This window comes from Globicephala melas, chromosome 12 (assembly GCF_963455315.2).
Source record: "Globicephala melas chromosome 12, mGloMel1.2, whole genome shotgun sequence".
Lineage (NCBI taxonomy): Eukaryota > Metazoa > Chordata > Mammalia > Artiodactyla > Delphinidae > Globicephala > Globicephala melas.
Window position 1 is genome coordinate 30,512,662 of NC_083325.1, and position 60,948 is coordinate 30,573,609.

Consider the following 60,948-nt stretch of genomic DNA (forward strand, 5'->3'; position numbering starts at 1 on the left):
TGTGTGCTGGATACATGGTAAGCAAAACACACATGGTCCCTGCCCCCATGAAGCTTACTTAGAGTCTAGTAGAGAACACAGATATTAATCAGATAATCACATAATGAATGTAAAAGTACAACCACAGCAGGTGCGAGGAAGAAAAGGCTTACAATACTCAATGTGTGATCCATGGACCAGCAGCAAGGGCTTTACCTAGGAGCTTGTTAGAAACACAGAATCTCCAGTCCTTCCACGCCTCCCCAGTCAGAATCTGTATTTTAACAGAATCTCAAACCCTACAGTTTGAAAAGCGCAGGAGTAAGGAGGATTTGACTGATTAGAGAGGTAAGAAAGATTTCTTGAGGATTCTTGAGGAAGCAATGAGTTAACTTAGATCTGAGAGGCATTAAATAAGTCTAAAAGGGAGGGAAGAATGATGTGAGTGGAGGGAACAGCATGTGCAAATGTGATGTGATAGACGTGTGGTGCATATGAAGAATGAAACAGGCCAGCAGGGCTGGAACACAGCACTCCAGGGAGAGGCGGGGTGGGGGCGGGATGAGCCTGCAGAGAGAGGAGAGGACCTTGTGTACTGAGGAGTTTCTGTCTTCACACTAAACGTGTTAGGAAGCTATGGCTGTGTTTCAAACATGAGCATAACTTGATTATATTTGAACTATGAAGTTAATATTTTTGCATTCATGTTCACTCATTATTCTATAGGGGGTTTTTTTGTTTGTTCATTGGCCTGTTTGGGGGATCTTTTGTTCTATTTTTGTCTCAGGATTATGCTAGTTTTGTAAAATAAAATAAAATTTTCTGCTATCCAACAGTGTATATATGATGGGAATTCTTTTCTTCAAAGATTTGAAAGAACTCACCTATGCATGAAGCTTCTTGAACATATATTGATAATTTATATTAGCCTAAAAAGGAATTTCATCAAGGTTTTAAAATACATTAGCACAGCACTATGCATAATATTCTAATAATTCTTGTTCTCCACAATATCTATAGTTAGGTCCCTTTTTTGATTACTTATTTTAGTTATCTTTATTGGACTAGCTGTGGTGTGTATATTATTGCTTTGTTTTTAATAACAGTGTGTTGAATTTGTATGTCTATTTATGTTAGTGGTTATTTTTTAAAACTCTATCCAGCAACCCCTCCCCCACCCCTTTTCTGGTGAGAGACCCTGCAGCCTTGACCACCAGGGACACATGTGTGAAGCTAAGCCTATCCTAGGGCCTCAGTCACCTCATGATGGCAACTGGACCAGGGTTTACTCGGTACCCAAACCAAGCCCATCAGAGTTCCTTCCCAGGATTTTTCTTATAAGAGCTAGCAGGTCTGCCTCCCTTTCTTTTCTGGTCACATCTGGAAGGATATAACCCTCCCACGTTCTCCTCCATGCAGCAAACAAAATAGAGCCAACATACAGAGAGACGCAGAAGCAAGAAACAGAATGCGCTTGGACTTCTCGGGAGTCCTTAGATTCAGGTGAAGCCAGCTGTGTCTCTGTTCTTTCTTTGATTTGATGACATAAACTGAGAAATTCCTTTGTTAACTTCAGCTGAGTTGGGCTTATTAAACACGGGATTAAACATTTCCTCAAAGGTCTAAAAGAACTTTAGTATGTTTTTATCTTGGATCCAGTTTCACTGGTATTAATATTGTAATCCCTGAATTTGTTTTTGTTTGCCTTCACCAGGAGGCCTTTTTATTTGTAGCCTTTCTGAGTTGCTTTGTTTTCGGGGCATCTCTTGACCACGGCTGCTCTTTGCTGCATGCACACCACCGGAAGGGCCTCACACCAGGAAGTGCTCCCGGTGAAAGGTGGATGTGGATCTCCAGGACCTTGGTTGACTTGTGTCCTGCCCTCAGTGCCCAGCTAAACTCACTCTGCCTCACCCACACAACTGTAGAATATACAAGCTCTCTAGCCATCTATTTTCATCACCACATCACTGAGGGGTTCCACACCCTGACTCTGTTTCTTTCAATTCCTCTTTCCCAAATTTTCCACTGTGCCCACCAGAACTCGTTTTGTGTAAAGTAAATTCCCCCATACTGTCAACCTCTCTACTGATGTTTCTTTCATCTTCTTGCCTTAACTGAAACCTAGATTTTCCTCCAGTGTCCCTACTTCTAAAATACTTTTAACGTCTACAATCCCCCTCATTTTGTTTCAAAGCACTTTTTTTCTCATTTCTTCGCTTTCCTTTTATTTATGTACTCATGAGGCAGCTTCATTTTCATTTGTCTACTATCCTCTTATCTCATTTTTTTTTCCATTTCCTGGAAAACACATTTTTTTGACTTTCCCCTAAAGAAAAGTATAGATGATAATCTTCTCTTGTTTCCTGCCTTAAATCTTTTGCAAAGGTATTTTCCCTCCACTTACTCTGTTTTACAGTGTCTTTCATATGGAGATAAGATATTGCACCTGGATGACCACACAAGTATGGGATGTGTGTAGGAGGTGTGGCCTCAAATTTTTGGTCAAAAACTACCATCCACACACATTCCACTGTGTCCATATTACTGAGAAGGAGTGTAGGAATTTAGGGAGGATTCTAGTGTAGCGCGACTGGGCTCGGAAAAGGGTAGCACACATGAGAGTTGAGATGTCGTGGGGGAGAAAATGCCACCCGAGCAGGGAAATCCAACTAGGATTAAGTGGAAGAAATGTAAGCCCCTTACAATCCTCCGAGAAATTGGGGAAAGGATTTTAAGTTTCCCAACAGATGTGGATGAGGGGTCAAGACAATTTTCTTTAAATCCTAAAGGACAGGTGATCCCAGCAGGGAGGAGGACTTTGCAGACGTTCAATGGCCATCAGTGACATTGCACACGTTTATGTGTCTTTGCCGAAGTGGTAAGAAACCACAGCATCAGCCTCCAATGCAGAGTCTTTCTTCAGAAAATGCAAGAAACCTTAGTGTTTCCTCCTAAATCTCTGCCTAGTGAATTTGACCATCTCAGTTCAGGCGACAGAGACTGGCAACTTCTGTTTGCAGTGCATTTATGATGCCCTGAAGTCTTCATACTGTCACCCAGCCGTCACCGAGCCATCATTTTCTTACCACAAGACTACCACTCCCCCACGCAGTGAGCAAGCCCACTATGTGCAGGGTTTTCCTAGGTTCCAATCTAGATTGAAAATAAGATGCGATTTCTGCCCCCCAGGTTCACAGTCAGGTAACCATGTAAAGCTGAGTTCCGGATGAAGAGCCGGAAGAAATCATTCCGACAAGGGCTACAGAAATTCAGAGAAGTGGGAAAGTTTGTTGTGAGTGGGAGTATTCGAGGAAGGCCTCTCTCTGGAGAGGTGGGACTTAGTCTGGGCTTTGGAGGACAGGTGGGATTGAATAGGAGGAAAGATGCTCCGTGTTGACTTGTGCCACTGTCTCCCGGGCATAGTCCCTTCATTAGCCCGAGAGCCCCACTTCCAGAAGCAAAAGTTCAGGATTCTCATTTGATTTCACCTAATGTTTAGCAAAACAAGGAAGTTACTACCACTGTTGAACATCAACGCATGGATAAAGCACCATCTCCTTTAAAAAGCTTGAACAAAGCCAATTAGGCTTTATTTTGCTATGCTCCTTTCTTCCAGGCAGTCTTCCCAGCCTCCTTCTTCACAGCACACAAGCTGAGCAGAGAATGCTGCCACGGGCCCAGAAAACTCAACCACTCTCTTCTCCAGAGGGAAAAACTGACTTGGGGAAAGAGGCCTACCCTGCAGCTCCTTCTCTGCCCTGTCAGAATAGTTCTGAGAGACTGAACCTATCCGTGGACTATTGCCAAGATTTTAATCAAGTAAAATTTAGAATCGAAAATGAATGGACAATTGTCAGACCTAAGAATAGGACTCTGACCCACAACCTGCAGCAACCTGTCCAGGAAACCAGCCCCCTTATCACCAATAAACAACCCCGGAAGCCAACCTGCTAGAAGTCAGACTTGTGGAAAACCGTATTGCTATCTCTAGTGACAATCGTGGAAGCTAAGCAATAACTTCTCTCCCAATCAGCCCGAAATGAGCAGGACTTGATCAATTTCTAAGCCTTTGCTTTTCTCATTCAGTTGTTATTCATTTATTTCCACAGAAGGGATGACCACTCCACTTGATGTCCACAACCCCAGGTTACAGGGGGCCCAAGATGCCATCAGGATATGGCTACTCCAGTAGAGTAGTGATGCGAGACAAAAAGGTATGAGAAATCTGTTGCTAAAATACACTCAAAGCACGTATACAGACAACCTGCCTGTATTCCAGGTTACTCTTTGAATACCTACTGGCCAGTTCCTTCTTTTTCCCTTTCCCACTGCACACCCCACATACACAGCCCACCCTTGTGTGGTCGTCCAGGTGTAATATCTTATCTCCTTCAAGTCTGCCTGTCAAACACATTTTAGCTTTTTTATTCCTGTGTAGAGTCTTGATCATGCCCCATGCCTCATTCCAGAGAGGGGTGCACAGTTCGGCTCTGGGTAGCTTGAGGTCCTCTCAGGCTAGCACAGGTGAGCCAAGGGCATTCTTCCCATCTCTTGCCCTTCCAGTTAAGAATGTGCTCATCTGACCCCTTGCTAAGCAATTCTCTATGCTTCTAACAGGGAGGAGAGAAAGTCCCGCTGATTATCTTTCTCATTATTACCAACATCACTTCATGTCGGGAGAATAAACGTATCCCATCTCTCTGGTATTCAGATGGGGCAAGTCTGCTAAGAGTTTAGCTGGAATCCGAGGGTACTGTCTGCCAGCCTTTGGTCCCTGGCCAGAAGCCACAGGCTGCAGCTGGAAGCCCCAAAGCCCAGTGGAGCTGCTGGTAGGATGACAGCTCCTCCCTTCCTTCCGTCAGCCTCTCTCACCCCCCTCAGCACTGACCTCCTGAATGGCAACCCCCCTTCCCAGCCCGTCACTCTCCTGCACCCCCTGAGTTATGTTGATGTAATGACACAAGTAAGCATGCGGATCTTGTTTTTAAAAGCTGAAGGCAACCTTTCTTTCTTTTTTTTTTTTTAACATCTTTATTGGAGTATAATTGCTTTACAATGGTGTGTTAGTTTCTGCTTTATAACAAAGTGAATCAGCTATACATACACATATATCCCCATATCTCCTCCCTCTTGCATCTCCCTCCCACCCTCCCTATCCCACCCCTCTAGGTGGTCACAAAGCACCGAGCTGATCTCCCTGTGCTCTGCGGCTGCTTCCCACTAGCTATCTATTTTACATTTGGTAGTGTATATATGTCCACACAACCTTTCCATTTCTCCAGGATTCAGTGACTCACGGTGGTCCGGGGTCAGATGAAGAATGAGCTTCTTGTACTTGCCCTGCCCTCCGACCTGAGATGCCTAGACTTTTTTGTGAGGTTCACTGACATTCTAATATCCCCAAGAGAAACTGTATCTAGCCTACTTGCATCACTCTTCTTGTTGAACTCAGGTATATTTTTAATATTTGCACTGCATGGTGTTGACAGTAGCTAAAGCATCCAGTGTTTAGAGTAAATGAAGTCAGTCTTTGGTAACTCCCTGAATTCTCTCTCACAACTTCTATCCCTGGTCTTCTTGGGAGCTTAGTGCCATCATTCTGCCCTCTAACTGCCCACTGTTGGCACCGCCTGTCTCCGCCCAGTACGGACAAGGCCTCGGAACGGATCTCTCCTCCACTCTTACTCTTCAAAATTTGGCTGCCAGGTATGTTTCCCAATTAGCAAGAGACTCTTTGCCGCTTGGTAAAGGGTATCACAGGGGGTAAAGTTGATGAGAACCATAGAGATGGTCTAATCCAATCCTGATCATTTTATAGATCAAGCAACTGAGTCCTAGAGAACGGAAGGCGTAGGACCGGCACAGACCCAAAGTTTTCAACCAAAGTTCCCTTCATTGTCATGAGAACCAGAGCTCGTTGGGTTAAGGACATGTGTGACCGGCCTCAGGTCTCCTCCTTCAGGCTATGCCGAACACTGCCCCACAACAGATCTTCTTGGGGGGCTCCTAGCACTTCTGCCCCCAAAGCCTGGCCCACAGCAGGCTCCACAAATTATCATTATTGTTGTTTTTGCTATGACAACTGCAGTAATGAGTGGGAGAGAGGGAAATACAAGATGCCCAGCAACAGTAATAATTATTTACCTCATACCTCAAAGACACTAAACCATGGCCTGCTACCCCTGAGAGGCAGCAGTACTGTCCACAACTTTTAGAAAGGAGAAGGAAGGAAGAGAAGAGGGGAGTGCTCTGTCAGTGGATTCATCAAAAGATAGATTGTCAGAGATAAGTGGAGAATACAGAAGACATTGATGCTTGGCCCAAGACTGGATCTGTAGACCTGTGTTTTCAACAGAGCCTAGATCTGTGCCCTACACAACACCTCAACGCAGCAGTTTCCAAGCTCTTTTGACCATGACCCTGGTAAATAATATGATTTTTATCTTTACACCCATGCATATATGTACATAACAGAAATAAAAGCGTTCATAAAGAGTCCTGTTCACGGGGAGGGGGAAGGGTAAGCTGGGACGAAGTGAGAGAGTGGCATGGACATACATACACTACCAAATGTAAGATGGATAGCTAGTGGGAAGCAGCCGCATAGCACAGGGAGATCAGCTCGGTGGTTTGTGACCACCTAGAGGGGTGGGATAGGGAGGGTGGGAGGGAGACACAAGAGGGAGGAAATATGGGGATATATGTATATGTATAGCTGATTCACTTTGTTATAAAGCAGAAACTAACATACCATTGTAAAGCAATTATACTCCAATAAAGGCGTTAAAAAAATCATAAAATAAATAACTAAATAAAACAGTCCTGTTAACCCTACCACGTGCCATGCATTTGGATATTTTCTCTTTCATTCTAAGTCTATTCTGTTTTGTTCTTTAAAGTGCTAGTTACAACCCCCTAAATGTATTTCACTACACACTGGTGAGTTATGACCCACATGAAAAATATATCTTCAGAGGGAAGATGAAAGAGCGGTCCTAAAGGAGAAGGGCTGGATGAACCTCTTCTCCAAGAAAGAAGAAAGAAAAGCAGTTAAGGATAAAAATAGAAGAAAATGAGTATAGAGTCACGTTTGTAAGATTAAGGTATAATAGCAGAAGTACACAGCATCACCTATATAGAATTTTTGCCCAAAATGTTTAACCTTGATCTAATCATACAGGCACAATCAGACAAATCCTGCACATTCTACAAGACAACAAACCTGGAAGTCTTCAAAAATCTCATTGTCATAAAAAGCAAGAAAATGTAAGAGACTGTTTTAGATCACAGGATACCAAAGAGACATGACACACGCAATATGTGATCCTTAATTGGATTCTGGCTGGAGAAAGGGAAAACAACAACCCAGCCACAAAGTACAATATGAGGGCAATGAGGGAAATTTGAATGTGATCTCATGTTAGATGATACCATTGGGTCACGTTAAGTGTCTTGGGTGTGATAATGGCATCGTGTTATGTAAGACAAGGCCCTTGTTCTTGGAGGTACATCCTGAAGGATTTAAGGGGGAAAGAATTGTATCCTCTGAAATGTACTTCAAATGCTTCGAAAGACAGAATATGTGTAGAGAAAGAGAAAGCAATTGTAGAGGAATATTAACAATTAGTGAATCTAGGAGAAGGATATATAGGTAGGTGCTCATCAAACTATTCTTTCAACTTTACCTGTAAGTTTTAAAGTTTTTGCTTTGACCTTTGAGTATATTTATAATAACTACTTTACAGTCTTTGCTAAATCTAACATTTTTTAGTATATGGACCATATTTTTCTGGGGTGGGTTTTGTTTTGTTTTTGTTTTTTTTTGCATGTCTGGTAATTCTTGAATACCGTGGATTATGATGGAATAGTATAGATGCTGTACTGTAGATGCTCTGGATTCTGTTTAAAAATGTTTTGGAAGGGCTTCCCTGGTGGCACAGTGGTTGAGAGTCTGCCTGCCGATGCAGGGGACACGGGTTCGTGCCCCGGTCCAGGAGGATCCCACACGCCGCGGAGCGGCTGGGCCCGTGAGCCATGGCCGCTGGGCCTGCGCATCCAGAGCCTGTGCTCCGCAACGGGAGAGGCCACAACAGTGAGAGGCCCGCGTACTGAAAAAAAAAAAAAAGTTTTGGAAATAAAATTTTAGAGGGAAAGGGAAAGAAATAAAGACTTTAATAAAAGAATTTAAATTCTAACGTTGCAATGAATATTAAAATGGTGTTTCATAAACCTTTTTTGTGATTATATTTTTTTTAATTGAGGTATAGTCGGTTTACAAAGTTTCAGGTGTACAGCAAAATGCTTCAGTTTTATATATGTACATATGTATATGTATATATATATATACACACACATATATATGTATACATATGTATATTCTTTTTCAGATTCTTTTCCATTATAAGTTATTATAAGGTATTGAATTTAGTTCCCTGTGCTATACAGTAGGTCCTTGTTGTTTATCTATTTTACATATAGTAGTGTGTATATGTTAATCCCATATTCCCAATTTATCCCTCCCCATTTCCCTTTTGATAACCATAAGTTTGCTTTTCTATGTCTGTGAAAACGTTTAGAAATGTTTTCTAAATAAGTTCATTTGTATCATTTCTTTAGATTCCACATGTAAGTGATATCATATGATCTTTGTCTGACTTACTTCACTTAGTATGATAATCTCTAGGTCCATCCATGTTGCTGCAAATAGCATTATTTCATTCTTTTTTATGGCTGAGTAATATTCCATTGCATATATGTACCACATCTTTATCCATTCATCTGTCAATGGACATTTAGGTTGCTTCCACGTCTTGGCTATTGTAAACAGTGCTGCAATGAACATTGGGGTGCATGTATCTTTTTGAATTAGAGTTTTCCTCTTTTCTGGGTATATGCACAGGAGTGGGATTCCTGGATCATATGGTAACACTATTTTTAGTTTTTTAAGGACCCTTCATACTGTTCTCCATAGTGGCTGCACCAATTTACATTCCTAACAGGGTAGGAGGGTTCTCTTTTCTCCACACCCTCTCCAGAATTTATTATTTAGAGACTTTTGGATGATGGCCATTCAGACCAGTGTGTGGTGGTACCTCATTGTAGCTTTGATTTGCATTTCTCTAATAATTAGTGATGTTGAGCATCTTTCCCTGTGCCTGTTGGCCATCTGTATGTCTTTTTTGGAGAAAAGTTTATTTAGATCTTCTGCCCATTTTTTGATTGGGTTGTTTTTTTTTTGATATTGAGCTGTATAAACTGTTTATATATTTTGGAAATTAAGCCCTTGTCAGTCACATCATTTGCAAATATTTTCTCCCATTCTGTAGGTTGTCTTTTTGTTTCGTTTATGGTTTCCTTTACTGTGCAAAAGCTTTTAAGTTTAATTAGGTCCCTTTTATTTATTTTTGCTTTTGTTTCCATTACTCTAGGAGATGGATCCAAAAAAATATTGCTGCAATTTATGTCACAGAGTGTTCTGCCTACGTCCAGTTTTCCCGGTGCCACTTGTTAAAGAGACTCTCTTTTCTCCATTGTATATTCTTGCTTCCTTTGTCATAGATTAATTGACCATAAGTGTGTGGGTTTGTCTTTGGGCTTTCTATCCAGTTCTATTGATCTATATTTCTGTTTTTGTGCCAGTATCATACTGTTTTCATTACTGTGGCTTTGTAATACAGTGTCCCCTACATATGAACAAGTTCTGTTCCAATTTGTTCGTAAGTCCAACAAAGTTAGCCTAGGTACCCAACTAACACAATTGTCTATTTAATACTGTACTATCTATGATAGGTTTATAATACTTTTCACACAAATAATATATAAAAAACAAACACAAAAATAAAGAAATCTTTTTTTTTTTTTCAGTACGCGGGCCTCTCACTGTTGTGGCCTCTCCCGTTGCGGAGCACAAGCTCCGGATGCGCAGGCTCAGCGGCCATGGCTCACGGGCCCAGCCGCTCCGCGGCATGTGGGATCCTCCTGGACCGGGGCACGATCCCGTGTCCCCTGCATCGGCAGGCGGACTCTCAACCACTGTGCCACCAGGGAAGCCCCAAGAAAACACTTTTAATCTCACAGTACAGCATCTTGAAAAATACAGTAGTACAGTACAACAGCTGGCATAGAGGGGCTGGCATCTAGAGAACAGGGAAGAAGAGTTACTGACTGGCGGAGGGAGACGGGGTGGGAGATGGTAGAGCTGAGGGATCGTCAGCAAGAGGAGATGGAGGGCAAGGTGCAATTTCACTCATGCCTGACGTTGATGGCACAGGTTCTGGTTCCTTGCTGGACCAGATGCATGTTCCCATCTTTGAAAGTTCGCAGCTGTAAGTTTCGTATGTAGGGGACTTACTGTGTAGTCTGAAGTCAGGGAGCGTGATTCCTCCAGCTTCATTCTTCTTTCTCAAGATTGTTTTTGCTACTCCAGGTCTTTTGTGTTTCCATACAAATTTTAAATTTTTGTTCCAGTTCTATGAAAAATGCCATTGGTAATTTGATAGGAATTGCATCGAATCTGGAGATTGCCTTGGGTACTATGGTCATTTTAACAACATTGATTCTTCCAACCCAAGAAAACCGTATATCTTTCCATCTGTTTGTGCGGTCTTCAATTTCTTTCATTAGTGTCTTACAGTTTTCTGAGTACACAGTTTTTTTTAATAAATTTATTTATTTTTGGCTGCATTGGGTCTTTGTTGCTGTGCACGGGCTTTCTCTAGTTGCGGCAAGCAGGGGCTACTCTTCGTTGTGGTGTGTGGGCTTCTCATTGCAGTGGCTTCTCTTGTTGCAGAGCACAGGCTCTAGACCCGTGGGCTCAGTTGTTGCGGCGCATGGGCTTAGCTGCTCCACGGCATGTGGAATCTTCCCGGACCAGGGCTCAAACCCGTGTCCCCTGCACTGGCAGGCAGATTCTTAACCCCTGCGCCACCAGGGAAGCCCCCACATTTTGTAAAAGATGTAATAGCAGTGGGTCCACACTTACCGCAGCTGTCACGCCACTCCCCCACCATCCCTGGCAGATGGGACAGCTAATAAACCCACTTTTAAATTTTAGACTAGAGAGGCCAATAGGAGTAGAATAAAATGTGTAGGTTTCGGAGTCCATCAGATCTTATTAGAGTCTCCTTTCCACTATTTTAGCTGTGTGATCTTAGACAATTTACTTGACTTTTAAACCTGCTTCCTGGACAATGTGGATTTTAACCTGAGCCCAGTGACCCCAGAAAACAGTGAAGATTAAGATATCCTCAGGGGCTTCCCTGGTGGCGCAGTGGTTGGGAGTCTGCCTGCCGTTGCAGGGGACACGGGTTCGTGCCCCGGTCCGGGAAGATCCCACATGCCGCGGAGCGGCTGGGCCCGTGAGCCGTGGCCGCTGAGCCTGCGCGTCCGGAGCCTGTGCTCCGCAACGGGAGAAGCCACAATAGTGAGAGGCCTGCGTACAGCAAAAAAAAAAAAAAAAAAAAAAAAAGATATCCTCACACCCTTTGTGTTCCAAAACAGCACACTGCAAGGAACCACCCTTCCCTATGAGACTTTTATAAGAGTTGCAGATGTCTTCCTTGTTTACTTATGACAGGACACACACAGCCTCCAAATTCCCATTCTTTGCTTTATAAACCGTTAGCTGAACTGTTTGTCCCTACCGATCAGTCAGAATAAGACGCTTGTTAACCAAACTTTTTGTTAAGCTTTTCTGAGGTCTCCAGCTCCCTGAACTTTCATCCACCCTCAGCCTGAACCAGCGTACAGCCGCCTTAAAGGATCCCTCCCAGAAATTAAGCTAGCCTCAGGATAAAACAATCTCTGATCTACTATCTCATCTCACCATCCCTTCATCCCACTTTCTCACACCTGGTTCTCTCTAGCTTTGTTTCCTGCTCTGTAGAAGGAAAACTCTTTTTACCTAACTCTGGAGAGATTTGCACGTCTTTAAAGTAGTCCCCTCCCCCATTACAATAATCATTTTGAACTAAGTTTTCTCCTTACTAAGTCTGGATTTGTTTTTTACTTGACACTCCTTTGTTGAATGAGGATAACAGCATGTCTGGCGCACAGTACGTGCTCAATAAATGGAAGATGCTATTATTATTACTGAAGATAACATCCCAAATGAGAAAGATGAGGTCCCACTCAGCTCCCAGCTTGGGTCCAGCTCCAGGGCCCATCCTTCCCACCACTAAGGCTCAGGAGAGCATGGCCCAGACAATGGGGGGAAGCCATGTTTGGACTCTGTCATTTTAAAATTGTATGGAAAACACTGGACTGAGTCAGAAAAATCTATTTCTACTCTTTTCTGACAGTCACCTACTGTGTGACCATGTGAAACCCCTTTGTCTTTTGAGGACCCAGTTTCATGAGAGCTTTGGTTTGGATCAAGAGTTTTCAAACTGTATCCCACAGCACCCTAGGGCTCCACAGAGAGGCCCTGGTGTTCCACATGTTGTGTGAGAATTCTAATTTTTAAAATGTGTTTAAATACTTTCTCAGCTATTCTTCAAAAAAACACCTGCTCAAGTATATTCTATGTCCTATTTTAACCCACAAGACATCACAAGGGCATTATCTTGTGCTACCAGGTTAACTAGCTTTAGTCCAGGCTCAAGTTAAAGCTTTTCTTGACACCTCCCCTTAATGGAAGACCATCCTGAGTTTGAAAAAAGAGCTGTTGGAAAGGACCACCATGTGTAACTACTCATCTAGTAAAATCAAAGTTGCCTTGATTCTGTACAAGTAAAGCAAAACCAAAATTCACACTGGATACTGAGACTGCTATAAGGATGAAGTATCATTCATAACCTTGAGCAAAACAACCTCATTGTTCTAAAGCTGTGCTGAGAAGACCTCAGACCTCCCAAAAGGCAAGAAACCCCCCACGTACCTGGGTAGGGCAAAAGAAAAAACTAAACAGAGACAAAAGGATAGGGACGGGTCCTGCACCAGCGGGAGAGAGCTGTGAAGGAGGAAAAGTGTCCACACACTAGGAAGCCCCTTCGCGGGTGGAGGCTTCGGGAGGCGGAGTGGGGGAGCTTGGGAGCCGCGAAGGAGAGCACAGCAACAGGGGTGCGGAGGACAAAGCGGACAGATTCCAGCGCAGAGGATCGGGCCGACCGGAACTCGCCAGCCGAGAGGCTTGTCTGCTCGCCCGCCGGGGCGGGCGGGACTGGGAGCTGAGGCTCCGGCTTTTGTCGGAGCGCTGGGAGAGGACTGAGGTTGGTGGCGTGAACACAGCCTGCGGGGCGTTGGTGCACCGCGGCTGGCCGGGAGAGAGTCCGGGGAAAAGTCTGGACCTGCCGAAGAGGCAAGAGACTTTTACGTCCCTCTTTGTTTCCTGGTGCACGAGGAGAGGGGATTAAGAACGCTGCTTGAGAGAGCTCCAGGGACGGGTGCGAGCCGCGGCTAGGGGCGCGGAGCCCAGAGACGGACGTGGCTAGGGCCGCCCAGAGCGGCTAGGGCCGCTGCTGCCGCCACCGGGAGGCCTGTGTGCGAACACAGGTCACTGGCCACGCGCCCTTCCGGGGAGCCTGTGCAGCCCGCCACTGCAGGGGTCCCGGGATCCAGGGACAACTCCCCCGGGAGAACGCACAGGCGCGCCTCAGGCTGCAACGTCTCGCCGGCCTCTGCCGCCGCAGGCCCGCCCCACACTCCGTGCCCCTCCCTACCCCCGGGCCTGAGTGACCCAGAGCCTCCGAATCAGCGGCTCCTTTAACCCCGTCCTGTCTGAGCAAAGAACAGACGCCCTCCGGCGACCTACACGCACAGGCGGGGCTAAATCCAAAGCTGAGCCCCTGGGAGCTGTGAGAACAAAGAAGAGAAAGGGAAATCTCTCCCAGCAGCCTCAGAAGCAGCGGATTAAAGCTCCACAATCAACTTGATGTACCCTGCATCTGTGGAATACCTGAATAGACAACCAATCATCCCAAATTAAGGAGCCCTGTGGATGAAAGGCTCTTGGTGCTGCAGCCAGGAGTCAGTGCTGTGCCTCTGAGGTGGGAGAGCCAACTTCAGGACACTGATCCACAAGAGACCTCCCAGCTGCACATAATATCAAACAGCAAAAATTTCCGAGAGATCTCCATCTCAACGCCAGCACCCAGCTTCACTCAACGACCAGCAAGCTACAGTGCTGGACATCCTATGCCAAACAACTAGCAAGACAGGAACACAACCCCACCCATTAGCAGAGAGGCGGCCCAAAATCATAATAAGTCTACAGACACCCCAAAACACACTACCAGACGTGGACCTGCCCACCAGAAAGACAAGATCTAGCCTCATCCACCAGAACACAGGCACTAGCACCCTCCACCAGGAAGCCTACACAACCCACTGAACCAACCTTAGCCACTGGGGACAGACACAAAAAACAACAGGAACTACGAACCTTCAGCCTGCAAAAAAGGAGACCCCAAACACAGTAGGATAAGCAAAATGAAAAGACAGAAAAACACACCGCAGATGAAGGAGCAAGATAAAAACCCATCAGACCTAACAAATGAAGAGGAAATAGGCAGTCTACCTGAAAAAGAATTCAAAATAATGATAGTAAGGTTGATCCGAAATCTTGGAGATAGAATGGACAATAGAATGGACAAAATGCAAGAATCAGTTAACAAGGACCTAGAAGAACTAAAGATGAAACAAGCAACGATGAACAACACAATAAATGAAATTAAAAGTACTCTAGATGGGATCAATAGCAGAATAACTGAGGCAGAAGAACGGATAAGTGACCTGGAAGATAAAATAGTGGAAATAACTACTGCAGAGCAGAATAAAGAAAAAAGAATGAAAAGAACTGAGGACAGTCTCAGAGACCTCTGGGACAACATTAAACGTACCAACATTCGAATTATAGGGGTTCCAGAAGAAGAAGAGAAAAAGAAAGGGACTGAGAAAATATTTGAAGAGATTATAGTTGAAAACTTCCCTAATATGGGAAAGGAAATAGTTAATCAAGTCCAGGAAGCACAGAGAGTCCCATACAGGATAAATCCAAGGAGAAATACGCCAAGACACATATTAATCAAACTGTCAAAAATTAAATACAAAGAAAACATATTAAAAGCAGCAAGGGAAAAACAACAAATAACACACAAGGGAATCCCCATAAGGTTAACAGCTGATCTTTCAGCAGAAACTGCAAGCCAGAAGGGAGTGGCAGGACATATTGAAAGTGTTGAAGGAGAAAAACCTGCAACCAAGATTACTCTACCCAGCAAGGATCTCATTCAGATTTGATGGAGAAATTAAAACCTTTAGAGACAAGCAAAAGCTGAGAGAGTTCAGCACCACCAAACCAGCTCTACAACAACTGCTAAAGGAACTTCTCTAGGCAAGAAACACAAAAGAAGGAAAAGACCTACAATAACAAACCCAAAACAATTAAGAAAATGGGAATGGGAACACACATATCGATAATTACCTTAAATGTAAATGGACTAAATGCTCCCACCAAAAGACACAGATTGGCTGAATGGATACAAAAACAAGACCCATATATTTGCTGTCTGCAAGAGACCCGTATGCTAACACATATATATGGAATTTAAGAAAAAAAAAAATGTCATGAAAAACCTAGGGGTGAAACAGGAATAAAGACACAGACTTACTAGAGAATGGACTTGAGGCTATGGGGAGGGGGAAGGGTAAACGGTGACAAAGCAATAAAGAGGCATGGACATGTATACACTACCAAACGTAAGGTAGATAGCTAGTGGGAAGCAGCCGCATAGCACAGGGAGATCAGCTCGGTGCTGTGTGACCGCCTGGAGGGGTGGGATAGGGAGGGTGGGAGGGAGGGTGACGCAAGCGGGAAGAGATATGGGAACATATGTATATATATAACTGATTCATTTTGTTGTGAAGCTGAAACTAACATACCATTGTAAAGCAATTATGCTCCAATAAAGATGTTTAAAAAAAATAAAAAATAAAAAAATAAAATAAAATAAAATAAAAAAATAAAGCTGTGCTGTCCAATAGAACTTTCTGCGATGATAGAAACACTCTATGCCTATATACTCTAGTCACATTTGCCTAGTGAACACTTGAACTGTGGCTAATGTGACCAAGAAGCTGAATTTTAAAAATTTATTTTAATTTAAATTCAAATAACCACACGTGGCCAGTGGTTATCTAGATAGCCTATTTACAATAAACAAATCTTTGAGGGACTTCCCTGGTGGCACAGTGGTTAAGAATCCGCCTACTAATGCAGGGGACATGGATTCGATCCCTGGTCCTGGAAGATCCCACATGCTGCAGAGCAACTAAGCCCGTGCTCCACAACTACTGAGCCTGCGCTCTAGAGCCCGCGAGCCACAGCTGCTGAGCCCACGTGCCACAACTACTGAAGCCTGTGCGCCTAGAGTCTGTGCTCCTCAACAAGAGAAGCCACCGCAATAAAAAGCCTGCGCACCACAAAGGAGAGTATTCCTGAAGACAGGAATAAAAACACAGACCTACTAGAGAATGGACTTGAGGATATGGGGAGGGGGAAGGGTAAGCTGTGACAAAGCGAGAGAGAGGCATGGACATATATACACTACCAAACGTAAAATAGATAGCTAGTGGGAAGCAGCCGCATAGCACAGGGAGATCAGCTCGGTGTTTTGTGACCGCCTAGAGCGGTGGGATAGGGAAGGTGGGAGGGAGGGAGACGCAAGAGGGAAGAGATATGGGAACATATGTATATGTGTAACTGATTCATTTTGTTATAAAGCAGAAACTAACACACCAAAAAAAAAAAAAAAGAAGGAAGTTTTTTTTTTAGAAAAAAGAATACCTTCATGATCTTGGAGTTGAGAAAAAATTTTTAAAGATGACACAAAAGAAATTAACTATAAAGGGGAAAATTATAAATAAGACTAAATTCAAGTTAAGGACTTCTTCCAATTTTAAAGTGAAAAGGCAAGTCACCAAATAGGAGAAAATATTTATAACACCTATAACTGACAAAAAGCCCATTAAAAAAAAATATATAAATATATTCTACAAACCAAGAAGTAAAAGGCCACTCAATCGGAAGATGTGCAAAAGATTTAAACAGGGTCAATTGTAGTAGCCCAGGCAAATAATAATAATATTAATAATGATGGTGGCTTTATCTAGGGTGATAACAGTAGGGTAGAGAGATGTGAATAGATTCAAGAGATAGTTACATGGTAGAATATTTATAATCATAAAACATTTGCTTTATTTTATGTTTAATTTTATTTATATATATATATATATAACTGTTCAATCAAAGCTTCAAATGTATTTTAATAAAAATTTCTGTGACTTCCCAAAAGTTAAATTCCTCATTCTACAGAAGGTGGTATTCTTTGTGTGAGAGTTTTCTTTTCCTCAGCAGACTTGTTAACCTACCAAGGAATAGAATATCATGACTAGAAAGTGATAACATAAGAATTGTTTTTTGAATTATCAGTTTGATGCATAGAGGTTCATCCAGAGCTCTTCTTTTTTTTTTTTTTTTTTTTCAGTACGTGGGCCTCTCACTGTTGTGGCCTCTCCTGTTGCGGAGCACAGGCTCCGGACACGCAGGCTCGGCGGCCATGGCTCACGGGACCAGCCACTCCGCGGCATGTGGGATCTTTCCGGACCGGGGCACGAACCCGTGTCCCCTGCATCGGCAGGCGGACTCTCAACCACTGCGCCACCAGGGAAGCCTCCGGAGCTCTTTAACCTAGGTTGGCCAAAGGGGTTTCTGGCTGTCACCCATTGCTAACGTGAAGTTCAGTCAAGGTGACAGCAATGAGCAAATTTCACTTCCTCCTATCATCCCAAGGTCCCAGGGTCCCCTTTATCCCACCCATATCTGAATGTAAGAAAGAGTCTTGGCCTATCTATTGCCATTGTTTTTCTCTGGCAGAGTGGCTGGGAGTATTTCGGACGCTGTTGGGCCACAACCAGGGTCTGAGAGCAGAGCGTCACGTGCAGGGGAGGTAGAAAGGGAATCAAGATTATACAACTGACCATCCAGGACCCTGAAAGGGCTCAGACTTGTTTCCAGTGAGTCAACCAAGACTGGGCCACACAAGATCTCGAATCCTGAAACCTCGTTTCCTACTCCCAAAGCACCAGGAAAATAATACAAACAAGGTATCTGAGCTTCCTAAAATGAGATTAAACTGCTTCCACCATGTAGGTTTCCAAAGCCAAATGAAGTCAGGAATCATTTTTCATAAACATACTAACGAACCATTCATTTCATATACACAAACTAGTAAGGCTGCATTACTCAAGGACTTTTCAATTCATTTTAGTGTGATTAACTGGGCTCCTAAAAGTAGGACTTGTTGGAGAGCTTCAATCGGACATTTTAGAAATAAGGGGGAAAGGTGAGATATTTCAGATTGCTCTATAACAAAGAAAGTAAGAACTCTCCGTGGAATATGGAAACATAAGTATAAACATTGTCAGTCATAACAGAGATTTCCTACTTCACAGTAGGAAAGTTAGCTTATGCAGGTTGGAAGTCTAGCTCCACCGATTCTAGCTTCTAAATATGCAACCTTTGGCAAATGGCTTCACCTCCCTAGACCTCAGTTTTCTGCCCTAAGCAGGAGAAAAGTGGATAATAAAGTTCTCACCTCATAGGATTGTTGTGGGTATTAAATGAGATAACCCATATAAAGAACTTAAAACAAAGGCTGGCACATTCAGTAATAGCCGGGGTCATTCTAATTCCAGAGGCTGCTGGTAGCCGCCTCTAGACTGGCTTGAAGTGTAAAGGATGTTTCAGATGCTGAACAGTGGTTTCCAGGAAGTTACCAGCCCCTGGGCTAGAGAAGGGCCTGATGCTTGAAGTCTTTGGGCTGAGTCAAGCGGCCCACTGCCCTCAAACCAGAGTTCTGCTGCCATCTAGTGTCCGGTGGCAGCAAATGCCTAAATTCCAAAGTCAAGGTCCCTTTCCTTGTGTCCCTCACTCTCTACTCCAGGTTCCAAGTCAGCAAAACCACTTGGCTTCCCCAAAGCTTCACGCTGTTTCACACTCTGTTTTGTTCAGGCAGCTTCCCGTGCCTGGTATGGCATTCTCTTCACCGTCTCGTGTGCCAGGCAAAAACACCCACTCGTCATATCCTCTAAGGAAGCTTTCCTGAGACACTTGGACTGCTCACTTCCTTCTTGCCAGCCGCCGTCACCCCGTATTAGCACATCTCTTCCAACACTACCTGTCTGCCCCCTTCACCCTCACCAAGGCTCCCCTGTGGACCCTCGCCCCTACCACAGTGCCTTGTGCCTAGCACGCACCAGCTACAGTTGTCCCTTGATATCCGCGGGGGGTTGGTTACAGGACCCACTAAAAGTCCTGACACCGACACTCAAGTATCATAGTCGGCCCTCCATATCTGCGGATGCGGAACCCAGGGATACCGAGGGACGACTGCATGTGTTTAATCAATGAATACATAGGACAGTAAAGTAGGAGGTGGAGTTGGGCATTCCTGATAGAACTGCCAGGAGCTCAGAAACAGCCCACTGTTACTGGCGTATAAATGCTTCATTGTCGATTGAATATCTGTAGCCCCTGCGTTGCTCCTTTGAGGTTAATAATTTCTCATTAGAAATAAATGCATAAACATACATCTACCAACAACCCAACAGTTCCACTTCTAGATATTTACCCAAGAGAAATGGACATCTACGTCTACAAAAGACTTGCTCAAGGATGTTCATAGTCACCACTTTATTCAGAATAGCTAATAACTGGGAAAGACCCAAATGTCCATCAACAGAGGAATGGAAAAACAAATTTCTGTATGTCCATTCAATGGAATACTATTCAGCAGCAAAAAGGAACTGAAGATAAGGCTCAATCTCAAAAGCGTTATGTTAGGTGAAGAAGCCAAACCCCCCAAAAAAGTACATAGGAATGATTTATAAATTCTAGAAAGAGAAAGTGTAATCTGTCGTGATAGAAAGCGGATCAGTGGTTGCCTGGGGTCTGGAGTGGGGAGATAGGTAGGGAATGGGCGGGGATTGACTGGGAAAGGGCAAGGTTTGTTAAAACACACCAAGGTATTTACATCTAAGATCTGCGCACTTATCTGTTATGTTAATTATATTAAATATTTTTTCCCTTTTTTCAGCAGAGACTGGCACAACATTGTAAATACTTCAATTTTAAAAAATAAATACATAAGAGGGACGGAGGGAGGTAGTGGGAAAAATGCAGTCTCGGCGCTTGCACTGCCGGCGGCGGTGGGCGGACCAGGTGAAGAAGGCCGAGAGGTGGGCGGGGACTACGGGTGGGGGCCGGAGAGCGCGGGCAGAAGGTAGCCGCCGGACATGCAGTTGCTCCTCTAGGACGCTAGGAGACGGCGTGGGCCCGGAAAGGGCTCGCCGCGGTGACCCGGGAAGAGGCGGCGAGGGGCGGGCTCGTGCCCGGGAGTCCATGTGGGCGCCGGCGCGGCACGGAGCAGCGCCGTGTCGCCATGGCGGAGCTGCAGCAGCTCCGGGTGCAGGAGGCGGTGGACTCTATGGTGAAGTGTCTGGAGAGAGAGAACATCCGGAAGATGCAGGTAGCGGGTCGGGGCCCACCCGGGGGGAGCCAAGGCGGTCCGGGATTCCTGGCCCCTTCCCGCAGCCGTCGCACGATCCCCAGCGCCACTGCCTCCCTCCCCGCAGACCCGGGTCGGGGTGTCCCTGGGGTCGTCGCGGCGTGCTCGGAAACTCGGCTCACCCTCAGACAGAACTTCTGGAGCTTCGGCTGAGCGGAAGAAATCTGTGCTTCCTCGCCATGCGCAATGCCGTCTGCCCCCAAGGCCAGGCCGGGGGAGAGGGTGTCCCCGGGGCAGGGTTAAGAAGCCCCTGGTGTAAGATGGTCAGCCTCCCCGACCTTCCCCACTTGCGCGGCCCCTTCTGCAGGTGAGCAGCCAGAGGCCCGGAAAGAGCACAGCCAGGGTGAAAGACCGGAAAGGGGACTGCGCTCGGCCTCCTCAATGGCGAGGTCATGCCCGGTTCTGTTGCACCGAACCTGGCACCACACAGCGCTGGCTTATGTGCTGTTCCGCTTTCATCTCCTAAATGTTTTGTGGCTGCTGGTCCAGCTTTCCTAACCGGATTGTGGGTTTCCCTTGTAAAGGTGCCCCTGGAGTCAGTGGACCAGTTGCTCCCTGGTGGAATGTAGGTTACTAGATTGCTGACCTCTGAACCCTGTGGTTTAGGCACCAGGTTTTCAGAGCTTGGCTTCATCTGACCCTCCACCACCTTCCCTGTCCACCCAGCCTTCGATTCAACAAGTGCCAATGAGCTAGCGGCAAGGAGGCTGTGAAACACTGCGCTAGGCACCGAGGATAATGTTCCTGTTCGTGGTTTTAAGGTCCTGATGTCTATTCTAAGGAGAGGTGCGGGTATGATGCTTCTCCTAGCCTCTGTTGCACTCCGTGGTCATCTCTGTCCCGGAGGCTTTACTACCTAACCTTCCTCTGCCCTCCCCCCACAGGGCCTCATGTTCCGGTGCAGCGCCGGCTGTTGTGAGGACAGCCAGGCGTCCATGCAGCAAGTGCACCAGTGCATTGAGCGCTGCCATGCACCTCTGGCTCAAGCCCAGGCCCTGGTGACCAACGAGTTGGAGAAGTTCCAGGTGAGGAATTCCAAACAGATGACTCTAGCCCTTGATGTTGCTCTTTTGCAGATGAGAAGCATTTGTTCAAAACTCTTAGCTTTAGTGTCTTGGTTCTGTGTTAACATTTGTGACAGTCCTATGGCCAACTACTCTTTACACAGTTTCAAATTTTGGAAAAAGTCCAGGAGATTGAGTGCTGTAAAAATTTCCCATAGAAACAATGTAAAAGGGAGTTAACCAAGGGAGTTCATGACCAAGAGCCTTATGTTTTTTTCCCCATAAATATCAAATACATATGTATACTGTACAGTATAAAGCTTTCTAAAACATATTAATTCATTCTTACAACAGCAGAATCCCCAGGAAAGTGGAATGGGCCAGTCTTTAAAGCATACAGATTAGAACAAGATCCTGCCGTCATTTTGTGGATATACCCACCCAGGATGCTCCTACTTGCTACACCCAGGGGGCAGCTCCTGTGTCACTAAAGAGCGGCCATTTATATGAAGAATTATTATTGTTGACTCACCGATGCCTGACTCACAAGCCTCTATGAGGTCACTAAGAGCCCCCGAACAGTATCCCTCTCTGGAGGTATCCACAACTTCCTTTTACTCCCTTCCTCTGGATATACTTTCCTGGAACTTGGGGAAGCAGGGCCCACCTCTGAACCAGTTTTCATAGCCTGGGATTCTGTTCAAATGGAAAAATTATATCTAATGTGGTACATTTTTACATTCTGTATAAAATTCTTCAAAATTACTGACACTATAAAAGAATAACTTCTCCAAGATCATGGAACTTCAGGGGGTTTCTTTGTGTTTGACACCTTATTTTACAGATAGGGTCTTTCAAAATTTGATTCTTGAATTACTGTACAACTTTCTTCTTCCATTCACTTTTTTTTCTTTCATAATTGAGATTTTATTGGTTGTTTTGAGGATCAGTACACAGACATTGCAATTTGTACACAATTCTCAACATACGTACCAAAAACCTAAAAATCATGTAGTTGGTGATTCTTTTCTGAACAGTTATTCCAGTGACTTTCCAGCTTAAAATTTGGGGGCAAATTTTCCTTCGCAGGATATCAAGTACCAATATCTTCAAATATTGATATGCTGTTACATCGTAAGTCCCACTAATTCACAATTTAATATCACATACACTACATACGCAAATTGTCGGTCGTTCACAGCACATTAACGGTTACTAGAAGAACTGGACTACCATGACCAAAGATGTTACAGAGTGCACAGTATTCTGCCCAGGAGAGCCAAGATCAAGGGGTGAGTGGTTTGCTTTAGGAAACAATTCTACCAAAAACAACGTGGGAAGAGAAGTAATTTAAAGTGTTTAAGACATTAAATGCACAAGTGACTCCAAACTGCCGTTTAGTATGCTTTGTATTATAGGATATAAAAGCTACCCTCCATCTGTGGAATGTTAAGCTGCCACCCAAGGCAATCAAAGCCTCCCATATTCAATATCCCACTATTTTCTGGTTGTACCAAAAAATAAACAACTAGCAAATGATTTCACCTCTGAAAAAAAAGCATTTACACTTAAAAAATGGGATGAGGTGGGATTCCTTCCTTTTTAAAAATGTTTCTAGAGCTACTAAAAAACTTGCATTTACAAAATAGTTGATAAAAATATTCCTTTGGATTGTACAAGAAGGGAAACAGGGACCCCTGATAGGACCAGGTGTGTGATATTAATCAGACTTGGCTTCTTTCTCTCCTGCTTCATCAGAAGCTGGGCTCTCCTCATTTTTAGTTTCTCCATTTTCTGCAGGTGAGTCTTCTTTAGCCTCTTGGTGAGCCACTTCAGCCTGTTTTCCCTTCGCTCCCCTTTTCCCTTTTGTTTGCACTTTTTTGTCGGAAGATTTATCCCTTCCTGCCGCCTTTTTTGGCTTCGTTTCCACTTTTGCAGGAGCCGGTTTAGCTGACAACCTCGCCGATCTCCTCTTGGGCTCCTCCTTCGCCGCTCCCTTGGCGGAGCTGACCTTCCTCTTAGGCATCGTCGCGGCGGGGCGGGCGCGCGCCAAGAGCCTTCGCGAAGCTGGGTTGCCTGGCCGCTGCCGCTCCCGCCACCCGAGCTGCTGGGACCCCTTCCATTCACTTTTCACTGCTCCAATCAGACTTACTTTTCCACTGTGCCAGAACCACTCTTGCCACTCCCTTCCATGGGAGTGGTCATTTCTCATTCTTCATCTTACTCAACCTACCTGCATCATTGACACAGTGGATTACTCTCCCCCTCCTTAAAAATCTGTACTCAGTTGGCCACCAGGATAGGATGGCTCACTCTCCTGGTTTTCCACCTCTCTCCCTCTCTCCTTTCTTGTTCTCATTTACTGTTTTTTTCCCTCTCCAACCTCTGAAGAGCACTGGAGTGCCCAGGGCTGTCCTTGGATCTTTTTTCTTTTCAATCTAGTTCTCTAGTCTCATAGCAAGTATCATCTATATGCTGACAACACCTACATTCATATCTTTAGACCAGCTTTACTCCTGATCTCCAGATTCATGTATCCAACTGTTTCCCCCAACATCTCCACTTATTTGTTTTGTTTGTCTCTCTCCCCTCACTGGAATATCAGTTCAATGAAGGCAAGAACTTTATCTGTTTTACTCATTGCTGTATTCCCCAACATTAGAAGAGTCCCTAGCACATAGTAGATGCTCAATAAATATTCGTGGAATTGCGTATTTTTCTGTAGCAAGTACAGCCCTTATAAAATCAAGGTGTTTGAAAGTCTATAGTTGAGTAACATTAGCCTCTAGTTCCTTCTCACCTCCTGGAAGGGGCTTCTGTACAATTTATTCTATTATTCACCTGCTTTCTAGTGACGCTTTCCCTGGGCCCTCGTGATGCCACCCTCTGTTTCAATCAGGACAATCCTGGTTAATTGCACGATAGTGTCACTTAATTGATCAAGATAACCCACGTAATACGTAGAAAAATACGTAGCACAGAGCCTGGCACGTGACAGGCATTTGGTAAATAAAGGCCAGCCTTTCAGTTCCTCTACCCTTTTCCCTCTTGCCGCAGGACCGCCTGGCCCGGTGCACTATGCATTGCAACGACAAAGCCAAAGATTCAATTGATGCAGGGAGTAAAGAGCTTCAGGTGAAGCGGCAGCTGGAGAGTTGCGTGACCACGTGTGTGGATGACCACATGAACCTCATCCCAACCATGACCAAGAAGATGAAGGAGTCTCTCTCATCCATTGGGAAGTAGATGTCTGCTATTGGCCATCGGGGCTGAAGGCAGGAGTCTATTTAAGAAGAGAAATGGGGATTTGGGTTTTCTAAGGAAAGTTTATGAATGAGGAAATTAAGGATGGCAGCAAGTTTAAGGCCTATATCACTTGCCTCTGGACACTGGTTCCTTTGTGTTTGAAACCTAGAAAGTGAAAAAACCTGGTGCTAAAATTGGGGTCAGAGATAGCACAGGAGAGTTTTTGTGATCCTGAATTTCACGTGGCAAGTGCTTTTCCTGGCAACAGGGAGCCTCCCTTGTACCAAACCAGAGCCCTCCAAGGTACCAGATTCTCTTAGTACACAGATACCAACAGGCTGGCAGGTTCATCTGACCTGCTTATGAGCTGGTGGAGTGTGAGGAGAGGTGTTTCTGTTTGTTGCCAACCTCCTGTTTACCAGAAGGATCACTACAACGTTTCCCACAAACTGGAAATAAAACAAAATCCATGAGGTCACTAATTTAGAAGGGGAAAGGGGGCTTCTGGGGATTTGTTTCGCGTGGTTTTGTTTTATATACAAGCGCATGAAGCTACTTTAAGATGTAGAGTTGGGAGAGGTAGTTTGGATAAAAACTCTGAAAGGGTCCTTGCGGATATTCATTTCTGGCCGTCAGGACATGGATGCGCATTTCTTAAAATTCTCACACATGACATCTTTCAGCCTGGAGACCCTGCAAAAATATAAGAAGCGCTATCACAATGGCAGGGGAAGCAAACCTTCCCTCTCACTGGCAGCCATGATGAGCCCTGAGGCTGTCAGCAGCAGAGTCAGCCGAGTGACAAGACAATCTTGCAGTGACACTCACCCTTGAAGGGAAAGGGGCTTTTGATTGTGCTATATGCTAGTATTCAAGAATGAACAGTGAAAGAGGAATTGTTAGCTGCTTAATTAAGAGAGTTATGAAGTACTGGCTTTGGAAAAATCTGGTTTTCATAAAACAAAATAGAATGAAAGCCTACACCCAGTATTGCTTACTTTGCCCCCTGTGATAACAGAGCTCTGTTGAAACAATCCCTTGGCAACACGAAGGTCAAAGGAGAAAAAGTAAGCAACTCGGGCAAGCTGTGACTCCTTTAGAGCAAAAAAAGGGACAGCCCTCCGTTACCAAATACTACTTTTGCGACATGCGTTGTTCTTGCCCCAGTTCTGGCACCTTATCGTTTTATTAAGGACCTTGTGTTTTTACCAACTTATTACTTGAAATGATAATATAGCCTGTCTGTTTGCTGTTTCAAGACTGTGATATATTTTCCTAGTGGTTTGGTTTTAAAAATACATAAGACTTAATTTTTCTTCCACTATTGTGTTTCTTTCCTTATATCTGGCCAGTGAATATATAACTTTGTCAGGATGCTTCTCTTTGTAATGTGTGAAATAAATTTAAGAGGTCCAGGGGAGTGAAAATTAGCTATATGTTATGGTTCGGATGCTTGTAAATGGGAAGAACTTTGAGGGCATGCTAGGGCACTACAAATTGAAGTCTGTTCATGTAAAAAGACAGAAACTATAAGGCTGAAAAAGAAATTCAATATCCACATCAGGTCTCTAGCTTCAACTAAACACAACAAAAACTGGAAAAGACAGGCAGTTATGACCCCTCTAAAGAAAATGCAATGCCTGGGATTTTGAGTACCAAGAGAGTACCAAGAGAGTACAAAATAGATGATGAGTTTAAGACTTTACTATCACTGGTATTTAAATAGAGTCATTCCTGAACATGAGGAATGAACTGAATCTTGTAGAACCATCCCCTACGTAAAATCACTAATGCTTTTCTATTTTGGCCTAAGTCTTCTATAATCCCAATTGTATCTGATTCGTAAATGTAGATGCACTTATTTTGGATAACTTAACTAGGAACAAGTCAGAGACCACTGTTTACACCTACACTCTTGACTTGAAAATCAATACCTCGTATTAGAGATCATTTGTGTGCTGCACTTCACGTTTTATACAGAGAGACAATGTACGTTAAGTGGGGGTTTGGAGGTATTGTTAACAAGCATTGCAGGACCGACCATGGGGAATACACTTCTGGGCTCTAGATTCAAAGGTTTGGAAATTGAGGCCCAATCACCCTCTCTTATAGTGCAGAGGTCACTCACTAACTGAGCTGTTACCAGAACCCTAGACTTAGCATGACATTCTCCTGTGGGAGTATAGGCAAACCTCCGAGATACTGCAGGTTCTGTTGGAGACCACCACAGTGAAGCAAATGTCTCAATAAAGCAAGTCACACATGAATTATTTGGTATGATCACAGATCACCATAACAAATGCGATGAAAAAGTTTTAAATACTGTAAGAATTACCAAAATGACAGAGAGACACCAAGTGAACAAATGCTGTTGGAAAAAGAAAAAATGGCACAAAGAGATTTGTTAGACTCAGGGTTGCCACAAACCTTCCTTCTGTTTAAAACAAAAACAAAAACGCTGTATCTGCAAAGCACAACAAAGGGCAGCGCAATACATGGACATATCCCCACACATGCAAAGAAATATTAGGGGCCCACTCCTCTAGAGCTTATTTTCATTTGGTGCATATGAATAAGATACATGTTGCAACCCACAAAGACACGGCATTAACCAGGTTCCTTCCGAAGCTAGAGGCGCACCCCGATTTTACGACGGGAAGGAACGGGGCTCCCGAAGGTCCCATCCCTCCGTCCTGGCCAATCGCTGGCGGCGCAACCGGAAGCTTGGGACTGATCGACACTCTCAGGCCTTCCCTAAGTATCGCGAGGTGAAACGGGAACGCGGCCGACAATCAATTGGCTAACGGGATGAGTGACGTCAGACGCAAAGCGCCGGGCCTACTGCTGGAGCGAGAGCGACGATTCGAGTTCTGTTTGGAGGCGTCTTTGAGCTCCTCGAGTAGACATCATGAGCAAAGCTCACCCTCCCGAGTTGAAGAAGTAAGTATGTGTGAGGGCCGTGCCCAAATGGCAGCTTATTTGTGTGCCTCGGGTTCCTTAGGTCCTCCGCCATTCCCGAGAGCGCGCCTGGCGTGCGTCTTCTGGTCTGTGGCCGACGAGATGCGGGCCGGTGTCCCGCGCTTCGGGGCCTAAGACCCGCTCAGACGTAGCATTTCGGCCCGGTGGGCAAGGTTACCAGAGGCAGCAAGGCGCCTCCGTCCGCCGAGTTGCATCCCAGGCCCGAGCTCCAGGCCCCGTCTCCCGCACGCTCTCGCTCGTTACTTGAACATTTAGAATGTTACCCTTTGTTGAACATCTTGAGTAGCATCATGTTCTAGATAAGGTGGCTGGAGAGTAATTCTGTAAGGAACTAAGGAGATGGGTGGAATGGAAGTGTTTGATAGTATCTGAGGAATCAAAAGACGCCTTAATCTTAGAGTGTGTTTGTAGCTGTTTCTTTGAGCTTTAACTTAGAAATCACATTCCTTTTTCTTGTTTTCTTGTTCTTAGGTTAAACTTGAGTGTCGTGTGATACCTTGCTGTGTGAGAATATTCATTTTTTCTAATTAGAGAAGGCTAGGTTGTTTGGGGGGCGGGGGTGGGGTTTGAACCCAGTAAAGTCAACTCAAAGTAGGATATTCCTACTTTAGATAAGGCCCATTTTAAAGTTTTAGCGTCCTCAAACACTTTTGGTTGAACTTAGCATGGGCCATGTTTCCTAAGTAACTTCTCTGTCTTGTTCAGTTGGATAGCACAAAGGATGGAAAATTGGTCCAAGGATCAGTTTGTGAGGCAGCCAGCCATCTGGTCTGCCATGTGTACAGTTCATTTATTATCAGCTCCATAAAGAAGTCAGGCTTAAGGAAAAGTTCATATTTAATGATTTTACACTTAAATGCACATTTGTATTGAAGCCATCTTTTGTGCAAAAACTCGTGTGTATTTTAGTTGGATCTGTTATAAATTTAAGACAATTACTAAATAAGCCTAACATTAAGAAAAAAAATTATTGCTGTGAAGATGCTTATCCAAGTTATCCTTTTATTGGTGAACTGGTAAAATCTTACATGTCCTCTGGCTTCATCAGGAACTGGTGAAATGGTAATTATTTTTTAACAGAAGGACCATTCTCTATTTGTAAGGTTTCCTTTTTGATTCTTAAGACATTATTTGAGAATTTCAGAGGATGAAACTAGTTTTAATACCTTTCTCTTCTTATCTCTAGATTTCATGAATTGTGAAATCCTGGCAGGTCTGCCTCCAAAATGACTTAATTTTTTTTCCTTTAATTTCTCACAAATAACCATCTTTTACATGTTTATACCATCCTCCTGGTTTAGCATAACTCAGTGGTTCTTAACTGAGGGGATGGGAGTCTGGTTCTATCAGCATCTAGTAGGAAGAGGCCAGGGTTGCTGCTAAAACTTTCTACAATGCACTGGATATCATGCAACAACAGAATTATCGGGCCCTAGATTTCAGTATGCTGAGGTTGAGATACCCTGGCCTAACCAAATTCTTAGTCCTGCTCTTAAAAGTCAATGCCAGGGACTTCCCTGGTGGCGCAGTGGTTGAGAATCCGCCTGCCAATGCAGAGGACACAGGTTCGAGCCCTCGCCCGGGAAGATCCCACATGCCCGGGACAACTAAGCCCATGTGCCACAACTACTGAGCCTACGTGCCACAACTGCTGAAGCCCACGTGCCTAGAGCCTGTGCTCCACAACAAGAGAAGCCACTGCAATGAGAAGCCCCTGCACCGCAACGAAGAGTAGGCCCCACTCACCCCAACTAGAGAGAGCCCGCTCACAGCAACAAAGACCCAATACAGCCAAAAATAAATAATAAATTAATTAATTAATTAAAAAAATAAAGTCAATGCCAGAGTAGTCTTTTTTTTTTTCTTCCAGTTTTTTTGAGATATAATTGACATACAGCACTGTGTAAGTTTAAGGTGTATAGCATAATGATCTGGCTTACACGTGCCACAGTAGTCTTGCCATTGGCTGGTTCTGCTGCAATAACTTATTGCTGTATACATAACAAAGTCCAGATTTCTTGACCCAACATTCAAGCTCGTCCATCAGAAATCCAGGCACCAAATATTACACACACTAACATTTGAGTGCTGTGTTCTCCAGCCAAACTGAACCATTTGATTTTGCTCAAACTTTTTCACTGCTGTGACTTTGGAAATTTTACTTAACCTTTCTGAGCCTCAGTTCCCCATCTATTAAATGCTGATTAATTATTAATAAATAAGTATTATTAATTTGTATGTATGTAATTTATAAAAGCCATCATAGGATTAAATAAGCTCATGTGTGTTATATTTGTTTTATATAACATATCCTATTAAAATAGATTATTTTATATATCATACTATATCTTTTTATTTGTAAAAACCTATCTTCTTACACCTTCCGTCAGCCCCTTTCTCTTATTTATCTTTGAATTCTCCCATGATTTATATTAAAATTGAATGAAATTTCATGTTTTTTAGCCTATAACTGGAAGAGGTAAAAACTGGTTTGACTACATGTCTTCATATTCTCATACTACCCTGCTGAGATGGAATTTTCTTGTTTAATTCAGGTTATTTAAAACTTCAAAATACGCATTTATTTTGCTAAAGCGTAATTATGTGTTGAAGACTATCCTGAACACTTAAGATTGATGTTTAATATTAAATAAACAACACTACGTATTGTCTCAAATATAAAATAAAATAAAATACCTATTGGATTGGGTATAGTTTGATTACCTTCTGGTTTCTTCACAACTTTGTTTGGTTTTGGAAATAACTAAAAATATAACCAAATCTTTGTTTTTCTGTTATGGTTGTAAAATCCTGTCATTGAAAGTTAGGTCAGTATTGAACAACAAGAATGGTTTGTAATTCACATCAGTATAAAGATGCAATTTAATGTACATTAATATATTGTAAATCCATTCCATTTTTGTTTATCTTCCCTTCCCAAATCAGATTGCTCAGTTAGTATAAGTACTAACTGTGGTAGCCCATCACTCTCTCATCCTTTACCACAGTACAGTTTTTACTCTTTTAAATTTCATTATTCCTATTGTGTATATTTTAACAGATTATCCTGACTATACCTACTTTAGTGCTTACTTGTGCTTAAATTTTTTTAATTAGTTATATAATCTTTACCCCTTTTGCTTTTTCAGATTTATGGACAAGAAGTTATCATGTAAGTCTTTTTGGTTTTTTATTTTCGGGCCTTTTTTTTTTAATGCTAAATTCCTTTTTACATGTGCCTTGGCGGTATATAATGTTTGAAGGAGCAACATTATAAAAATTCAAAGCACACAGAACCTCTAATTCATATCCATTAATTAAGCAGGTTTATCAAAATTCTAACTAGACAGTTTTATTTACTTAATTTCTGATACTTAGGAAGTTTCACAGTACTTTAGACTCTTCATTATTTCATATAAGCCCTCTCTCACTTTGATAAAATTAACAGTATTTTCTATTTGAAAACTTAACTTTTTTCCTTTAAACAAAGGACAGACAAGGACTAAAATATAACCTGTACAGTACTCGAAGTATATAGGGATTAAGACCATGGCTTTAGGGGCGAGCAGCCTTCAGTTTGAATTCCAGCTGTACCCCACAGTAACTGTATAATCTTGAACCAGTTATTTAAAAATGCTATACTTCAGTTCCTTCATAAAAAGTCAGGATAATTCTACTTCATAGGATTCTTATAAGTTTAAATGTGGAAGTAAATGTAAAATGTTTAGCCCAGTGCTTGGCATATAGTAAAGATAGTAGATTATACATCTCAAATACCTGGGTTTTATCTCACCTAGTTTTTTTAATTTATTGGGTTGCTCTGGGTCTTTAGTTGTGGTGGATGGGCTCCTTAGTTGCAGCAGGCGAACTCTTAGTTGTGGCATGCACGTGGGATCTGGTTTCCTGACCAGGGATCAAACCTGAGCCCCCTACATTGGGAGTGCAAAGTCTTAACCACTGTGCCACCAGGGAAATCCCGATCTCACCTAATTTTTAATGAATAGTTTAGTTGATGATTAATGGTCAGTTTTATTAAAATGTCTTTTTCCCTTTACACAGTGAAATTAAATGGTGGCAGACATGTCCAAGGAATATTGAGGGGATTTGATCCCTTTATGAATCTTGTGATAGATGAATGTGTGGAGATGGCAACTAGTGGGCAACAGAACAATATTGGAATGGTGGTAAGTAAAGACACAAGATTTCTCTTAAGAGATTTCATTTTTCTTTTGGAATAAGCATTAACGTCCCTTCTATCAAACTCTTGGGTTAGACTGAAGTTAGGCAAATTTCAGGCAAGATTAGACATTCCGTCTCCCTTTTAGTTTAATTTAATGACAGTTATTCAATTGTGATAATATCCCAGTTACCTGTAGGTTAGATCCGAATCTTACACGAACCCACTGAGGTCCTTAGACTTGAAATGGGTGTTAGAAATCATTTTTGAGCTTTATTCTATAATAGAGACACATACTTATTCCTTCATTAGAGCAGTAGTTCTCAATCTTAGTTGTATTTTAGAATCAAATTAGTCTGGGATGCAGCCTAGAGTTTTTTAAAGTTCCCCAGATGAAATGGTACAGATGAACTTATTTGCAAAGCAGAAATAGAGACAAAGATGTAGAGAACAAATTTATGATTACAGGGGCCGGCAGGCAGGGGTGATTTGGGAGATTGGGATTGACATAAAATAAGCACTGTGTGTAAAATAGATAACTAATGAGAACCTACTGTATAGCACAGGGAACTCAATACTCTGTAATGGCCTCTATGGGAAAAGAATCTAAAAAGAGTGGATACATGTATATGTATAACAGATTCACTTTGCTCTACAGCAGAAACTAACACAACATTGTAAACCAGCTATACTCCAATAAAAAAAATTTTTTTTAAGTTCCCCAGGTGATTCTAATGTAAGGCAAAGATTAACCAGTGATTGAGAGCAATTACAATCAGTCATTGAGGAGTTTTTTTAAAAGCAAGCAAACAAAAATTATGCCTAGAGTCCACCTCAGAGCAATTGAAACTGTATCTCTAAGGGTGCTGCTCTCTTTTTTTGTTAAAAGATACTGTGTAATTTTAACGTGTAGTGAGGATTACTGCTTATCAAACTTTAACATGCCATGAATTCCCAGAAAATCTTGTTAAAATGCAGATCCTAATTCAATAGGTATGGGATGGAACCTGAGATTTTGCATTTCTAACAAGTGCCCATTTGATGCAGATCTGCCAGGTCACAGATCACACTTTTGGGATTTAATTGTGTATATAATTAACCTAGATTTTCTGGTTTATCACACTCAAAAAGTAGTCAAGGTAAAAGTTGCAAGGGATACAATGACAGCCATTCACATGGAAGAAAACAGGAGGAAAACAGATGCTGATTTCTTAATCATAGGAGCAAACGTTTCTGCATTCAATAGGCCATAGTGGTATGACTACTGAAGAAGAGTTGTTGATGTTTGTCAGCAAGACCCAGACTTTGAATTCCACTCTGCCCAACACAGGACAGTATACCCAGTAAGTGTTAAGTCTGAGTTACCTTGGCAAGGTGAATCAAAACAGACAACTTAGCTTTAGCAAATCATTGAGCATGTAGACCTCGAAGAGGTGGTAAGAGTTCCTAATCATTAGCCATGATTTTGCCTCACTTTTTAAAGTTTGAGCAGTAAAAGGGTATAATTTTTTAATCACCCTTTCCAAGGCTTGTGTTATTGCTTATTTCAAGTGTATTTCCATTACTGCATTTTGAAAAGCAAATCAGTAGTCAGGGTTAGAGAAACAACTTGGAATCTCTAGCTATGAGACTCCCCGCCCACCCCCACACGTTTCATGTAAATCTGCCTTCTTTCCAGGTACAGTCTCCTTGAGCTTCTGTTAAAAATGAATAAAAGTATGGGCAAATCATTAGCAGCAGTTTCTTATAAAACAGTTTTAAAATACCCCAAGATTTCCCCCTAGCCATTCCTTTTACAGATTAGGAAATCCTCATTCTAATAGAGGGTAGATTAGGATTTTGGTTCATATCTGAACAAATTTGCTAAAAAAGGATTCAAGAAGGAATTGACATCTAAAGTTCTTAACTTGGGAAGATAACTTTTTAGAGAATGTGTGGCACTTCTCGAAATTTTTATCAGAGAAGGAATTGAGCCTAGATCATGGGTCTTTCTCGTAATTTTCTCCCTAAATTTTGATGGGCTTAATTTTCTTTACACGGAAATTGGTTAAAAGCAGTGTCCTCCCAAGTCATTCAAATAATGAGCACCTACTTACCGTGTTAGGCAGTCTGTTCCTCCACCTATGATGGCGGTTGTGTGACTAAAAATTAAAGTCTTGTGTTAGTAGGTGCTAATTCTTGTGGCTGAGTTCACTTTGAAAATGAAATAATGATAATATATCAATTGTCTTTAAAAAACAGTCTAAAGAAAATGGAAGGATGGCTTTTCTAAGGAAAAGAGGGGAAACCAGTTACAGTTTTGTTTTTTCACAAGTTGTTTGGCTAAGGAGACAGTTACGTTGGCGTCATTACTCCCTTGTCCAATCAGTGACCCATTGAGGCCATTGAAATTACTTAATAGTATTAAATTAAGAATAGTATTAAGAATGTGTGTATTCTGAAGGGGGTGGGGTAATTTGTTTGGGGGATCTGTCAGGTGGATAATTACATAACAATGTCTCGACTAGCCTCTTATCTTTTGAGACATCCCCAGAGTAGTCAGTAGCATCAACTCTGTCTTATTTCCTAAAGATTCTACTCCACTCCAAGGTTCCCCTAAGAATGTAGTAACAATTGTGTCTTTTTTTGATGCTACATATTTCAGGTGATCAGGCTCTGTGCTTCTGTAGCTCCATATTATGTTTGTATTCTTTATTAGGCAGTTGTGCCCTCGCAGGAGACTTTAAAAGCCTGAGCAACACTTTGCCAAAACTTAGTATTGAAGCCCAACAAAGGAGCAATACGGAATTCGGGTTCCAGTTTGATTTGGAGAATCATGTTGTTTAGCTTTCTTCTTTTCCTAACTTGTAAGAAGAGTAAGAGTCTGTAGTTTCCTTCAATCCCCATTGTCATTTTCAGGGCCTTGTTCTCTTTAATGCAGCTCTTTAATTCTTTGCCACCTTCTCACCATACTCATTGCTGTTTGTCTCTGCCAGGCTCCAAGACACTTGCCCACCTGTCACGTTCCTTTCCAGTCTGTCAGCTGCGGTAATCACGTGGAGGTTCATTTGTTTACTTAACAGTACTTGCTGAACCTTTTGTGTGTCTGCCACAGCTTAGGCACTGGGGATGGTGCACCAAGCAAAGTCCCTGCCTCATAGAAATGACACTGGAGTGAGGAAGATAGTGAATAATAGTGTACGTAGTGAATAAAGCGAGTAGAATGAGAGGAGAGAAGAACCAGTTACAGCTATTTTTACACCACCTGCCTACAAGCATAGCTCCGCTTTGATCTTACTCAGAATGCCTCCATTTCTAATAAATCGTTCCACATCCCTCATCCCACTCCTGTCCTTTTCACCTATCCAGCTCTACTTGAACTGATCTGTGATTGCATTGCCTACAGTCCACCAGGCGCTCCTTGTTTTCATAGTAATTCTCATTATTCTCCTTGTTTTCATAGTCCCCTTCCAGTTTGACTTACTTTTCTATCCCTCTTTACCAGCCATTGCCAGCCATTTCACCTATGCTGTCATGAGTATCCTGGCTTATCTTTTATAGAATGGCTACTATATCAGGCACTGTGCCCCTGGGGCCTTTTCTTTATAACTTTTCTTCCTGCCTCTAAGTCTCCCCCACCCCCATTCTCTTATATACGCTTTTGGCAAAACATTCCCCCAGCTCTGAAACTGTCACTGGTTCATTGTTGGTTTCATGATGCTTTCCAAACACTTTTCAGATTGGTGTTTGAGGCCTTTTAAGATTAGGTGCGAACTGTCTTTGTTTACCACTTCCTTCCATAACCGTTTACTTTATTCAGATTAGATTTTTCCTTATCCCCTTACACTTTTTCATCTCAGTTCTGTCTAGAATTTCCTATCTTCCTGTCAAAATTGTACCCAATTTTCAAGACCCAGCTAAAATGTCATCTTCAGAAATCCTACTTTTTCCAACTTTCATCCTGGTTTGTTCCCTCAATGATCTTATACCCCTAAACTGATTGATGTATTCTACTGTACCTATTTTTCCCACTAACTTATGGATCCCTTAGGGGCAGGGATGGGCATGTTCATTTGAGTCCTGCAGTTTAAGTGAAATGGGTCATTGGAGACTGGTCTCAAAAAGGTACTTGTTAGCCTTCGATCTAGATGTGCATCTCATTATGAAGGGCTTAGTGGCTTCATGTCATTATTAAAAGACTGGAATTATTTTGTGTTCCTGTGACCAGGAAAAAAGCCTCACAAACTGACATTTAATAACCGAAAAACCATTAATGATTTGATGAAATCAAATCATTTTAATCATCATTGATATGTCTGTTAAATGAATTGTGTTCTTTTCAAATTCATTTTCTCTTTCTTAGGTAATACGAGGAAATAGTATCATCATGTTAGAAGCTTTGGAACGAGTATGAACAATGGCTGTCTTCACCAGAGAAATCAACTGCTTCCACGTGTCCTCTCTCCACATTTTACTACGATGAAAATTGGGTCGTGTACATTTTCTTACTGAACTTTTTTGTTAAATAAACTTCTGTAATAGTCAAAAATGCTTTCTCAGCTGTTCTGAACATAAAAGATTTGCTCTTATTCTGATTTTTTTCTATCATGACCTGTTCCTGGTTGTGACTGATTTGTTCACGGGTGTTGTTTTTTGTTTTTTCTGGTTTTTGGCCATGCTGGGTCTTCGTAGTTGCGTGCAGGCTTTCTCTAGTTGCAGTGAGCGGGGGCTATTCTTTGTTGCGGTGCACGGGCTTATGGTGGCTTCTCTCGTTGCAGAGCACAGGCTCTAGACGCTCGGGCTTCAGCAGTTGTGGCGCACGGGCTTAGCTCTACAGCATGTGTGATCTTCCTGGACCAGGGATCAAACCCCTGTCCCCTGCATTAGCAGGCGGATGCTCACCCACTAGAAGTCCCTGAGGTTTTTAATGCATTAAAATACAAGAATCTTATTAAATATGAAACATTGGCAAGGATGCCCATTTTCTGTATCTTTTACCACTGAACAGAGATAAAGAAGCTGCAAGCCTGAGTGGGTTTCTTCTGAAACATTAACTGGAATTTTCAAAGTTCTTGCCATAACTTTGACAGACTCTGACTTTTTCATATACGTTTACATACCAAGTACGGTTTTGCTCAAACAACACAGGTTTGAATTGTGCAGGCCCACTTCTATACAGATTTTTTCCAAAATAATTTTGGATTATTAGTAAATAATTTGCTAATACTACAGTGCTACACCATCCATGGTGGTTTGAATCCACGGATTCTGAACTGGATGGAGGAACCACATGTGCAGAGGGCTGACTAAGTTACACGCAGATTTTTGGCTGCTTGGGGGTCGGCGTCCCTACCCCCCACATTGTTGAAGGGTCAACCATATAGTACAACAGAAGTAAAACACAGGAAGTCATGATATCATGGTTTTATTTTGAACATAACGTGGGAAATTTTTTTTGAATACAAGAGTAGAAATACAATTCCAGAGAAAAACATTCCAGTGCACTGTGGTTCTTTGTGGAGAAGATAGTGATAACACTGCCCATGATATATTCACCTAGTTCATAAATTTTATGGTTCACAAACTCAAATGAGAGATATTTTACAGATGGTTGTATCATAAACCTAACTTTAAGAAACCTATCAAGCAAATGCTTATTTTTGTGATCTGGTAAAAAGCCTACGAATCATGAATTGCTTTAAAACTGGAGAGTGGGGTGTACACTGAGTACGTGAGGTACTTGTAAAGTATAATAAAACGGGTGGCTTATGTGTATGTAAAGTGGTATTTCCTATTTATAGGAAATGTTTACAGCAAAAGAATAGCGAGAGGGATCAAACTAACGAAGGCCAATACATTTCTATTTTTCCATTCTCTTTTTAATTCTTCACTAATGTCAACAAGCTTGTGTTTTTTTGCAGCCACGTAGAGCTGAATTGTTGAACTGGTTTTCTGAGTGGTTCCTAGACCAGTAGCATCACCTAGGAACATAACAGAAATGCAGTCTTTTGTATACCACTCCACACCTACTGAAACAAATTCTGGGGTGAGGCCCAGCAATGTTTTAACAAGGCTTCCAGGTGATTCCGATGCACACTCAAGTTGGAGAACCACTGGAGCAGAACTTGGCCTTCATTCAGCCCCTGCATAATTTTTACCAGTCTCTTCTGTAAAAAGATGATTTGAGCGGCCTCCTGGAATAATAGGCCCTGATAGGTTTTTCTTCCAGTTTAAAAAAAAAGTTTTTTTAATGCTGTAATTGCATTAATACTAATATGCTTGACATATGGATAACCTGTTTTGCTCTTTGAGGAAACAACTTCGGATGCCTTGTTGGAAAAGAGTTGGGTTTGATATAACAGCAACCTTTTAAATTGGTGTTCTAAGTACAAATATGTCCTATTGCAAAACAAGTCTATAAGTGATAGAAATTAAATTACCTCACTAGTATTCACCCACTTTTAGCATATACATAATAGTATTACACTCTCTACATACTCTCTTCATTAAAACCACAAAAGGAAAAACAATGTCTCAACATACTTATTAAGAATAAAAATAGTAAAAAGCTGACCCTTTGACAAACTATAAATTTAATTCCTGCCTCTACATCAAATATATCTTGGCAGTTTTATCAGCATATTATTCACAATTGTAATAGAGAAGAAATTGTTTTAAGAATCAGTGTTCTCTTTTTTGCTATAATCTGGAGGGCTTTTTTTTAAAAAAAAAAAAAAATACATGTTAACTTGGTTGCAGTTACTTTTAGAATTAACAAGCTTTTACTTGTCCTGTCCTCCCAGTGACTATAAGGACAGTCCCTCATGATCTTTGTACAGATGGAGAACTGGTTCTCAAGTTTGGCTACATATTAGAATCATTCAGGAAGCACTCCTACAGGTGATTCCAATGTACAGCTGAGGCTCAGAACCAGGGCCTCAAAAGATTTCAGCAACCAATTTCTCAACCAAAATGCTACAGTACCTTTAGAAGCATTTAACAGTTTGAACATACACGGGATCTGATCAAGCAAGGTGTCTTGCTGAATATCCTCCTCTAGTGCCAACTGCTCTGGAGTAATCTAAGTTGCCTCTGCTGTGAGACTGTCACTGCATCTTACTATCAAGATTACTAGAGTTCTCAATGAGAGAAATCATTCTTTGCAACATGGACCCGCTTTGATAACGGATTGGGTTTCTTGGGACTCGTAAGGCACTAAAAACCCTTGGGAAACATCATAAACCACCACCATTAGTGAATCTCAACCCAGGATGCACGTTAAGAACTTTCAAAAGCTACAAAAAGCTGAGGTCCTGTCCTCGATCAACTAAATCAGAATCTCTGTTGTGGAGCTCCATCACTATTTTTAAAAGCTCCTCAGGTGAGGGTTTGATAATAGAAGGCCAATTTCTTAAATCAGTAGCCTGCACTTTTCATTTTACTTAAGATTTTTGTATGACATCTTAAATTTATACTAAACTAAGACTTCTGATTTTCACCCCTAATGAAATAGAGACAGAAGCAATGAAAAGAACATTCTGAAAGTCAAGGCTTCAAGCATGGGCATAGGTACTTTGAAAAATATAAATTACTAAAGCCAGGCATAAGATACCAGCTCCCATAGTAGTTGTATCTGACTGAAGGTCACATCCAGCTGCGAAGCACAAATGAACTAGTCCCGAACTAAAAGATAAGTCTTCCTCAAGTGCTCCGCTTAAAATGCTTTAAGGTTTGGTTCAAAATCCAGGGCCCCACCCCAGACCTCTTAAATGAGAATCTCCAGAGGAGCTAGAGAATCCGTACGTTTAACAAACTCCACATGATTCTTACGATCAGAGAAGTTTGGGAAACACTGCTGATGGATATAAAGAATAAATTTTGGAGATGCAATAGTTATGCCTTCATGCTTAATTAGAACCTTGTATATCTCATGATTCACTGGGATTACTTTTGTTAAACAATGATAACAGCAAAATATCTGTTTCAAAATCGTCTCTGCTCAGACTGTGTTCTTTTTTGCAGTGATAATTCCATTTGGAACCAGGACGGAAAAAAAAGAAATAGTGGTATTTCATAGTTCAGTTTTAAGTTTCTCATATAAGTCCTCTTGGTCAATCATGTGTGTGTGCCCGTTCCACCGGTGATAGGCGAGGAGAGCAGCATTGTAGCCTGCAACGGCACTCACTTCCATGGCACTTGCTGCAACCTCCATGCCGTTGAGGTAATAAAGTCGATCGTGGAGTATGATGGAAGGGCATTTCTCTGGAGGCGTATAATGAGGGTATGCAAGCCATGACCGCTTCACAGCATAATCATAGGACACAAAGAGCTTTAAAATTTGTTCTTTAGTAAGAGGTCCTGCTGAAAAGATCTTCCAAACGTGTGACCTGTCCGCTTTTGGTTGAGGATTATTACTTTCTTCTACAGAAGACACAAACCCAATGCTGTTAATGAACAAATCTGGATTATCAGTGGTTAAGACTGTACCGAGATCAAACTCATCTAAAGCTCTAGAGGTAAAGACAGTTGAATTCAACTGCCCCTTAATTAAAGTTGTCACTAAAGGTTCGTAGTATTGATGGAATTCCTCAATTGGAGGATCAAAGTTGAGAAAAGTTATATTGGACATTTTTCGATTCAATGGAGTGGCCACCAGGACGATGTCATAGAAGGCTGAATGGGTCTCAGATCCAGTTTGGTAGACCGCTTCATACACCTTTGTGGGATTTCCTAGAGGAAATAGGGAAGCATACATTTTTTTAATGTTTCTAACATACTGTATTTTATACCTTCTAAAAATAATTCTATACCTTCTTAATAGTTTCTCTATAATTCTAAGGCATTAAACAAGTTTTATCCCTTAAGATAATTATCCCTTGGATTTGTATTACAATGAGGCCAATTTTCTACTTGGAATGGAAATAAAATCTTGTCAATAAGTACAAAATATGAAATTTTTACTTTTGAGGATGAAATTATTTTTTAAATCCAAAGAGTCATGCTGCTGTACTTGAGCACATCTGTGAATATTTCTGCATGACATACAACACCTCCAATTTAAAATTCCATCATTTGGGACTTCCCTGGCCGTCCAGTGCAGGGGGTGCAGGTTCGATCCCTGGTCGGGTAACTAAAATTCCGTTCCATCATTTGGAAGTGAGTGAGAGATGGAGAAACAGGTTTTTCTCCCCAAGCAGTTATTTTCTGCAGGGAAAATTAGGAACAGTAAAATAGAAGTTCAAGTTTACCTGTCTGCTTGGTCCTTGTTTTCTCCTCTATGGACATTACTGAGCCAGATATAAGATTGCTTTTGGAAGCCTGAAGGAGCCGTGAGCAAACAAGTTTATTGCCACCTTTTACTGCCCAAAGGCCAGGATCAGTACAGGACATTGACACTGCCCCTGTCAGCGGTAGGAAGAAAATGTGTTTTAATTCTGACTCTGTAAGAGGCCCTCTACCCACTCTCCCTTCCCAATTAGCTAAGCCCTGCTCCAAATGTCTTTAGACATTGCCAAGTGGCTCTGGGAGCAAAATCTCCCCCAGATGAGAAGCATTCAACTAATAAAAGCTAAAGACTCTGTTCCCATAGAAATGCACATTTACATATACACAATTTTGCCAACATTTTTATTGTGTCTGAGGTTTCACAAGGAAAGGCAGTCTTCTCCAAAACATGGCCTAAAGTAAGGAGCCACCATAGCATCAGGTAAACCACTCTGTAAACTAATGTCCATAACTATTCCAAGCCCTGACTTACCTACAAAGCCATTGATGTTCATGGTTTGGCCATAATTGACCCTCATGACAGGAGTAATAATTTCATCGAGGAACTTCTCAGAAAAGCCTGCTTTCTGCAAGGTTTCAAGAAGTGATCGGTTAAATAATCCAAGGTAGTCGTCCCCTCCTAGGGAATGTAGTAACTTTTCTACGCTACTGAAGGCATAGTCATGAGATTGGTAGCGGTAGATCCTTTTGAACAGAAAAGAAATGGCCATTAAACACCAAACAAGACAGGGGGAAGGGTACACATAAAAAAGGAAAATAGCATTCTAAGACTCAAAGTGACTTTCATGTGTCCTTCTGATGAGTCCCTACCTATCCTGTGAGATGCACCTCAGTCACCATCTGCCCCAGGTATCCCAGAGGTTCTTGGCCTCCCTCTCCCTCCGCCTCCTCTGGGGGAAGTCCACTGTCCTTTATATACACTCTTCTGCATTAATATGGTCACTGGGAGCACCTTTCAAGAAGTAGGTATGTCTTATTCATCTTATCTTGAGCACACTTAGACATGTCTGAAGTTAAACTTTACCTTTCCACTAGACTTGATCCTCTCTCCTCCCACAACCAAAAATAACAAGTTACTCCCAACATCCTACATGTCATTCTCGGTTCATTTAGTTTCAAATTTAAACATTTCACTTCTCCTCTCTGCTTCTCCCACCTAAGAAGGAAACCTTATCAATCTTTCTAACATCTCTTCTGTTACTTCATTCTCATCTCCCTGATCTTAAGTGAGGATTTATATTCAAACTACTAAAATGAATAACTGATCTACCTGCCTCTAGTTTCTCTTCTTTAAAACATTTATGAATCTCCCAGATGTCCTAAAATACCCTTATTTTGTCATCCATCCACTTACTCAAAAAACATCTTGCGTATTACTGTTACTTACTAAAGTTCTGACATTAAAAAAAAAAAATCATGGATTTTTAGAGCCAAACTCATCAAGTCTAACTAACTCCTTTGCTCAATTGCAGATAAAGAAGCAAAGTAGAAGTTAAAGAACTTGTCTAAAAGTCACATGGCAAGTAGAAGGCTCAAGAACCACTATCCCCCTCTGCCTTCAACCACACACACACACACACACACACACACACACACACACACACACAATCTTCCACTTGAATACAGCTGACCCATTCATTCACTGCTCTCAAATATGCTCTGGGTATTGCTCCCAAACACTGCACTGCCTCTTCCCTCCATCTGGAATACACTTCCCATCCCTAATCATACAACAACTAGCTACACTTTCCTTCAGAGCCTGAATCCCAAACCCTCTGCAAAGTCTTACCCAACTTCCCAGTCCACAGTGATGTCATCACCTCCAAAAGTCCCATAAAACTTAGCACTCATGCTCAGCACTTAGATACTACTTCGAATTATTTAATTTTTAGGAACTATCACCTGACATTCTCTGCACTTTAGAGACTTGAAAAAATGTTCACATAAATTAGTTCATGCAATAATTCAATACATATTTTTTCAGGGTGCAAGTGATACAAAAATGAGGAAGACATGGTTTCTTTCTCTCAAGGAACTTACAGTTAGGAACAGGTACTCAGGAATATGCACAGATAAGTGTATGAAGCAAAGGAAGAAATAAGTGCCAAGGAAAGATCTCTACCAGTGATCATAGAAGAGTTTTTACATCAAATTTCTTCTCTCAAAATAATCTGTAATTTTTTTAAAGAGCAGAGATAATGTCATATCCATTTCAACATTACCTACTGTCTAACGGTGTAGTATACAAAATGTTGAATATATTTTTGTGGAAAAATTCTCTGTGCCAAAACTGAGAAATTAAAATAATTCCTTCCGGCCCATACTGTTTGGCTTGTAGTCCCTAGGAAGTTGGAAAAAGATGAGAACACTGAGTTCTTCAGAAAAATAATACACTGAATACCTCATAAAATGAAGAGCAATCTTTTGTAATGGTCAGCATGACAAAATAGTAGCCAATTAAATAACTTAAGTATGATGTTATAAAAAAATGATTCCCTGCCTCCTCCCACCGGAGCCCCAACCCCACTCAAACAAGCCTCCTAAGTAAAGGCCTCATAGAGGGTGACATGAGACAATATATACCGTATAAACACTGAGCACCGTAACTGCTTTACAATACTAGCTGCATTACAGCCGTCCCCAACTTTTTCGGCACCAGGGACCAGTGCCATGGAAGACAATTTTTCCACGGACGGGGCGGGGGTGATGGTTCAGGCGGTAATGCGAGCGATGGGGAGCGGCGGATGAAGCTTCGCTCGCTTGCCCAGCCCACCCCCACCCCCCCAACCCCGTCCCTGCTCACCTCCTGCTGTTTGGCCCGGTTCCTAACAGGTCCGAGGCCCAGGGGTTAGAGACCCCTGCATTAGAATGCCTATTTAGGGGCTTCCCTGGTGGTGCAGTGGTTGAGAATCCGCCTGCCAATGCAGGCGACACGGGTTCCAGCCCTGGTCCGGGAAGATCCCACATGCCGCGGAGCACCTAGAGCCTGTGCTCCGCAACAAGAGAAGCCACCGCAATGAGAAGCCTGCGCACCGCAACGAAGAGTAGCCCCCACTCGCCGCAACTAGAGAAAAGCCCGCACACAACAACGAAGACCCAACACGGCCAAAAATAAATAATAAATGAAATAAATAAATTTAAGAAAAAAAGAATGCCTATTTACTATAAAGTGAGACGTAACAAGTAGTTTCTGCTAATCAGATTGCTTACACAAACTTCTTTTCTTTTTAAACTACATTTGTATACCCCCTACCCATTTATTCACTCATTCATTCATTTAATCATTCAACAAATATTTATGGAGCATCAACTTTGAGTCAGACACTGTTCTAGGTGCTAAGGATGCAGAAGTCAGTACAACACAGAAAAAAGTCCCTGCTCTAATGGAGCTTTTGTTCTAGATGGGGAAACAGGCAATAAAATAAAGAAAGAAATGGAAGCAAATTATATGACAGTTTAGAGGATGATAATTATCAAGGAGAAAAGTAAATCAAAAATAAGATTGGAGGGCTTCCCTGGTGGCACAGTGGTTAAGAATCCACCTGCCAATGCATGGGACACAGGTTCGAGCCCTGGTCTGGCAAGATCCCACATGCCACGGAGCGACTAAGCCCATGCGCCACAATTACTGAAGCCCACGTGCCTAGAGCCCGTGCGCCTCAACAAGAGACGCCACCACGATGAGAAGCCCACGCACCACAACGAAGAGTAGCCGCCCCCACTCACCTCAACTAGAGACAGCCCGCGTGCAGAAACGAACACCCAATGCAGCCAAAAATAAATAAATAAAATTAAAACTAAAAAAAAACATAGATTGGAAATGTTTGGAGCTGACAGGCTTGCAACTCTAAATAAGATGATACAAAAAAATAAGTAGTCAAGGAAAGGCCTCACTGAGAAGGTGATCCGTCAGCAAACACCCGAAGGAGGTGAGGATACAATCCTTGCAGGGACAGGAGTGGGGGGAAATATTTCAGACAGAGGTATGAGCAGTGCAAAGGCGTTATGACAGCAGCATGCCTGGTACTGCAGCTGAAGCAGAGAGATCCAGGAGAACAGGTAGAGGCCCAGACAGAAAAAAGTAGGGAAGATGGGATGAAGCACTTCTACAATAATTGAGTAAGGACCTTAAAAAATCTGCCCCTAAATAAAAGCAATAAGAACACTGACAAATATTGTCAACATCAACTTTTTCAAAACTCTGGAAATAAACAAAATCCCAGGAGAATTTATTCAAGAAAAATGGCTGAATGTCTGTAAGAACAAGTGAGCCTTGTGGTATTTTAACTTCCCCTATTCCCATTCCCCTCTTGCTAGCAACAAGGTAGCCTTCAAAATCAGCAGCCTTGCAACTACAATCCCTGTGAAACCAGCAAGCTGGCAGCCACAGCAGGGGATAAAACAGGCTTGGAGCATCCCAAAATTCCCATTCCCAGAGAGCATCCCAAAATTCCCATTCCCAGAGAGCATCCCAAAATTCCCATTCCCAGAGAAGTGCCACTTTTGCCCTATCTGGCAACTCACTCAAAAGCTCCTTCCTCAGGGACTGTCCTTTTGTTTTTTTAAATACAATTTTTAAAGGATATACTCCCTTTACAGTTATTACACAATATTGGCTATATTTCCCAAGTTGCACAATACATCCTGTAGCCTATCTTACACCCAATAGTTTGTACCTCCCAGCCCCCACCCCTGTATTCCCCCCCGCCACTGGTAACCATTAGTTTGTTCTCTATATCTGTGAGTCTGTTTCTTTTTGTTATTTTCACTAGTTTGTTGTATTTTTTAGATTAGGGCTTGTCTTTTTTGACCTGATTCAGAGCTCGCCCTGTACAAACAGCCCATCCTGAGTGCATCTGTCAAAAACATCAGTGGCAATTTAACATCAGCTGCCTGAGGCTGTGATACCAATTGGGGCTGATAAGAGGCTTAACAAAAGATTTTTTTTTTTTGATATTGGGGAATGAAAAACCCCAATTCATTCCTGGGGACCTAGAAGCTCATGTCCATGTACAAGGCTGTCACGTGTCCAGGAAAGACCTGAGAAGGCCCTAATCTTGTCACCTCTGGCTGACCTTGAGGCTTTGAGCAAGCCAGAAGTAAAGGCTAAAGTAGAGTTGTAAACCACCCTCCAGAGCATTGCAAACACATCCCAACACACACACTCGAGTAGCCATACATGGCAAAGAACACAGACTTCACAGAATCAGTCCCAGAAAGTCACTAAACAAACAAACAACAACAAACCTGGGGTGAGGGAAGTTCTGATTTCCAGAGCTGCCATTTAATATTATTTTAAATGTCCAGTTTTCAACAAAAATCACGAGATACTCAGAGAAACATGAAAGTATGGCCCATACATGGGGTGGGGGGGGGAGGAAGGAGTCAACAGAAACTTTCCCAGAGAAAACCCAGACATTGGACCTACCAGACAAAGACTAGTAGGCCTTGCTACACGGCACATGGGATCTTAGTTCACCAACCACGGATCGAACCCACGCCCCCTGCATTGGAAGCACAGAGTCTTAACCACTGGACCACCAGGAAAGTCCCATAGACAAAGACTTTAAATCAGATATTATAAATATGTTCAAAGAACTAAAGGAATCCATATCTAAAGAACTAGAGCAAGTATGAAAACAATGATTAGAACAAATAGACTGTTAATAAAGCAATTATAGAAAAAAATTTAAAATTCTGGAGTTGGAAAGTATAGTCTGAAATTAAAATTCCCTAGAGGAGGGCTTCCCTGGTGGCGTAGTGGTTGGGAGTCCGCCTGCCGATGCGGGGGATGCGGGTTCGTGCCCCGGTCCAGGAGAATCCCACGTGCCGCGGAGCGGCTAGGCCCGTGGGCCATGGCCACTGGGCCTGCGCGTCCGGAGCTGGAGCCTGTGCTCCGCAGCGGGAGGGGCCGCAGCGGTGAGAGGCCCGTGTACCGCAAAAAAAAAAAAAAAGAATTCCCTAGAGGGGCTCAACAACAGATTTGAAACAGCAGAAGAATCAGTGAATTTAAAGATAAGGTCAGTTGAGATTATACAATCAGGGACAGAAAGAATCAAGAGTTAAGAAAATGATGATCAGAGCCTCGGAGCCTGTGAGACAACAAAAAGCATACCAAGATACACATAATGGAATCCTAGAAGGAGAGGAGAAAAAAGAAACCAACAAAAAATTTATGAAGAAATAATGATCAAAAATTTCCCAAATTTGATGGAGGACAATAATCTATACATCCAGGAAGCTCAACAAATCCAAAAAGGATAAACTCAAAAAAATCTACACCTAAACACATAATGGTTAAACTGTGGATAAATAAAGAGAAAATCTTGAAAGCAGCAAGAGAAAAGCAACTCAACCAGCAAAAATGATCCTCGGTAAGATTAGGAGCTGACTTCTCTTCAGAAGCCATGATGTCCAGAAGATAATGGGATGACATATTGAAAATGCCGGGGGGAAAAAAGACTATCAACCAAGAGTTCTATATCCAGCAAATCTATCCTTCAAAAATAAAGAGAAATTAATATAATCCCAGGTAAACAAAAACAGATAATTTAACACTAGCAAACCTTCCCTACAAGAAATACTAAAAGTTGCCCTTCCGGCTGAGATAGCACCAGACAGAAACTCAAATCCACATGAAGAATGGGTAAAGGTAATTGAATAGGTAAATATAAAAGACAGTATAGGGGCTTCCCTGGTGGCACAGTGGTTGAGAGTCCGCCTGCCGATGCAGGGGACACGGGTTCGTGCCCCGGTCCGGGAAGATCTCACATGCTGCGGAGTGGCTGGGCCCGTGAGCCATGGCCGCTGAGCCTGCACGTCCGGAGCCTGTGCTCCACAGCGGGAGAGGCCACAACAGTGGGAGGCCAGCGTACCGCAAAAAAAAAAAAAAGACAGTATAAAGATATACAGTTTACCCTTAAACAACACAGATTTGAACTGTATGGGTCCACTTATACACAAATTTTTTCTAAAAAATATACAGCTGGCATTCCATTTCCACAAATGCAGAACTCACAGATACAGAGGGCCAACTGTAAGAGATCTGAGCATCTGCAGGTTTTGGTATCTGTGGGGTGGTCCTGCACCCAATCCCCCATGCATACCAAGGGACCACTGTATATGCTTGAAATTCTTTCCCCTTATCTGACTTTTGAAAAACTGCATAAAGCAATAATTATAAAACTAATAAGCTTATAGAACATAAAGACATAATTTGTATGACAATAGCACAAAGTATGGTGAGGTAACAAAGCTATATTGGAGTAAAGTTTTTGTGTATTATTGAAATTAAGTTGGTATTAATTCAATTAACATTGTTTTAAGCAATTAACATTATTTTAAGATAGTAACTGTAATCCCCAGGGAAACTACTAACACAATAACAAAAATATGTATTCTGAAAGAAACAGCAAGAGAATTAAAATGGTACACTCTCTAAAACAAAAGAAGGCACCACCTAGAGGATGAATAAATTCTAGAGATCTAATGCACAGAATAATGATGATAGCCAACAATACTATTTTATATACTTCCAAGTTTCTAAGAGACTAGGTCTTAAATGTTCTTGCCGCATAAAAGAAATAATAATTATGTGATATGACAGAGGTGTTTAGCTATGGTGGTAATCATAATGTAATACATATTATAAATGTATCAAATCAACATGTTGTACACCTTAAACTTACACAATGTCATATGTCAATTATATCTCAATATTTTTTAAAGGCACTATGTTAACAATGAACAATACGAAAAGGAAATGAAGAAAACAATCCATTACAATAGCATCAAAAAGAATAAAATATTTAGGAGTAAGCTTAACCAAGGAGACAAAAAGACTTGTACACTGAAAACTACAAAACACTGCTGAAAGACATTAAAGACATCCTGTGTTCATGGATTGGAAGACTTGAAATTGTTAAAATGTCCATATTACCTAAAGTGATCTACACATTCAGTGCAATCCCCATCAAAATCCCAGTGACATTTTTTTTTTTTTGCAGAACTGGAAAAAATTCCTAAAATTCACATGGAATTTCAAAAGATCCCAAATAGCCAAAACAATATGAAGAAAGAAAAACAAAGCTGGAGGTCTCACACTTCCTAATTTCAAAGCATAATACAAAGCTACTGTAATCAAAACAGTTTAGTGCCAGCATAAAAACAGACATACAGATCAGTGGAACAAAACAGAGAATCCAGAAATAAATCCTCATGTATATCATCAAATGTTCATCAAAGGTGCCCAGGCTACACAATGGGGTAAAGAATAGTATCTCCAACAAATGGGGCTGGGAAACTGGATATCCACGTGCAAAAAAATGAAACTGGACCCTTACCTTAGATGATATGCAAAAATTAATTCCAAATGGATTAAAGACAAAAACATAAGACCTGAAACTATAGAACTCCTGGAAGAAAACATAGGGAGAAAGCTTCATGACATCGGATTTGGCGATGACTACCTGGATATGGCAACAAAAGCACAGGCAACGAAAGCAAAAAGATAAATGGGACTACATCAAACTTAAAAACATCTGTGCAGTGAAAGAAACAATCAACAGAGTGAACAGGCAACCTACAAAATGGGAGAAAATATTTGCAAACCATGTATCTGATAAGGGTTTAACATCTAGAATATATAAAGAACTCTTACAACTCAGCAACAACAACAAAAATCCAATTAAAAAATGGGCAAACAATTTAAATAGATATTTCTCCAAAGAAGACATACAAATGGCCAACAAGCATAGGAAAAGATGCTCAAGAGGGACTTCCCTGGTGGCAGAGTGGTTAGGAATCCGCCTGCCAATGCAGAGGACACGGGTTTGAGCCCTGGTCCGGGAGGATTCCACATGCCGCGGAGGAACTGCGCCCATACACCACAACTACTGAGCCTGCGCTCTAGAGCCCACAAGCCACAACTACTGAGCCCGCCTGCCACAACTACTGAAGCCCACGTGCCTAGAGCCCATGCTCCGCAACTGCAATGAGAAGCCCGCACACCGCAACAAAGAGTAGCCCCCGCTCGCCGCAACTACAGAAAAGCCCGCATGCAGCAACGAAGACCCAACACAGCCAAAAATAAATAAATAAATTTACAAAAAAAAAAAAAAAAGATGCTCAACATCACTAATCATTAGAGAAATGCAAATCAAAACCACAAAGAGATTATCATCTCACACCCATTAGGATGGCCACTATCTAAAAAACAGAAAATAACAAGTGCTGGCAAGGGTGTAGAGAGATTAGAACCCTTGTGCATTGTTGAAGGGAACGTGAAATGGTGCAGCTGCTATGGAAAACAGTATGGTGTTTCCTCAAAAAATTAAAAGTAGAATTACCAAAAGATACAGCAATCTCACTTCTAGGTATATATCCAAAAAAACTGAAAGCAGGATCAAAGAGATAATTGAACACCCACGTTTACTGCAGCATTATTCACAATAGCCAAGGGGTGGAAGCAACCCAAATAGCCATCAAAAGATAAATGGGTTAAAAAAAAAAGACAGGAGTAATGGAGAAACAGAGGAACAAAAATGATATAAGACAAATAGAGGGACTCCCCCAGCAGTCCAGTGGTTAAGACTCCGCCTTCCAATGCAGGGGGCACAGGTTCAATCCCTGGTGGGGAACTAAGATCCCACATGCCATGTGGTGCAGCCAAAAAGAAAAAAGACATATAAAAAGCAAATATCAACAGTAATTAAACATAAATGGACTATACTCTCCAATCACAACACAGAGATTGGCAGACTGGATTTAAAAAATAATAATAATAATCCAACTTATCTTGTCTACAAGAAGTACACTTTAGATTCAAAGACACAAACAGGTTGTAAGTAAAAAGATGGGAAAAGATATACCATGCAAACAGTAATGAAAAGAGAGCAGGAGTGGCTACACTAATATCGGAGAAAATAGACTTAAGACAAAATTTGTTACTAGACACAAAGGAGGACATTTTATAATGATAAAAGGGTTACTCCATCAGGAAGACATAACAATTATAGACATATATGCACTTAACAACAGAGCTCCAAAACACATGAAGCAACACTGACAGAGCTGAAGGGAGAGACAGACAGTTCAACAATAACAGCCGGACACTCCAATATCCCACTTTCAACAATGGGTGAACGAGTGCGCAGAATACCAACTGTATACTAGTTCACTATGGCTGCCATTACAAAGTATCACAGGCTGGCTGGCTTAAACAACAGAAATTTATTTCCAACAGGTTTGGAGGCTCCAAGTCCAAGATCACGGTGTTGGCAGGTTTGGTTTCTTCTGAGGCCTGTCTCCTTGGCTTGCAGATGGCCACCTTCTTGCTGTGTCCTCACATGGTCTTTCCTCTGTCTGTGCACATCCCTGGTGCCTCTTCTGTGTGTTCTAATCTACTCTTCTTATAAGGACAACAGTCAAATTGGATAGGGCCCAGCCTAACGGTTTCATTTTAACTTAATTACTTCATTACAACCCTATCTGCAAATACAGCCACATTCTGAAGTACAGGAGGTTACGACTTTACCATATAAGTTTGGGGGTGGGGAGGACACACAACTCTGCCCATAACAAACAGGAAATTTAAAAATGATGAATGGGATTATCTACATCCTATCAGGTCTTCCAAGCCATGGCACAGATTTTGGCTGTAACTCTGCATGAAATAGCCACTGAAAGTTTCTCAGCAGAGGAGTAATGTGATGACTCTTAGATTTTTAGAAAACTACTTTGGCTGCTATGCTGAAAACGGATTGTGATGGCACAAGGGCAAAAGCTGGGAGATGAGTTAGGAGGTGAATTAGTTTCCTATTTCTGCAGTAACAAATTATCACAAACTCAGTGGCTTAAAACAATACAAACTTATTATCTTATGGTTCTGCAGGTTAGAAATCCAAAGTCAATCTCACTGGGCTAAAGTCAAGGTGTCAGCAAGGCTGGTTCCTTCTAGAACCTCTGAGGGAAGAAACCATTTTCTTGCCTTTTTCAGTTTCCATAAGCCACCTTGGCTCATGGCCCCTCCAAGCATCACTCCAACTTCTTTCTTCCATCATCCCATCTAATACTCATTCTGATTCTCCTGCCTCCCTCTTATAAAAACTCTTGTGATTACATTGGGCCCACCTAAATAATTAAGAATTATCTCCCCTTTTCAAGATTCTTAATCTTATCTACAAAGTCCCTTTTACCACGTAAGGTAACACATTCACAGGTTCCAGGGATTAGAATGTAGACATCTTGCAGAGGGAGGCAGGCATTATTTAGCCCACCACATGAGGCTATTCCAACAATCCAGACAGGACTTCCCTGGTGATCCAGCGGTTATCACTCTGTGCTTACAATGCTGGGGATGCAGGTTTGATCCCTGGTTGGGGAACTAAGATCCCACATGCCGCCAGACAAGAGATAATGGTGGTTTGGATCAAAGCGGTAGCAGTGATGGTGGTGAGAAGTGGTGAAATTCTGAATATATTTTAAAGACTGATAGGATTCAAGATAGACTGGATTTGGGAAATGAGAAAATGAAAAGAATAAAAAATGACTTGTTAGGTGTAACTTTTTTCCTTTGAGGAATAAAAAGGGTGTTTATAAAGCCTTTCACTATGAGTCCTATCAGTCTCAGATCAAGAAGTGTTAAGGGGGCTTCCCTGGTGGCGCAGTGGTTGAGAGTACGCCTGCCGATGCAGGGGACACGGGTTCGTGCCCTGGTCCGGGAAGATCCCACATGCCGTGGAGCGGCTGGGCCCGTGAGCCATGGCCGCTGAGCCTGCGCGTCCGGAGCCTGTGCTCCGCAACGGGAGAGGCCACAACAGTGAGAGGCCCGCGTACCGCAAAAAAAAAAAAAAAAAAAAAGAAGTGTTAAGGATCTAACATATCCCCAGAAATGCACTAAGTGCTAGAGACAAGAATGAGCTTGAACCCAGCCTATAAGCCAAGATATCTCAACGGGAAGCCATTTTGTGGACCACAGGATTCAATTCAACAAATATGTGACTGAACATCTATGACATTCTGGCTACTATGCATACTACAGAACAACACAAGTGTGTGTGTGGTGTGCACCATATAACACCTAAGAGATGTTCGAAAAGAAACATGAATGGTGACTAAAGTATTAGGAAAGGGGTGAGATAAGACATGAATTCTGGAATAAAGAATGGCATCCAACCAGAAAAACTGCATAAATAAATGCTCAGAACTGGAAATTGACTTGGCAAGTGTGGATATCAAGGGCAGCAGGATCTCCACCCAAATACCTTCAACAGCAAAGAAAAATGCATACTCCCAGGGGTGTGGGGCCTTGCCTACCACAAGCTTGAACCCTCTTTCAAGTATCATGGTTTACTACTGTTACATGGGCTTTTGCTCACACTGTGCACACTCTGAAATAGAAGCACAAAAATGACAATGTACCTCCCCAAAGCTGGTCAACAAATCTCCCAAAAATTTCTACAGATGATCACACAAGCCACTTTAAAAAGGAGCCAACCGGATCTGTCATATATATCCAAAAAAGGGAGAAAATGTGTTGAGCAAGGACTTTAGGTTTCTTACACCATTCAAAGAAAGAAAAAACTCAAGAATATTCTCCAATTACGCATTTTAATCTAGTGGTTCTCAACCCTGATTATAGGCAAGATTCACTTGAGGTGAACACACCAATGCCCAGATGCCTACTACAAACCAATGAAATAAAAATTGTCTAGGAGTAGAGCACAGCATTCTTTTTTTTTTTAATTTATTTTTTGCTGTGTTCAGTCTTCATTGCTATGCGAGGGCTTTCTCTAGTTGTGGCGAGCGGGTGCTACTCTTTATGGCAGCGCACGGGCTTCTCATTGTGGTGGCTTCTCTTGTTGTGGAGCACAGGCTCTAGGCGCGCAGGCTTCAGTAGTTGCAGCACACGGGCTCAGCAGTTGCGGCACACAGGCCCTAGAGCGTGCGGGCTTCAGCATTTGCGGTGCACGGGCTCAGTAGTTGTGGCCCGCGGGCTCTAGAGCGCAGGCTCAGTGGTTGTGGCGCACGGGCTTAGTTGCTCCGCAGCATGTGGGATCTTCCCGGACCAGGGACTGAACCTGTGTCCCCTGCATTGGCAGATTCTTAACCACTCTGCCACCAGGGAAGTCCCACATCATTCTTATTTTTAAAACTGTGCCACTAGGGAAGTCCCACATCATTCTTATTTTTAAAACATCTCCATGTTGGGAATTCCCTGGTGGTCCAGTGGTTAGGACTCCGCACTTCCACTGACGGGGGCCAGGTTGCATCCCTAGTTGGGAATTAAGATCCTGCAAGCTACACAGCATGGCCAAAGAAAAAAAAGATCCCCATGTGAATATAATGTACAGCCAGGATTAATAACTACTACTTTACTGAAATGTTGGGGATTTCACTGTTCCAGAGTCCTCTTTGGCAACCTCTGTGGCTCCCAATCCTGGTTTTTGTAACATGAGTGATATTACAAATATTTAATAACTGGTACAACATTAAACAGAAAGTAGACTGACTACAGCACTGGAACTGAGTCAAGACTCCCTGCTGGAGCAGTGGAGGAGACTCCCAGGGAAGAGAAAACATGCAGCTAGTAGCTATTTCACAAGTCCAGCAGTATTTCACTACTTTAGCAACTGGCACATGCTGGCTCAATACCTGCCCTTTCTCCAACTGTCTCATAGGGTATGACAAAATTATCAAAATAAGATCTGCATGTTCTTGATTTATTGAAAGAAACAGTAATGTATGATGGATGGCCCTTTAAACAACACAAAGGTCAGTGCTCTATAATCAAGTATCAAAGATACACTGGAGGGGGGCAGTAATTCCATGAAGTTTGGGAATTGTTTTCTAAAATCAAAAATAGTATAATCTACAGGGAACTATATTCAATATCCTGTGATAAACCATAACGGAAAAGAATATGAAAAAGAATGTATATATATGTATAACTGAATCACTTCACTGTACAGCAGAAATTAACACATTGTAAATCAACTATACTTCAATAAAATAAACTTTTTAAAAATAGTATAACTTATGTATCCCCTCACTGGGTCTTTTTCACAGTTCTGTAATACCCTGAATTCACTTGAAAAGTGATTTCTTAATTTCTCAAAGGGCAATTCTCTACATGTCAAGAAAACTGATACACACAGGCAAGGCTGTATCTGATGCCATATGAACTTGATTTTCCTGCTGAGGATGCAGCAACATGCCCCCTTTCTTTAAAAAGTGACTGGCTGTAGGGCTTCCCTGGTGGCGCAGTGGTTGAGAGTCTGCCTGCCGATGCAGGGGACATGGGTTCGTGCCCCGGTCCAGGAAGATCCCACATGCCACGGAGCGGCTGGGCCCGTGAGCCATGGCCGCTGAGCCTGCGCGTCCGGAGCCTGTGCTCCGCAACGGGAGAGGCCACAACAGTGAGAGGCCCGCGCACCGCAAAAAAAAAAAAAAAAGTGACTGGCTGTAATGCAGGGGACAAGGGTTCAATCCCTGGTCCGGGAAGATCCCACATGCTGCGGAACAACTAAACCCATGTACCACAACTACTGAGCCTGCGCTCTACGGCCCGCAGGCCGCAACTACTGAACCTGCATGCTGCAACTACTGAAGCCCGTGCGCCTAGAACCTGTGCTCTGCAACAAGAGAAGCCACCACAATGAGAAAACCACGCACTGCAAGGAAGAGTAGCCCCCGCTCACCGCAACTAGAGAAAGCCCACACGCAGCAACGAAGACCCAACACAGCCAAAAAATAAAAAATTTAAAAAAAAAAGTGACTGGCTGTCTCTATACAAGTTCTATATATTTTCCTAGTAAACCGCTTGTCTCTCTACTAGAATATGTATTCTTTGAGGGCAGGGACATGTTCTGGGTTCTACATCTTTAGGACCTAGAATACTGCCTGGCACATAATAAGTACTCAATATTTGGTCAATGAACAAAGGAATGAATGACTACTTTAAAACAACCTGCACTATAGCTGAACTTAACGTACCCGCTGGAAAGGAGTTCAAGAAATTGACCTCAGAATGATGTTTAGAAAGAAAGAAATCCCTAACTACTAAAAGTTACAGAAACTAGAGTACATTTATCCTATTCACCTCTTACATCTGTGCTGGGCAATACCTGGTCATATGACATGTCATTTTACCTTTTTTTTTTTTGACAGATTTAATTTAATTTTTTTTTTTTTGGCTGCATTGCATCTTCGTTGCTGCATGCAGGCTCTCTCTAGTTGTGGCGAGTGGGGGCTACTCTTTATTGCAGTGCGGAGGCTTCTCCTTGCAATGGCTTCTCTTGTTGCGGGGCGTGGGCTCTAGGCACATGGGCTTCAGCAGTTGCAGCACACAGGCTCAGTAGTTGTGGCACGCAGGCCCTAGAGAACGTGGGTTTTGGTAGTTGCAGTGCACAGGCTCTAGGGCACATGGGCTCAGTAGTAGTGGCTCACAGGCTCTAGAGCACAGGCTCAGCAGTTGTGGCACACAGGCTTAGTTGCTCCGCAGCATGTGGGATCTTCCCCGACCAGGGATCGATCCTGGGTCCCCTGCATTGGCAGGAGGATTCTCATCCACTGCACCACCAAGGGAAGTCCCTAATTTTACCTTTTTAACAATTATTTTATTCCGTTGGCACAGGCACAGTAATGAAACATTATTAGCATTTACAAGCTGAGTTTCTCCAGGACCTAAAACTGTAAACCGGCATAAAAATTAGCACATGCCAATGACCTTAAAAAAAAAAAATAGGTTGTATCTTTCAAAGGTAGACTGGTTATCTTATGTTATTTTTCCTACTTCCCAAAGCAATGCATATTCATACACAAAGAAATTTTTGAAAAGACAGAAAAACATAGAGAAGGAAAAGAGGCACCTGTATTCTCACTACACAAGACAGTGTGGGAATTTAATATCCTAATTTAAATTCCTGGGTCTCAGAACTGATATTTCAGGCTGCTGGCTCACTGAAACATCACGTCACAGTTAAATAAAGCTCATTTAAGTTTTCTGATCCTTTCTACAAGCTCTTGTACACATCAGCTCATTCATCTACACACAACACTAAAACAGTTCCGAGACTAAGAGAGAGGACTCTGGAGCCAGACTGCCTGGGTAAGAACTCCAGCTCCACCAGTTACTAGGCGGGTGGACTTGCACACTTGAAACCTCTCTAAGCTTCCACCTTTCACACCTGTGAAAAGAAGCTAATAACAGTACTTACCTCAGAGAGCTGTCACGAGACTTCAAGGAGTTAATATTTGTAGAGCATTTTAAAGTGTCTGGTAACATTAAATAAGCATTTGCAAAATATGTTTTCAGAAGCAAAAATAAACTACCCTTTCAGCTTCGAAGTGGATAAATGGTCTGCGTATTGTATACAAAACATTTTGCCTAACGATCTTAAAAACAGGCTGCAGTTAGGTAGAGAACTGTTCCAAGAAACTATAATTCCTACAGATCATCTAATAAGTCTTAGGTTAAATGGAAGAGAAGAAATTACCTCATAAACTTGTCTAATATATCCTCTACCCACATGTGCATTCGGAGGGACTGAAATCCATAGTGCCAAATTAGTTTAATCATGTTTATTATAAACCAGCTGCTCTCCTCATATACCAGAGTCTCTCCGTTATACACCCCCACTAGGCCACTAGGGCTCTGAACAGCAGAGAGACCTGTAAAAACAAAGAAAGGTAGCTAAGTCAGTGGTTTCTGTACTGCTCAAATGAGAGAAGATAATCTGAAGCTACCAGGGACGTTCTGAAGTGAGTGAATCCGGGCTTCCCCCAGTTCTCAGGAGACATGTTAAAGGAGCTCTACCTTTAGAACAGTGGGTGGTACACTAGACACCACATTTTCCAAAAGCGGATTCCCTGAAAGATGGGTTGGATGATCATGCAGATACATCAAAATGAGACTGGCTATAGTTAGTCTAAAAAGACTAAAAAGTCAAAAGAAAAAAACCAAAGGATGAGCTGAATTCAACTTAAAAACAGAAATGTCAGACATGACTCTTGGCAGCATAAATGGCTCCTGGCATACACTCGCCCTCACGGAGGAACGAGGCCCAGGAGGCGTCCACCGGAGATGTGGCAAGCAGCTAAGGAAAAGAAGTCAGCCCCATTCCTGTGCAAATCCTATTTTGCATAACTGGATAGTTCTGATAACTGGAAGAAGGCCAAAATTACACAATATTCCCTGAGGAAATAGCCTGCAGAGGCTGGCCACGCTTCCCCCATACCTGTCCAGTGCCTCTGCTGGTAGGCAAGCAGTCCGATGTCCCAAGTTCTAGGCACATGTTTGCACCTACAGCTGTGTGAGTGACCTTAAGCCAGACACCTCAAGTCTCTGGGCCTCATTTCCCCAGCTGTAAAATGAGCACGCTAGGGTTTCTGCTAACTCCAACCATTCTTTGATTCTTTAACACGAACCCAGAGGTTTGAGAAGCCACGGCAGCAACCATCCCCACCCTGTGCCCCATGGCTGTAATTCCAGATAACTGAAGATACAGATAACTAGTGTCCCATTACAGCAGAGCAGCTCCTAAGGCAGCACCAACTGCTAGCAGGAAAGCGAGGAAAGCAGTTTTACCAGCTTCACTGTAAAAGATGATTAACAAGGCAGGAAAGTTTCAGTTCCCTATCTGACAACAATATCCATGCATATTGAAGTCTGCTTGTCTGACCAAATTACATACCCAGGTCCTTGACAAAACGCTTCATGTGCAGATTTAAAGGATGGATGACGGAACCTCCTGACTCATATTCTTGCCCTTGCATAGTCACGGTGGCCAGACGGCCCCCCACCTCTCCTTTTTCAAACACGTCAATCTTCACATCGTTCCCAAATTTCTGCCGCAGATAATAGGCTGCTGAAGTGCCACCAATGCCAGCTCCAATAATCGCTATGGGGGAAAAAGAAGGAACAAGTTTTTTTCCCTCTTACCAGCTTTGTAGGTTTGCTTTGTTTTTGAAAGGCCGTAAATCAACAACAGACGTTGCTTAAGCCTGTGATCAACAATTTAGGGAAGCCTGGGGAGGGGGAGGCAAGTGACAGCTGCAGTGAAGATAGAATTATGAATCTGGCCAGACACTGCCCCCAGACAAAAGTGGTAGTTACACTTTTCTTTTTTTTTTTTGCCAGATGGCCCAAGATTCTCACAGTTCGTTGCGGAAGAACCAAGTGGACCGCCGCACACCCTTCTTTGTGCCCAATGCAAAGGAACAGAGGAGGCGGGGCCTTTCCAGGACGCATTTCAAATAAAGTGGCCGCCATTTTTGCCTTGATTTGTTCCGTCTCGTTAATGTAAACAGGTTAATGATTCCAAAGGACACGGCTTAAAGGAGAATAAAAAAAATAAATAAATAATAAACAGGGGAAAACAACCAAAACGACTCAAACTAAAAGAGTGACTGTTTCGGCTGTGTAGTCGTCCTAGGCAGAGAACTTGTGCAAGCCAGGGGACTGTGCCAGCCGGCCGACTTCAGCAAAGCGGACGGGGGAAGGGCGCCCCAGCCCATCACTGGAAGCAGACGCGGCCAGCGCGGTCAGCTTATCTGCGCTGCTTGGTGTGCTGTGCCCGCGTGCGCCTCTCATCTGCAGAGCGGAATTGGCCCGTCGCTCCCGGACCAGCCAGAAGACCGATTTCCCAACAAGTGCACCAAGGGAAGGCCGCGGGAGGGGCCTCAGCCTCCCCGGAGCCCAAGGCCTCCGACTCAGGGGCTGCAGGGAGGCCTGGCGCCCGCCCGCCAGCCCGGGTCGCCCCCCTCCACGGCCCATTGCTCAAGTGGGCAAGTCTCCACGCCCGGGAAAGAGCGGTCCCTGGGGCACGTAAAGCAGTCCCAAGGTGCGAACCGGGGAGAGCTCCACTTGCGCAAGCAGCTCGTTCTGCGCGGCCCGGCGGGAGTCGCGGGTGCCCGGCCTGGAGCATCAGGCAGCGGCCGCCCGGCGTGGGGCGCGCTCCCACCGCCCCCGCCGCGCGCCGCCTCCTTCTCGCCTACCGATATTCTCCGGCGGGGCCCGTGGCTCGGCGCTCCCAGGGAACCCCCAGCTGCATAGCAGCAACAACCCCAGCCACAGCCCCACGGTCGAGCAAGCGAGCCGCCCACCGGTACCCTCCATGGCTCTCGAAGCGTTGTTGTCGGACTGGAAAGCCCAGCTGTCCGCCCGCATTTGAGTCTGCGCTCTCTGCCCGCCCCGCCCCCTGGCTGGCCTCGCCCCTCCAAGCCCCGCCCAGGTCCACCCCCAACCTATCCCGCTCTGCTGCACAGGCCCTTGACACCCCACGGCCGCCCTTGACACCCCAGGGCCACCCTTCCCTCCAAGAGCTGCCAATCCGGTTCTCTCGGTCCCCTAAGCCCGCCCTGACCCTCCGAAGCCCACGCTGCTTCAGGGAGAGACCAAAGGCTCCAGAGGAGGCTCACCCCAGCTTTTAATTTCTTCAGTCGTGCCGCCTTCTGTCCCTTCAGTCGCTCTCGCTCAAACAATGCACACAGCTAATCGCTGCCAGAAACAGACCAGGGGTGCAACAAACACTTTACTGAGTGATCACTATGTTCGGGACTGTTGCGTACAGGATGAATGGGTAAATGGTACTAGGTAGAAGGAAAAATGGGGGAGATCAGGGATGGGGTGGTCCAAAGTGAAGTGAGTGGAAAAATAGTGACAAACATGAATGAAAGTAGTGTACTCACCTCATATGCTGGAACATTATGCAAGCATTAAAAAGATTTGTAA

The 60,948-nt window shown here is 42.9% G+C and overlaps 3 protein-coding genes and 1 pseudogene across 4 annotated transcripts; 2 read left to right on the top strand and 2 right to left on the bottom strand.

The window, feature by feature from the left end:
* Positions 1–20,247: 20,247 nt before the first annotated feature.
* Positions 20,248–26,217, top strand: FAM136A (family with sequence similarity 136 member A). Its single transcript, XM_030877488.3, has 3 exons — positions 20,248–20,507; positions 21,431–21,571; positions 24,608–26,217. Exons 1-3 carry the CDS (start codon positions 20,421–20,423, stop codon positions 24,794–24,796), a joined length of 417 nt encoding a protein of 138 aa, XP_030733348.1. The 5' UTR covers positions 20,248–20,420; the 3' UTR covers positions 24,797–26,217.
* On the bottom strand, positions 22,803–23,595 carry LOC115864084 (non-histone chromosomal protein HMG-14 pseudogene; annotated as a pseudogene).
* Positions 26,218–27,613: 1,396 nt separating the features above from the next.
* SNRPG (small nuclear ribonucleoprotein polypeptide G) lies at positions 27,614–36,559 on the top strand. Of its 2 annotated transcripts, XM_030877486.3 has the most exons (4): positions 27,614–27,736; positions 30,925–30,947; positions 31,835–31,959; positions 36,295–36,559. In XM_030877486.3, the coding sequence occupies exons 1-4, from the start codon at positions 27,705–27,707 to the stop codon at positions 36,343–36,345; spliced, it is 231 nt and encodes a 76-aa protein (XP_030733346.1). In that variant the 5' UTR covers positions 27,614–27,704; the 3' UTR covers positions 36,346–36,559. The 2 variants fall into 2 exon arrangements, with proteins under 2 accessions (XP_030733346.1, XP_030733347.1); XM_030877487.2 differs by lacking the exon at positions 30,925–30,947 and having other exon boundaries at positions 27,622–27,736.
* Positions 36,560–37,340: 781 nt separating this feature from the next.
* Positions 37,341–60,387, bottom strand: PCYOX1 (prenylcysteine oxidase 1). Its single transcript, XM_030877485.2, has 6 exons — positions 60,213–60,387; positions 58,910–59,116; positions 57,713–57,887; positions 41,689–41,900; positions 41,180–41,332; positions 37,341–40,661 (listed from the first exon to the last, which is right to left on the bottom strand). Exons 1-6 carry the CDS (start codon positions 60,382–60,384, stop codon positions 40,003–40,005), a joined length of 1,578 nt encoding a protein of 525 aa, XP_030733345.1. The 5' UTR covers positions 60,385–60,387; the 3' UTR covers positions 37,341–40,002.
* Between the last annotated feature and the right edge of the window lie 561 nt (positions 60,388–60,948).

What these genes read in the sequence shown, in the direction of transcription:
- FAM136A (XM_030877488.3), top strand. Translation starts at nt 20,421, where the DNA reads ATGGCGGAGCTGCAGCAGCTCCGGGTGCAGGAGGCGGTGGACTCTATG. An exon ending in AGAACATCCGGAAGATGCAG is followed by an intron (nt 20,508 to 21,430) that starts GTAGCGGGTCGG and finishes CTCCCCCCACAG; the next exon opens with GGCCTCATGTTCCGGTGCAG. An exon ending in ACGAGTTGGAGAAGTTCCAG is followed by an intron (nt 21,572 to 24,607) that starts GTGAGGAATTCC and finishes CTCTTGCCGCAG; the next exon opens with GACCGCCTGGCCCGGTGCAC.
- SNRPG (XM_030877486.3), top strand. Translation starts at nt 27,705, where the DNA reads ATGAGCAAAGCTCACCCTCCCGAGTTGAAGAA. An exon ending in TATGGACAAGAAGTTATCAT is followed by an intron (nt 30,948 to 31,834) that starts GTAAGTCTTTTT and finishes CCCTTTACACAG; the next exon opens with TGAAATTAAATGGTGGCAGA. An exon ending in AGAACAATATTGGAATGGTG is followed by an intron (nt 31,960 to 36,294) that starts GTAAGTAAAGAC and finishes TCTCTTTCTTAG; the next exon opens with GTAATACGAGGAAATAGTAT.
- PCYOX1 (XM_030877485.2), bottom strand. Translation starts at nt 60,384, where the DNA reads ATGCGGGCGGACAGCTGGGCTTTCCAGTCCGACAACAACGCTTCGAGA. An exon ending in GGCCCCGCCGGAGAATATCG is followed by an intron (nt 59,117 to 60,212) that starts GTAGGCGAGAAG and finishes TTTCCCCCATAG; the next exon opens with CGATTATTGGAGCTGGCATT. An exon ending in GAACATCAATGGCTTTGTAG is followed by an intron (nt 41,333 to 41,688) that starts GTAAGTCAGGGC and finishes TACCGCTGACAG; the next exon opens with GGGCAGTGTCAATGTCCTGT.